This window comes from Chironomus tepperi, unplaced genomic scaffold (genome assembly GCF_022539635.2).
Source record: "Chironomus tepperi strain 1889 unplaced genomic scaffold, CSIRO-AGI_Ctep_v1 contig_260, whole genome shotgun sequence".
Classification (NCBI taxonomy): domain Eukaryota; kingdom Metazoa; phylum Arthropoda; class Insecta; order Diptera; family Chironomidae; genus Chironomus; species Chironomus tepperi.
Genome location: NW_027226382.1, coordinates 869,975 through 920,714, shown reverse-complemented (window position 1 = coordinate 920,714; position 50,740 = coordinate 869,975). Strand labels below are relative to the sequence as shown.

The window sequence follows — 50,740 nt, the reverse complement described above, 5'->3', positions numbered from 1 at the left end:
CATTATTTAATAAAAACAGTACTTAATAAAGACTCGAGAGAGTTTGCCTTTGTTTTTCCAGAAGTTCTTCTTGTATTGCAACAAACTTTATCATTTTTTAATTTTTTGATTTTCTTCAAAGTCATTAAAAGATTTCAGGCAATGCTTGAAATTGAATGGAACAAAAATGATGAGCTTGAGGAATGGAAGGAATTACGTGATAAGACATCAAAGTTCTGTAATAGAATTTCGTTCATTAATCACGTTAATATGCATATTACTGGTCTAGTTTATTTTGTAGCTCCAACATCATTGTTTTTACTTAAATATTATTTGTATGGAAGTACCGAGAAGTCGACAGTCCTTCTAGTTGAGTAAGTATCTTTAATTTAAAGGTGTCATTTTACTAATTTTTCACTTACCTTCCTTTAGTTTTGGAACTGGTTGGAAAGATTCCTTATTTTTCCATATTTATACAATTCTATCGGTTCCAAATTACTTCTTCGTCACATTCATATATGTCCTGGATCATCTTTATTTTCTAAACACCAGCAACTATTGTTCAGCATACTTTGGACTTGTCTGCATTAAAATTCGAAAATTAAATGAAAATTTGTCAAAATTTAATGACAATGACGTTAAGGAAGCGTTAAAAGACATTATAAAGCATCATGTAATTGCTTTAGAATTAAGCAAAATGCTTCAGGATATGACAAGATATTATTTGTTGTTGTATCACTTAATAATGATTGCTGTTATGTGCTTTTGTGCGTTTCTTATTTCTAATGTAAGTGTTGGAAGTCATTAGTAATTTATGTTTATGGATAGAGCTTTATTGTATGGAGAGTCATGAAGGGGTCATTCGGAAATTACGTAACGCTGTCTCTCCACTTCTCTTACATCTACCACTGTCAGTCTCTCTAACTATCTCTTCCGTCTCTCCAACTTTTGTCTCACTACTGTGTCCTTCATGTGTCCCCCTTCCTTCATTGTCTCTCTCTACACTGTCCTCCGTCTCTCCACTGTCTACTCCCCCAACACCCCTGAGTTACGTAATTGCCGAAAGTTCTAATAGCTCTATATGCAATCAGGGATGATCTCCAAAAAAGGACAATTTTATTAATTTTTTAATTTTTAAATCTCTAAATTCAACTTTTATTTTCATTTAAGCTACAAGATGAGTACATGATTCTCCTTAAAATTGGCACACTCACAGTAATTATGCAAATTTATCTCTTTCTATTCTCACATCATGGAACAAAATTAATGGATGCTGGATATAAAGTTGGAAATGAAATATCATTAATGTCATGGAATGAAATTAAGCAACATAAATTGCAAAAATTCTTAATTTTAATTACTTTACGCTCACAGAAAGCTGTTGGCATAAAAGCTGGAAAATTTTTCTTTATAAATTTTAAGAGTTATGTGGAAGCGCTGAATACAATTATTTCATACATTTCTGTTCTCCGAGTATTATTGATTGAAAAAGGAAAATGGGAATAAGGAGATAAAAAGTTTTAAAGTAATTTTAATTGAATATTAATTACACTGTGTAATTATCAGCTTAATGTGTGTATCAATGTATATTTAATAAATGTAATCAGGATAATCCATGGCTGACAATTGGATTTTATTATAACAAGTTTCATTCCCTGCTTTTAGAAATATAATTCATTTGTTGAATGAATTATTGGAATCATGAGACAGCATAAAAACTATTTCTGCCAATTTGAATCATTCTTTTGATATCAAAAGTTTATTGCCAATTGACTCTTGGTACATAAATTTTATATTTTCTTGGCTTACAAGCAAGTTAAAAAGGGCAATTTTTAAGTGAATTGATCGAATGAACTTGATGAATGCATTGAATGGACTAACTCTGTAAAGCTTGGTTTGAATTGAAAGTCTAAAAGCTCTAATAATTCTTCCCTAAAAGTTTGAAGGACAACATTTGAAAATGAAATATTATGTAAAAATTGAGAATTTTTCCTCTATTTGACTAAAAATGAACCAAATAACATCCATTGCTTATTTACCACTAATTATAATTAAAGAACTTCCATACGGATTAAAGTAATAATGATGTTTATTGTTTGAAGTTAGAAAACAGACTAAAATATTTATATGAAAGGGTCAACAACTATGAAAGGGGAAAATCAACTAATTGCAGTTGCAAATATAATTTGAATATTAATTGACAGTTGACATATTCTCATCAATGATAATAGTTTTTTGCATCATTTTTGTGGATTCTTTACCTGTTTATGTCAAAACATATTCCCACTACGACAAAAAGTTACTTCCAAAGACCATTTGCAATCATTTTAAATGCATTTTATTGAAGTATCATTAACAAATAATTTACTCATTTATCACTCAACTGCTGTATCATTGCATAGCTCTTTTGAAACTGTTCTTTCATTTATCAAAGCATTCTTCAACTTTTCTATCTTCTTTCGATCATTTCGGTGCCGAATTTCCATACACTCGAGTCTCATTTCGAGTTCTTCATTTTTATTCACATCCTTCGACGGTGACGATGATTTCAATGCTTTAGATTCATTCTTTGTAATTTTAATAATGGATGGAACACTTTTAGGAGCTTTACTGTCTGAAACGTTGTTTGTATGGCTGTTTTCATTGCTACTGATTCTTTTATACAATTTCTGGCACTGTTGATTAATACGGTTCATTGTACTCATTTTTCGTCCATATTCAATTCGATTTCGTAGTTTACGATTTTCATTACTGTCAAGTGATGCAGATTGAGCAGTTTTATACTGATTTGATAGAAATTCTGACCACAATATGCGTGGAATTTTTGATTTTTGCTTCTGTTCTGTAAGGACACTCGATCGTTTTAAATTTTCATCAACTTTTTCGTTTGATGGATTTCTCGTTGGATATTTTATTGATTCATCTACGTCACATCCATCAGAGTTTGATTTGATTTTATTAGTTCGGATTTTCATGAACTCACGAAGCACATAAATTTGATTCAATTCACTATACGTTTTACGTTTCTTTCGCTTTACAACATTTTTCGATTTTATCGAATCTTTATTTATCGGTTCTTGAAACTTTTCCAAACTATCAGCACTAAAATATTCATCTTCACTTTTTGGACTCATTTATGTTTGCTGAATTTGCTGGCAATTGACTAATTTTGAGATATTGGGAAGGAAAAGTTTTTGATTAGTGCGAAAACTTTTTATTTTTTTCTTTTTTTGCAAAGCTTACTCAGAAACTTAATTCAATTAAATTTAATGAATCGAGAAAGATAAAGTTTTGTTGCTTGAAGAATTTTTTCAAGTGGTCATAATAATTAAAAATTTATCGACTGTTAAGTTGGATAAGGATTTTATCTTATTAATTGTTGTGATAATTTGTGGTAAAGAATAGAATTTAATAAATTTTTGGTTATCAGCATGTCAACAAAGAAGTCATTCAGTATTTATATTTGAAAGGTAGGAAAGTTTCTAAATTTAAAGAACTAGACAACTTTTCTAAGTGGTGAGCAGTTAGAAGCAAAAATTTGGACAGAACTGGTCTAGTTAATAACTCGACTAGACAACTTGTTAAGATAATGTCTAGTAAGTGCAGGATTGGGGCGAATGTGGTGATGCAGTTTTTGAAGCTTATGACCTAGATGTGCCGGGAAAAAAGGTTGATCAGAACTGGTCTAGTTAATAACTAAACCTACATTTCGTTCGCCAAGGCTTGAACCCATGACCGTATGATGCATTATCGATTAATGACATTTTCATATATAAAGATATATAAATATTTATTTGATAAAATTATTTTAATTATATTAAACCAGGAACGTTCTATAAACTATGTTATAACCGACCAGTTGTCTATGTAGTTGGACACCGCATTTTTCTTCACTGTACAGTCATGATAAGTGTAGGATTGAGCTTGTGGATGACCAACGATCTCTTGGAAGGAAGCTTTCGATATAGACAGTATTGCATTTGGTGTTGGTAATTGGCAGACGCAAATCGACGATAAAGCCTGCTATAGGTGTCATCTGAGGAAGGACATGGTTCACAGTTAATCTGTATAGACAGCAAAGAATGTAAGTGCTGTTATGACAATTTCGCATCTTAACGTTAATATGGCAACATAACGATGCCCTAGCGAACACATTGTACTGTTCAGGCCATAATATAAAGAAAATTAAAGCTTCTAAGTACAAAGTAATCGCTCAATTAAATACAATCTACATTATGATTACCCCAAGAGTGCTAAATTCAGTTCTTTACAGTAAAACTTTTCATACTTAGCACATGCTCAACACTCCATGACCCAAAGCAATAGCAACAAAATTTTCACCTTCAATCTCTTAGTTCATTTTCATAATTCAATCTAACAAGAAGCTGCAAACAGCTTTTAAATTAATATAAAAATGAAAGCAAATCCATCGCTACCAGGAATGCCATTAAGTTACTATTCTAATTTATACCGAGTGAATCAGATACCGCCAGTACCAGTGACACTAAAGAAGGGTTTCGATACAACAACACTTCCATATACAGCACATTTGGATAATTTCCCAAAAGATTTATTCTCATCAAAATTATTAACACATCTGTACAATCATTTATATCCGAAACTCACAGAGCCAAGTAAATACATAATTCATCATGTTGATAGTGATGAGAAGAAGGATTTTTCACTATTTAGTATGCTGAATCCATTTGAATGTGAGACAGACGAAAGTGACGATGAAGCTGAAGACTACAATGGATTGTATGAAATCAGCCTTAATTTAGTAATTCCTTAATAATTTTAGTTTTTTTACTTTTTTGTAGCATTAATTCTGGTGAATTATTTGGGAAACGGAAGTATTCATTCCTTAAGAAAAAGAAGAAGAAGAAACTGAAAAAGAAGAAGAAAATTTTTATCAAATTTGCAATAATATTTTTCGTGTTCCTTGCTTTGAAGACTTTATATGAGAAATTTTACTACTTCTTTCCAACTGTAAGTAAACAGGCTTGTTATTACCTTTACTGAAATCTCTAGTGATATGAAATGGGTCATAGTGCTTCTGAAATTAAAAGTTGGGATATTCAACCCGAGCGGCACAATCCGAGAATTTCATTATTTACCGTACAAATGAGTCAAAAGCGGTCGGCAAGGCGACTAATACTGCATCGTAGTGGTGCCCTAGCGAATGCGTTGTGCTGTTCGGGACAGTTGTGAAGTCAGAGCTTTAAAACAAAAAGAATTTGAGAATAACTAATCTATGTGGATTAACACGAGTTACATAAGTCGGTTAATCGATCCGATGTTGCCGGATTTGGTTAAAACCAAGTTAGAGCAACACTGACTCGGAATCGGAGTTTTGATCGATTAACCGATTTGTGCTATTCAGGCTGAGAACCGCAGGCTTGTTTTTCCTGCATTTTAGATACACAAGCCTGCTGTTTTCGGCTGTAACTTATAATTTTTCCAAAGCTGAAGTCCTGCAGTTTTACACGAACCCTAAATTAACGTCTTACAATTTTCAGATTTTCCCATCAACAGCCCGAGAGGAGTTACTTGAAAATATGGACGACATACTACAAGAAGGCTTCAATACTGATCGAGCTAGTGATTGGAATAAAGCACAGCAAATTGAAGAACAAAATCGCGCAATATTTTCACCAAATTATGAAGAGACTCGCATCGATGTTAGAATTCCAATCCAAAGGAGAATCCTCACAGATTCATGAGAAGTCATTTGCAATAAATTCTTTTCCACTTTCCCAAATTCAATTTATGCAATCGCACTAGACAGTCAGCGTGAGTGAGAGAAAGTAAGACAGAAAAAAATTTATAGCTGTCGATTCAATTTAACGCTTCAAGCGACAACAAAATGACAGAAAATCTTCTCATTTTCCACTTATGGATTCTTAATACTCTACTTAACATCCATATTGGGCTTATGTAGATTTATGTCATGTGATTCTTTATCTCTGATTTTTTGCACATTCTTTTCTCATGAACGTCTGTGTAGGTTTATTTTGTTAAGAATTTGGCTCTGATTTTAAAAATCCTCTTTTATTTCCGTTTTTAAGAATGTTAAAGAACTTATTGGAAATTGGTAACAAATGACTTTATAGACCAAAATTTATTGCAAGAATTTTTTAATTCTCTGGATCATTTTTTGTTAAAACGGTATAGCAACTGTCATTTGTTATCTACTAAAGTGGAAATTATTATCCAGAAATATTTGGCGAATAATCAGGCTTCTTACCAAGTTGGCCTGAAGATAGTTTTATTTTATGGCTTTTAAGGTGCGATGAGTCAATCGAGTCATAATAATTCTTAGATATTTTTCAAAAATGTGTGAAATTCCAAACAGCACAATGTGTCCGCTAGGGCACCGTTAAGTCACTGTATTAACATATTGTTCTGCTCGAGTAAGGAGTTGTTTACTTATTAAGTAACGCTATTAGTATAATTATTTATTGATTTTAAATTTTGAATAGCTAAATGAGCTATTGCAATAGATTAAGTAACAAGTGAATAAATAAATAAAATGACCTGATGATTAACAGTAAAGCTTCAAATATTTATTTGCATACAAATTTTCAGAATCCAAGCCCTCAATGAGATCGATGAGATTGTAAGTTGGTACCTAGTGAGTATATGTTCAATGAGCTTACGGTACCTGTAGAGTATGCTAATTGGATTGCCTGGAGAGCATGTTAATTTCATTATTGGTACCATAAGATGCATATTAAGCATATGCTCGTATGTTAGGGAAATCCAGCTTTTTAATCATCTAATACAAATTCTCAACAAAAAACATTAAAGCTTCCTTTACACAACTTTTTCGTTAAAGAGAAGTTATAATCTTCGAAGCTTCACAAGACATTGTAAAAATGGATTAAAAATTTATTTAAACCTTAATAGAAGGCAAGAAAGAAATATTTGGAAATTTTCAAAAGCGTCGCAGGTGTTTGTTGAAAAAATCTGTAAAAAGAGCGAGACTATCTCCAAAATGAGATCATAATTCTTAATGTACTTCATATTTAAGTATGTATATGCTTAATAATGCTTTAATATGTGAGAATTTTACACAAAAATAAGCGCGATATAAAACAGGAAGAGGATAAAAAGAAATGAGAGAGAAAAGATATTTTATTACAGCATGTTGCAGATTAATTTTCCAAATGAGTAACTAACCCGGATAGAAAGAAAAAAATTTTTATTTTTGCCGAGTCTGTTTGTTTGTCATAAATACATGCATTACATTACATCTACAATATTTTGTTGCTTACTCTATACACACAGAGCATAAAATATGGTTGAATGAGAAGAAAAAAAAGAGAAACAAAAATTTGTGCTGTGTATCAAAAAACGTGACAATAAATGTGAGCTTCCGCAGCGGAACCAACAACTGTTTCTACATTTCTTTTTCTCACTTGTGTTACATACCGTATTTATGCTACATATGTATGAATTATATCCAAGCTTCAATTTCAATTTAGTTTTTTTTTTTTCCTTTTGTTTGAGTTTTCGATTATTCTAGACGAGATGATTGCGATGGAAATGGAAAGGAAATTAGTGAATTAGAAATTTAAGGAGAATCATTTAACTAATGATGGTTCATTATGACTACGATGGAATTTAGTTGTTACACCAAATGGCTCCAATTTTATTGAAGCGAACATTTAATTTGGGTTCACAAAACTTGTGCTAAGCATAGCTGTATATCTGAATTTATTACATTACTTCTAGAAATAAATAATCTTAAGGAACAACATTAATTTAGAGTTTCAGCACCTTGCATTCAATTTCATATCCACCAGCTACAATTAAAGAAATAATCCATTTTCTACTCCTGTCAATGCAAATATTTTTTTACAATGTACTGCGTAACAACTGTAAATTTTGCAATTTTGGTCCGATTGTAGCCTTCAATTTATGTCGTTTTTGTTGATGCTGCTGCTTTCCTCTAATCCTCTTGTGGTTCTTTGTCATTGTTGCCGTCATTGCACCATCATCCATACTAACACCATAATCCTCATCGTCTGCATATTCTATAAGCTCGTCCGAGCGGGCATTTTCATAATTTTGATCCAAACGTTTTTTCGCATCATTCTCTTCATTTCGAGCAAATACTGCACGTTGACCAGCAGACATAACCATCACCTACGAGATATAGACAGTAAAAAAAATTCATTTGTCAGCAATTAAAAAAGAATTGGATTTTTCTCTCATTTACAGTTGGATTCATGGCTTCCATTTGATCCTTCAAACACGATTGTAACAGATTAAGGAAATATAAAAATGCTAACAGTGTTAATGCTGACACTGCTGCACCTTTCAGTTTTCCACCCTTTCCGCCTGACATCATTGGATGACTATAGTGTGATTGTGCTCCAATTGATGAATGTCCATAGCCCGTTCCACCACCTCCATTACCATATTTTAATCCAAATCCATTAGCACTATCATGTAATTGTGGAAATGACTGATCAAATGTTCCACCACCGAGTGAAAATATATTTGAATCAGAAATAGCTGGAAATTGATAAGGTGTTGCAAACTTGTTGGTGACAGAATAGCCAGCAAATGGATTTACGGGTCCTCCAAACATTCCGCGGTTGATGTCATAATTTTGATAATTATCTGTTAAAAACCCTTTACTCTCCATCAAGTACGGTATTGTTGTTCTCCTCACAGTGCTTAATATAAAACTGAAGTGGATTTTTTTATTTCAGTTTACTTATTTTATTTCCATCTCAATCTATGAAATTATCATCATCATTACCTTAATTTCATTTGTCATGTTTTCTCTCTCAACTTACTTCATTAAATTCATTGTCAAGTGCATTGAAACTTTTTCTTCATGCAGATGAACATGTTGAGCGACATGCTTTAAATATTATTTTTAGCTCACTGTGCGTAAATAGTTTTTTAATGTCTTTGTTGGAGTTAAGAATTGTTTAAGAATTTTTAAATCAGACATTTATTTATTGTACTTGATATTAAGAATCTATTCATTAATTGAGCATGTGAATTTATACACCTGATTTATTTTACTCTTATTTATGCCATAAAAACTTTGTAAAATAATGTAAAATGTTTATGGCATGTGCCATAAAATTATTGATGTAATCCAGTAGTGTCTAAATTTTTTTACGTCGTGGCACATTAAGGTCGTAAATCAAGACAGCATGCGATTCATAGCATCTTCAAAAAAAATCAACAGTGGACTGCGACACACAGTTTAAACAACACTGATATAATTCATAAAAAATTTAACATTTATTTCTTTTATAGCATTACAAACATAAATTTATAAAAAGATTCGTATTTGAGCACTGTACATGGTTTCAAGATGACCTTGAGTAAGTCATAGATTATTATAAAATCCCCATACACATTTAAAAATTAAATCAGAATAATAACATAATTGCGGTGTTGTCCAAATTTAATGTCGTTATGACTAGTTAATGGTAAGTTAATTTCTAGATGCTAAGATGGTTAATTACTAGTTATAGCGCATATTCATCCACTCAAGACCGTAGTTGTAAGTCTCCATCAAAAATAACAGACACGGAACATGGTTCATTGCATTAAAAAAAATCCGCGACAAACTAGTGTTCTGGGGTACACAGTTTGGACAACACTGCATTATTACGATAATTTCAGATAATTACCTACAAAATAAATCAAAGATATAGGATTAAAAGCACGAAAATACTAATATATGAGTAAATTAAATGTTTTTGCTTTAATAAACAATTCCTGTAAATCAATGACCTTTACTGACAGAATTAAGAAGAACAAAGTCTATGCAGAGTTGGCAATCGGCTGTTTTCAGCAGTTTTGACTCTTACGATCGACAATTTACAGCGATTAGCCGCTGTCGGTGATTTTGGCCGTTTACCGGTGTCAACTGTCTGCTGCCAGGGAAAGTATCAACAACCGCCGTCGGTCGCCGTTGACTCCCGATGATAGATGATATTCTACGGGCTTTGTCTTTTATCACCATCAAATTGCCAACTCTGTCACTTTGTCATTGAAATCTAATCAATATCCAATTTTCTGAAGCTTCCGACAGTATCTTTCACTTCATCTTGAATTGCTGCTTTAATTTCGTCGATTTCAAAATTATTAGCCGATTTCAACTTATCTAAATTGTCATCAATTGCTTTAATAAAATGATCAATAATTTTTTCCTCTGATTGTGTTCCGCCAAGTACTTCAGGTAATATTGATGGATCAATATGTTGACAAAGCTCATCACAAGTATCTAATATCAATAATCGGTCACGTTGCTTTTCAGTCATAGCCATTTTAACTAAATTAAGGAGAGCATTAGTAAATGGTGGAAGTCCAATGATTATGAACTTTTTGAATCGTGCGGGCAGTGCTGATGTACTTTTAACCCAATCAATAACATCAGCTACGGGATGTAACGAGAAGAATGACATTGGCGTATTTGAATAATTCAAGATATAAGTTAAGCCAATTGTTTGAGAAATTTCATCTTCTAAAGCCACAAATATTGTCATATACGTTGCATGAAAAGAATCGTCTGCATTAAATTTCTCAATGTCAAATTTAGAAGAATTTACGCAGAACACTGCTTCACCCATTGAGTTTCTATCCTTAAGTAAATAAATGACTCCAGCTCGTGTTAAACTTTTGTATCTTTCTATAGCTGTTGGATTATCATCAAACCATTTTGGATGTTTTTTTCTTAGCAGAAAATTATTTTCAAATGTCTTGGCAGTGGAATCAAATGCATATTTTCGTGCACGTAAGAACATCAGCAAGAAGTTGTCGTCTGTAATGTTTGTCATTATTTAATTAATTATTTTTATATTTCAGATTCCACTTAAACCTACCTTGTCTGCAGTTCTTAATAAACGGATGTTTCTTAAGCCAATCTCTAAATTGCTCCAAAGCTTGACGTTTTCTTGATTCATTCTCACGAATTAAAACTTTATTTTGCTCAACTAACTTTGAAATATCCATTTTAATACAACTGACTAAACAATGAGTCTATTCTGTTCAAATGCTACAGCGCGAATGGATGGAGAAAAAAATGTGAGTAAACAGGTTTATTTTTATCCAAAAACATATTGACATGGAACTATTAATTGTAAGCACCTGAAGTTATTTTAGTACATTTTGTATTGTATTGTATTGTGGCCTTAATGAGCGACTATATGTATATACTGTATTACTAAGACATTTAATTAATTTTTAATAGAAATCGTGGTTTTACCCGTTCGGTTTGTATTGTCAGTAACAAGTGACAGCAAATTGATACATTTGGATGTTTTCGGCAAGAGGCAACATTTTAATACAGTGGTGAACAACCTGTGTGCCTCGGAATTCTAGTGTGCTTCAAACATTTTCAAGAATCGTATGTCGAGTTCGGTTTTTGATCGAGGTTAACACTAAGGTGTGCTGCGGTAAATAAAAGATTACCCATTACTGCTTTAATATTTTAATAGTCGATAGGTCAGTTTTTGTTATTAAATATGCAAATTTTGCATTACAATGATTTCCTCATTATCTCCTACGTTTAAAAGGTCTCTTGACTTCTCAAAGTTTGATATATTTGAGAATGGAATGCCAAATGGAGTAGAACTCATAAAAGTCGTTGTTATTTTTCAAACTAGTTTTTGCACTTCTTTACGATTTTTTTGTAAATTTTCAGGAAGGAGTTAAAAGTTGAACTAGTACCTGTTAGTAGTTGAACTTAGTATCTGTAAACTTCGATCAATATTCTCGATTCCATTTTTGCATGAATCCTTAAATTGGTATCAATGAGTCAAAGAAGTCTATTCCGAGCAACAGATCAATGTCAAGTAACTACCACAAGGTAACCGCTTTAAATTGCCTTATCAATTTCTTGGCACAGCAGCAATTTGGCTGTTACATGACTATCGTTGCCGCGATGTGCAGCTCGGGATGCTACTTAAATTTATTTGCAATAAACCTCTGCAGATGTACATTTTTCTTCTTTCAGAGTCATGGCCTGCAATTATTGCATTTTCTTTGTTACGTCCATCATTGCTTTATTCGTAGCTCATGCCTTGCAAAGTTTCATAGGAATTTAATTTTCTTTCGACATTTCTATCTGGAAATGATGCATGCTCATTGGACGGTGAATACTTTAAAGGATTCTTCGTTCACATCTAGTTCACATCATATGTCCGTAACAGGATCTGTATGCTATACAATAAATTTAGTTTCCATGGAAGACTAATAAAGAATCCAATTAAAATACATACTCCTTGAAATAGTATCGGATGTTTTTGTTTTAGAAATTTTCTCATCATCTACAGTATTATCAGTAGACAAAATACGAAACGTTTCAATCCTATGAGAGATAATTAGCCTATCAATTATATTTGTAAAGTTGATATGAATCACAATAAGTAAAAACAAAGATGTTTATTCAAATTATAGTAATACTGTGACTAATACAAAAGAAATGACTATCAAAAGACTTATAAACTGCGCATTTTATATGACTAAGTTTATTGGTCGTCTGCTTTTTACGTACGAAATGCCAAAAATCCATCAAAAAGTCAACTGAAATCTTTCAGAAATTACCTCAGAAACAGAAATTCATCAAAAATTCCTCAGAATTCTGAAACTCTGGAGAAACTCTCAAAAATCATGCATGACCCAAGATATACCAGTATCTAGCCACAATTTGTGTCTCGAATACACAAACTGAGTTGGTGTGACTGGAAACAGCGAAAAATCACCTGAATCTGACTCAAACCCGACTAAACTTTCCTATCATCGAATCCGGGTCGTAAGAGTGATAGGCCGACACTCTTTACTACGCCACTGCTGCTTTTTCGCTGCCTAATTAAAAAATAATTAAATAAAGCGAACAAATATTCATTTTTTTTAAGTTCCATAGTCCTTTATTATTTAGCTATTACACAAGTTCTGCAAATTTAAATAATCTAAACTTAACATCTAATCTTTGCTAATTTTGCACTTCATCATTACATTGTCCAGAAGTTAAAACTGAAAAATTCTCAGAAACTAACTTAATTCCCCATTCAAAACCGATCCTACATCTTCCATCTTCTAACAAAGTTCCTGGAATCACAGAATCTTTATAACTTGCACTACAAATTGGATATTCAAGATTATTTGTATCAAATGAGTTTACTTCACACCATGTATAGTTTGGAGCAGTTAATATCTAGAGATTAAAAAGAAAAATGCGTTAGATCAAAGATTGGTGCCATAAAGGAACTCATTTTTTACCTCAAACTGCGAGATTCCATATTCCTTCTCATCATTTGTTACGTATGCATTTTTTCTTTCATCTGAAAATGCATATTTTCCATGTAAATAAGTATTTCCTCGTTTCTTACGGATAACATAAAGCGGAGATCCATCGACATCTACACATCCACTTACTGCATTTTCTGGTAATGTCATTGAATTCTCTTCAAAAGGAATCCATTCAAATGAGCTTGAACTTTTCTTAGTCGATTGAATGTCACTTACTTCATATCCTGAAATTAATTTCTGAAAATCGAAGGAACTGTTTGTCAGTTCCTCAAATTTTGATTTGGTGTTTATATTAAGATTTTCAATATTCTCAGAATAAGCTATCCATTCGTTGATGATTTTGTCTTTTTCCTCAATAATTGACTCTATTTTCTTATACGATTCAATTTCTCTTTTGAGTGAATCTACAAGCTGTGAATATTTTAATATTAACTCTCCAGCCTTTTCTGTATTAACTTCCTTTAACTTTTTCTCATTTTCTTCAGCTTGATTTAAAAACTTTTGTTCAAGTTCAGCTATATCCTTGTCAACTTTAGCAAGCTCAACATCTAGTTGATATTCTCTGAGAATTTCATCACAATCGTCACAATGTTGAGTCATTAAAGCTGTTAAGTCATATTTGCGACTTTTTAATTTTTCAAGTTCATTTCTATATTCCTCTTCGGTCATGCTTATATTTTCCGATATTTCCGAATTTTCATCCATTGTTTCAAGTTGAATATTTACAATACTTTCTTCTATTTCTGCTTTCTTTGCCTTTAAACTTTCATAATATTCGTCATTATACTGCTCATTTATATTATCAATTTGTTCTTTGTTTAGCATTAAATGATAATCACGAAAACTTTTATATTCCTCAATGTTATCTCTAACAACGTCAAATACATCTCCTTGATCTTCAATAAATCGCTCTCGCATTATATTGAAATTATCACGAATAGTTTTTAATGAGTTTTCAATTTTAATAGTTGTTCTGAGGATTGGATTTCCATTTTCGTCAATTTCTCCAACCATTTCAGTGTCAATAGTTTCATAATTATTATCATTAATGCCTCTTTTTGTAGCATAAGCATTAACTGCTATAACAAACACTGATATCAAAACTAATTTTCTGAATAAATCCATTTTAGGTTTATGCAGTTCTATTGTCACTGTCGTGTAATTCAAAAAAATTAATAAAGAAAGTCTAATTAATAAAACTTAATTCACTTCTTTATTTCAAGTTAACTGCTCTATATTTCCTAAACGAATGAATTAAGAATATTTGCTCATTAATATTTTATATAAAATGCTCTCATAAGTGTAAGGGCTCAATTATGAGTTTTTGAGATTAATTCTATATCGCTAGAATTTATTACAAATTGATTATAAATCTTAAAAGATTATTCCACGGCTAAAAGGGCTGAACAGATGATTTTCGAAAATATTATGGTTCGGCTTATATTCTGAGGGACACAAAAAAAGAGCCTGCCAAGGAGCTAAATGGCTCCTCTAAACCTATTTTTAATACCAAATAAAAGCAGCCTTTGTTGGACGTCCATATGGTTGCCAGGGAAATCAGAAACCTGGTTGGAACTAATTTGATGATCTTGTGTTGTATTGTCTTAAATCTTGTAAGATTGATGTTAGATTTGATTGTTGTCATTTTGTTGTCAAATTTCCTGTCAAGTTTTGACTGACTTTGGTGTCCATAGCTGTCATTTTTGCATTCATGTATTGCCAATGTGGATCATTTTGTTATTCCAAAGGTTTATGTATTCCAAGTTACGACTTTTATATTCAAGTTTTCATACTCCAAATATAACATATAATATTTTCAGCATTTTTGAAGTATTTTGTGAGTTTTAAAATTTATTATTCTTTGCCATGATATGTCGCATGATCCATGAATTAGATACAACTAAACAAATTTTATTAGATTGAAAATATTTACTTAAATTCAGATCTAATTAGTTAAATTCAAAACAGCAGACCCCCAAAAGGAGAACTTAAATTATTGAGCAAGATGAGAGAAAGAAGAGAAAGTGGAGAAAAAAAAGCTTTTAAATCGTTCGCACCAATAGAGTAAGTTTATTTATTGATTTAATTTATGTATGTTGGCAGTAGATGGGGATTATAAAGTTTATTGACTCGTATGTATTGGCTATTGAATGTAGCTGGTTCATTTTACAATGTTTATGTTCCGAAAATATGTGGAATGGAAATAAAGAGGACTTTTGACCATTTTACGATTAACATTCTGCTCTGTTCGCACATAAAATAGAAATAAAAAAAAAGTTTTCCATTTCTTGTGCTTCTTCTTCTACTTAAAGCATGGAAAAAGAAGATGAATAAGAAAGTTTTGTGAAAAACATACTGTTGCTGAAAATTAAATTTTTTGTACATGAACAAATTGTATTAAATTCATATTTTAATTTCCTTTATCAATTAATTAAAAAATTGCTGCTAATTTTGCAGGGTATATCATGATGTCTGTCCGTCATACTTAACGGGACTATATCTCAGTTTTAGGAAATAAAATACGCCCTAGCCACAAAATGAATAAAGCTACGTTTCGAGCTTTTAATTCTCTATGGACGTCATTTGATCTCCTCATGAAGGTGACTTCTATTTGGCATTAGTAGAAGAGGGTCAGTTCATTTGTGTCGCACGGGAAGGTCAAGAATCATATTATGAGACAAAATCTAAAATGTGTATCAAGTTGTACTGAATACTTGTAATAGTTAGAATCATCCTAAAATTTCAAATATCAAATTTTAATAGAATTTCATTTTTAATAAAAATTGTTTTTACTAGCTAGTAATACAAATCAATTGTGATTCACTTCTCTGACATTTCATATTTGTAGACTTCAAAGTATATCACTAAGTAATACAGATTATTTTAAAATCCTTGCTCTCTCTCTCTCTTTTGTTATTTTCTACGATTGCTGATAACAATTACATTATCATTTGATTAATTACATCTAATCATTTTCATTAATTTCATATATTGTAATAACATTGAGGATCTATTGAGTCACGTCTATAAATTACACAGAACATCATGTGATTTAATTTATTTTTTAGTTTCCATGTGAAATACGGAAAGGATTTTTTTTATTTTGTTTTGACTTAGTTACACACATAATAATACATCTGAGATGAATATATATATATGTACAAATCACTGAAATGAGTCAATCCTGCAAAAAGCTTCCATTCGAATGCAATAGTGAATTTATACTTTAAACAAAATTTATTATATTAATTTGGAAATAATAATTGTGTTAATAGTAATTAAAATCATGGAATTATTGAATTTAATCTTCATCGCTCTTTTAAGCGTCAAGGTTATCTCAGCAAGTGTGATAAAATATGAACACAATCTAGAATTTGTTGAAATCAAAGTCGATGAGTTAAACAGCAATGAAGAAGATCAGTTGAATGTAAAAATTTACACAATAGGTGCAATGGAATCAAAATTTAATAAGTTAGTAGATGAGCTTAATAACCAGCAACAACAGATTTTTGATCAAAATGCATTAGATTCTTATAAAGCAGTAGAAAAATTCTTTGAAGATGATCAAGAAATCAATAAAAATTTAGTGGATATTAATAGGCTGGTAAAGGATAACTTGGATGAATTTAAGAATCTAAAAACGGAAATAGAAGTCAAAAAAGAAAATCTTACAAAAAATTACATGACTGAAATTTTAAGTCATGAAAATGACCTGAGTGTTAAGGAACTGCTTTGTAAAAACAACACCGAACAATTGAATAAGGAAAAGAAATTCTTGACCAAATTATTAGAAGATTGTACACAATGCAATACGGATAGGATTGGAAGTCTTAAAAGAGAAATTGAAGCAGTTGATAAAAATTTGAGGATGGAAAATGATCATTGTAAGGAGTCTGGTGAACTATTGCATGACAAATTAAACAAACTTAAGTCTAACATGACTGATGAGTTGATAAATCTATTAACAACTAAAAATCTGCAATTTGTGATAATTATCGAAAGGTTTTACAATTTATTTAAACTACAAAAGGTTTTGAATGATTCTATCCGATCAAAAGCACAATATTTTTCAAAAAAAGATCAAATGGAATCAAAGTTATGGTCAAAAATTCAAAATTTGAACAATATCTTGACATTCGAAAATATTAAACCTAAAAGTGAGGAAGTAATTTACAACACAAATGAGAAGAAATTTGAAGGTGAAGGTTTTCTTCAAGACTTTCTAACAAAAACAAACGGCAAAGAATATCAACAGCAACCACTTGAAATTCAGTCATTAAATCAGTCTTACATAAAATGGGAAAAAATTCATGAAAAGACAACATTTATTCCAGACAATCCAATAATTGCTGGATTAGATGTTGATGGATCGACATTATACGTCGTTCGGGTATGTAACGTCAAAGAATGTACTTATGGAAAATATGCCCGATCGGAATCAAGAAGAAATGCTTACATACCATATGAGAATGCAGAAAAAGGAGTTCAAGATATTGAGGTAGATATACTAAAATTAAATTGGAAACTAAAATTTTTAAAGTAAAACTTATACTGCTTTTCAGCTCTTAACAACCCCAAACTATAAATGGTGTGCATATGACCAAAGTAAAAACTATGACAGTCTTCTTATTTGCAGAGTGACATATGAAAATTCAAAAATTCCAGGAACTTTACAAAAAGATGGAAAATGCAGAATTGGATATGGTTGGAAAATAATTCTTCTGGAAAATGATATCGAAGTTTTAGGAATAAATGGATGTTGATAATATATTTAAATGTAGCAATAAAGGGACATTCGGAAAATACGTAATCCTTGGAGGCGTGTTGTTGAGTTACTGTGGTTCAATTATTGACCCTAATAGGCAAAGAGCATTCTTTTATTATACAGAATTGTCACCTTTGGTACCTAAATTTGGTATTTTTGCCTGTTAGGGTATGTACTAGTTTAGGTTAATGATTTTGTTACCAATGGAGAAGGGGTCTAATACGCAATCTCTATCATTACGTAATTTCCGAACGTACCCTAAAAAGTAATATTAAATGTTTAATTCAAATTAAAAAACAATTTCAATTTCATCCATCAAAATATTTATTCTACTTCCAATAATTTTCTTGAGAATAGTATTGAAGGTCGTTACTGATTACGCAAAATCAAAACACTGAGCAGAGCATTGAGACTTATCAATAAATTATTATATTTAACAAAAAATTATTATTCTCTCTTTAATCGTTGCCCTAAGCGCACTTCCTTTTCCACAGACAAGATGAAATCATCATCAAAATTAACAGTTTTAATTCAGTTTTTATTTATCACAAGCATCTCCACCCGAAGTAATAATTATTTTGGATATGTAAAAGTAGACAGTGAACGTTCAAGTACAAAGCTTTACTCAACATCGTCTATGGAGGATAGATTCAAAAGTATTGTGGGAAAATTTGCAAATAAAAGATCAGAACAAATAAGTAAGAATGAAATTTTGAGGACTGTTCAGCTGAGAAAAGCTGAAAGTGAACTTAATAAATTTGACAGAGAAACAAAAGATGCATTTACCAACATCGAAAGAGCTTTCTATGAGTTTGAGAAATTAAGAAGTGATGATGAAATCTTCAAAATTAAAATAAATTTAGAAGGAAAGGAACAAAATATTTTGGAATACGAAAATAATGCGTTAAATAAGATGTTAAATGACGTCCTTAATAATACAACAGTGAATAAAACAGAAAATACAATAAAAAGTGAAGTTAATTCAACAGCCAAAATTGAAGATCCTAATGCAAAGTTATCGAGTAATAATAATACAGCAGAAAATTTAATAAAGCTTCCGTTTAATTCAACAGCCAAAATTGAAGAACTTAATGCAAAGTTAATGAGTTACAGTGTCCTTTTAAACAGTTCGAATATATTAAACGAGAAACCATCAACACTTGATAATGCCACTGAAATGAAGGTTAAATTGGGCGATGCTTTGGTATCGAATATTTTAGAATATCACAAGCTGTTAGACACATTTACTTTAGTTGATGATCTTAAAAATGTGCTTAATGAAACAATCGTCAAAAGAGAAAATCTTGTAGAAAGTCTCAAAAATATAAATAATGACTTATTTAATGAAATGTCAGTGTTTTCAACTTTAAAATTCAAGGAAATTGAGCCAAGACGAAGTGAACTTTTGCATGATATTAATAATCCAAATTTTAATGACGAAAGACTAGCTGAAACTTTAATAGACAAAATGATAAGGAATATTAAAGAAGAACTTATGTCAAATGTCAAATGGATTACAATTTACGAAAAAATTGTATTGCTTCCTGATAATGCTGTTGAGGGAGGAGCTGACGATGAAGATAATAAATACTACGTCATTCGTAAGCAATTACATAACACATATTATTACGGGAAATATATCAGATCAGATACCAGAAATAATGCATACATTACAACAGAAAATGCCGAAATAGGAACAGAAAGTTTTGAGGTAAATCGGACTTCAACTTTATACTTACTTACTTACTAATTCAATTTCTTAACAGATCTTAACTTCCCCAAGACATGTTTGGTGCAGCTATGATAAGAATAAGCATGAAAACTACATGAACATCCCAGTTTGTAGAGCTAAATATTTTAAATCATTGATTCCTGGAACTCTTGAGGCAAATGGAAGCTGCAGATTTGGCTTCGGCAGAGAGATTGAACGAATTACAGCAGATGAAGAATTTGAAGTTTTACAAATTTATGAGTGTTAGAGATGGAACTAAATTGTGAATTGTTCTCATAAAATTTCCCGTCACGTAATAAATGAACTACCCCTAATAGAAATAATTGCTATTTCATTCATTGATATTGAAATAATACGCATTACTCATATGGTGATAATCATAATCTATAAAGAGTAAATTGATGTTCAGACAGTTCTTCTCAATTCTTCAAACGTTAAACACTCATTTTAGAAAATAAGCTTGAATAATTTAATACTTAAAGGAACTGAATAAATAACTCAAATAAAATGAAAAGAATTAAATTTTTGTTCTTTATTTTTTTCGCGATAATTTTTGTGACTAATGGCGAAACTGACGAAATAGATTATGGAGATGATGGCGAAACTACAGTTATACCTAAAAAAGTAACAACTAAAGTAACTGAAACTACAATGGTACCTAAAAATGATACAACAGTAGTAACTGAAACTACAACGTTACCTGAAAGTATAACAACTGAAGTAACTAAAACTACATTAGAACCAGTAAGTGAAACAACCGAAGTAACTGACATTTCAATGTCAACAACTTCACCTAGTTCGGAATCAACAACAAAAAAATTAGAACAAGACAGTCATAAAATGAATATGAGCCAAACCTTATCTATCTTTTCATTAAAAAATATAGAATCAAAGTTCAATGATTTAATTACTAAACTTGACAGTGAACAAAGTATTTATATGCATGACACAAAAAATTCATCAAATATTCTTGAGCATGAATACAAAAGTGTCATTGACAGTCATATCCAAAATATTACAGCTGCAATTGACGAATTTAAGGAAAATTTTGAACTTTACAAGAAAATCAAGAATGAAACTGAAGAAAAGGTGCAAGAAGTCCGAGAAAATTATATCCGTGAGATTTACACTATAGAATCAAATTGGATAAATGAACAAATCAACTACTATAAGGAACATGATAAATTGATCAATAAGAAACAGATGTACACAACTTTAGAAAAGCTTTATAAGGCAGACAACAAAACCGAGAATATTGTAAAAGCCAAGAAAAATTTCGATGAAATTGATAGAAAAATCCAAAATGATTCAACACATTTAAAGGAAGTCCATCAAAGCTACTTAAAGCAATTTAATCTAGCTCAATTGAAAATGACTGATGAATTGTTAAAGCTACTCAATGATACTAAGTATGATGAAGTTTCAAAGTATTTTGAAAACTTCCTGAATATTAAGAAAACAATCCAAAATCTTGTAAAAAATTACACTGACTACTCAGTCAAAACCAATGGTCTTATCACGGACTTTACAAAAAAATTGTCAAACTTAAGTAGTCAGTTAGTTTTGAGCAAGATTATGCCGAGTGATAATGAAAATGTAAAGATTTTTTCCAAGAGATATGAGATTCCAGTTACAAAAACTTCTCAAAGTTCAGACATGACAAATTATAAATGGGTTGAAGCATACCAAGGGAACAGACACTTATCAGAACATGCAGCTATTGGAGGTCGAGATGTCGATGGTGTTCCTTTTTATGTTGCTCGAAAGGAAGACTATAAATCATATTTATATGGAAAGTTTGCTTTTTCTTTAGGCAGAAGACATGCTTATTTCCCTTATGAATATGCTGAGTATGGTGTTGAGAAGTTTGAGGTATTTTTGGCATTTTTGATATTTCACTGAACTTTTTTGTTCTTAATATTTGAAATTTATCCTTTATAATAGATTTTGACATCTCCAAACTACATTTGGTGTGACTTTGACGACAAGAAAAATTATAGTGAACTTCCGATTTGTCGAGCTGAACACAACTCATCCGTGATTCCTGGAACGCTAGAGAAAAATGGAGTCTGCAGAATTGGATACAATTTTAAAGTTTATCGATATTCTAAAAAGAGCATTAAGGTTTTGAGGATTGGTGGATGTTAAAGCACAACTTTTTATTAGAGTCTAAATACAGCAAGCAATTAAGTTCAAAACTATAAATACCAAATTATTTTTTAAAGAACAAATCTTCACGCCGGATATAATCTCGAATGAAATGTTGAACGAAGAATGGCAAAACATTAAAAACTGATATTACTAGCCCAAAATTTTTTGGAATTGTGACAAATGATTGCCTGTTAATGATCGCATCGACAGCTACTTCTGCACATTGTTCAGGAGACAAAATTACAGATCTGCAAATATTAAAATTGTAAGAAAATATTGAAAAAAGTCCAATTTGCATAATTTATTCATGGCAACCAGACAATGGTCACGTGGCAACGTTTATGATTGCCACTAAGACGTCAAGTGGGGACACTTTGACACCACGTGACTGCCACTTAGCTGACATGAATAATTTGTGCAGATCGGGAAAGTCTTTTAACTTTACTTCTTTTCATCCAATAAATCGATGATATCTTTACGAGTAGTCATAATATTTGGTAATATGCATGTTGTGTCAATTCCGTGTAATTTTTCTCGTCTCAAGAATTCTTTTAATCCAAGCATAAAACCAGTAACAGCAAATTTTGAAGCACAATATGTTAATGAATGTGGAAATGCATAAATTCCTTGTGTTGAGGAAATCGATACAATATGACCTGTGCCTTTTTCAATCATTCTTTCAATAAAGCACTTTGTCATCTGTGAAGATTAAATAATAGTTAATCAAATATGTACTTTATAAATTGCAAATAAATTTACTCACAAATATTGTTGAATTCAAATTTACTTTATTTAAAGTTTCTATCTCATCACTTGTTTGCTCAAATAGTGTTTTGTATGGAATCAAGCCTGCATTGTTGACGACAATATCAACAGATTCAAACTCGTCTTTAAGATCTTCTTTCATCTTTAATATTTCTTTATAGTTCGAGACATCAACCATATAAGCTTTTGACTTTATATCGTATACTTCTAACTTTTTCAATGTCTCTTTTGCACTTGAAATGTCTGCAATGATTACATTACATCCATGCTGTGCTAGTTTAATGCATATCTGTTGTCCAAGTCCATTTGATCCACCAGTTACTATAGCTGTTTTGCCACTTATTTTCTTAGTTTTTGAAAATTTGGCTTTAAAAATGAAATACAATGGTATGACTACGACAGACGCTATAATCAAAAGCTGTAAAGCCAACATTTTCGTTTGAAAATTTATCGAAATTAAATTGAATTTAGATAAAAAAATGAAATGCACTTCCGATCAACACAAGATCTTACGGATGACTGAAAGAAAGAAGATGAGAAATTTTGCAATCGCATTTTCTTACACAGCTGTAAAAGACGCGTTTTGTAATCTAATACCTGTATTATTAACATAATTCGGAATTTCAATGACATATGCAAATCATATTCATTTATGTTTTTCATTTTTGGATTCATGTTGGATGCTCAGAATTGATGTAAATCATGAATAAATTTGATGACAAAACTGGTTTATTAAAAATTTTCAAGTGCCCCTTAAAATTATACTACCGTTATTTCATTCAAAATATTTAACATCTAGCCCAAGTTTACAGAGATACGTTAGAAGTAGACATCAACTAGACATTAACTTAGAATCAACTAATTATAACGTATTTTTGTCCAATCGGGTAGTTTAAGTCTACACATGTCTATTAATAATATTTGCAAAATAAAGTGTCAATAAAGCAAAGGTGGCAATGCGGAGGCAGGAACCCAATTTTATTTTACCACCCTAGGAAAGAATTCACTAGGAACAAGAGGCTTTGGAGCTCCAAAATTCAAAAGATTGACAATCTAAGCAAAAGATTGACAAAGCTTTTATAGTGACTTAGCCTTCACTTCAGAGCATGGTTCGACTAAATAAGTAAATAGATTCTTATTATTAATTAATCTTTTAACTAACTAAATAGATGAAGAATAAAACTGATGAGTGACACAATTGAAGAAAGTTCCGCAAAGGACCTTTTAAGAATCTGCCAAATATCTTTAATTAAGAATTGAATTTTTTTTTCTCGGATTTTTGTTTACAAAAAAAAATAAATTAATTTTACCAGTTTTTATTGTCATTTGGATCTCAATTGCGGTGAATTATTGTTCCCTAAGTAGTTCAGTTACAGAGAAATATCAAGTGCATCAATTATTCCCAAGTAAAAGTGCTGTTCAAACAAAAAATCGTTTTCGGAATTTTCTTGAAATTTTTACTTTGATTTATTTGGATTACTAGAAATTGTTATGGCTTCGCGTTCTTGTCCACAATGTAAATTGGATAGTCCCAATGAAGAATTTTTCAAGTGTTATTTGTGCAAACGCCTAGCTCATATTTGTGCCAGTGTATTTACGAAAAATGATGTCGATAGTGATTTTGTGAGACGTGCTGCACTATCTGGTTTTAAATACATATGCTGTTCTTGCTGTCCTACAATAGAACTCTTTTCTAACAGTAGTGTCAATCTTCAGACTAAACTTGATGGCCTGCAGACAAGTATAGAGAAACTCTCCACCGATGTGAGTACCATTTCTTCGGATATGAATGATATTAAGAATGTGTGTAAACTGTCTGATCATGGAATTAATGTTGGGAGTGAGTCTGTCCCTAATAATCGAATGTCATACGCTAGAGTTGTAAAAGAAACTACCTTAATGTTGTCAGCCAAGGATATTAATGTAGAACCTTCCGAATTGAAAGACAAGATACAAAATTCAATCAATCCTGAAGATGATCGAATTACTGGTCTGCATGCAACATCAAGTAGTAAATTTATTCTGAAATCTAGAAATGTTGATAGTAATTCGTTCGCAGCTTCAATTACAAGTAAGATTGGTCAAGATTTTGAAGTTTCAATTCATGACAATGACGTTAAGCGTATCAAGGTTGTTCGCGTTAGTAGGGAAAATTTTTCACTTGAGGAAATTCGAGAGGCGATGATTAAACAAAATGAAGTCGAAATTAGGAATCCTGATAAGTTTAAAATCATCAAAGAAGTAACTTCCAAGATTGATAGTCGTTTTTCCACCATTATAATCCAGTTAGATTCATTATCGCATAGGAGTTTAGTTGAAAAAGGGATAATTAACGCAAAATGGAATAAATATAAAGTATTCGATGCCTTTTCTATCAACCGTTGTTACAAATGCGCGCGTTTTGGTCACAAGATTGCAGCATGTAAGTCCGAGCACTCTGTATGCCCAAAATGTTCAGGTGCGCATAAATCCGATGAATGTACTGTCACGTGTTTTACCTGTGTAAACTGCGTAGAATCGAAAGCTAAATTCAATCTTGACATTGACGTGTCGCATCCTGCTTACAGTCCCAAATGCCCTACGATGCTAACTAAACTTAAGCGTCTTTCACATGTTTAGCAATTAAAGAATGGTCTAATATGGTACACTAATGTACAGAGCCTTTATGCGAATTTAGCCGCTTTAAAAGTTTTTTCCATCGAAACAAATCCAAAGTTGATCTTACTCAGTGAAACGCGTACTATAACAAACATGAATGATAATGAGTTAAGTATCCCGAATTATTCCCTATTTCGCGTAGACTCATACTCTCGCCATACGGGAGGTGTTGCTTGTTATGTACATTCATCCATTAGCATAAATACTATTGATTCATACGAAAAGGACGATATTTGGTCGTTGAGTTTCAAAATTACCTCCGGTTACAAAAATGATGCATTTTGTATAATTTATCGTGGCCACAAGTCTTGCCTTAGTGATTTCATTTCTTTTTGGAACGAACCGTAGATTCACTATCAGTTGACTGCCAGGATTTCCATATCATAGGCGATTTCAATTACAATTACAGCGACAAGTCAGTATCCAAATCTCTCAGGAATTTATTGAAGACGCGTTCACTCTGTCAAATAGTAAAGTCTCCAACAAGAGAACATAAATCATCAAGCACGCTTATAGATTGGATTGTAACGAATAGTAATTCCATAACTTGTCAAGTCGTAAACAAAAACAATGTTGCTGACCACAGTTTTATTGTAATTGATCTATTCGATAAACAACATGCGCGCTGTGATAAAGTCACAACAAGAGTTGACTGGTCGAAGTATTCCAAAACAAATTTATCTAAATTTTTGTCATCGATTGATTGGCACTCATTTGATCTGCTGGAAAACCCAAACTGTCAATTTAATTTTATGCACGAGCATTTCCAGAAGTTTTTCAGCCAGACGTTAAGTACTAAAGTAGTTACAACAAAGGCATCGCTAAAATGGTTCACACAGGAGCATAGAGAACTAAAATGGCAAAAAATTGAAGCCAAAAAAGAATGGAGTAGATCTAGGAGTGACATTGATTGGAAGAAGTATGTGAAATTGCGCAATCGTTACAAAACAAGTTTAAAGGTAGCTGAGCGAAATTATTTACAAACACAACTATCTACTTGTTCTGATGACCCTAAGAAACTATGGTCAATCCTGAAAGCTATTTATAGTAATGACAATAAGCCTTTATTAGCCTCTCTTGAATTCGAGGATTCAATCGAACACGACGGCCAGAAATGTGCTGACCGATTGAACAAGTATTTTATAAACAGTATAGTCGACTTATCCACCAATGTTCCCCAAATCACAGAGGACTTGAGATTCTATGTTAGCACTTCCCAAACACGGTTTAGTTTTCAGCAAGTCACAGCAGAACAAGTCAGGTCTTTGCTTAATGAATTACGGCACAAGAATTATAGCGACAATCTCACAGGTAAAGTTATGATTGATGCTGCAAATACAACAGATTTCTTGATTTCTTTTACAGCCTTCATAAACAATTCTCTTGAGCATGGCGCTGTACCTGACTTATTCAAGACAAGTACAGTTACGCCGATTCAAAAAGTTGCAAATTCAACAAGAGTTTCCGACTTGAGGCCCATAAACATGCTGCCGGTCTGTAGCCAGATATTAGAGAGAATTGTAAAAGATCAGCTTCAAGAATATTTTGAGTCCAATAGCTTGTTTTCCACACATCAATCGGCTTTTAGAAAATTCCACAGCTGCGAATCAGCTTTAGCACTTGTAGTCACCGACTGGATTGATTCACTTGATAGAAACAAAATTGTCTTAGCTGTTTTTCTGGACTTCAAGCGTGCTTTTGAGACTGTTGATAGGCAGCTCCTGCTACGGAAGCTCGAGCTATATGGATGTGATCCCATAGTACTTAGTTGGTTCAGTTCTTACTTACATAACCGTTTTCATATCTGTTGTCCAGCGAACAAAATTTAACGGCTTCATTTCAGCACTGTTGCCCATTCTGTTTGGTATACCGCAGGGTTCGGTATTGAGTTGTTTGCTTTTTATAATCTTTATAAACGACATCGTAAATGTAGTCGAACACTGCAAAATCAATCTGTTTGCAGATGATGCATTGATATATATCGAATGTGATCCCGACAAAGCAAACAAACGGTATCTCACCTGAATGCTGATCTAAAGAAGATTTTTGAATGGCTTTGTTATGCAAGGCTTTCCATAAATGTCAAAAAAACAAAGGCAATGATCATTAGAAGAAGGTCCGGGACAATGTTGTCTGAGAATATTCTCATAAATGATCAGAAAATTGAAATGGTTGAAAGCATGAAATACCTAGGTATTACTATTGACAGCTGCATGACTTTTCAGGAACATCACGAAACCATTCTTAAAAAGTTGAACAAGAAGTTTTATGTTTTTAAGAGATGTGAGCCAAAGATGAATTATGAGAGTAAGAAAATTTATGTGCAAGCACTCGTCTTTTCCCATTTTAACTACTGTGCATCAATATATTTTCTCTAAATGACGCACAGATAGACGATTTACAGAAAATTGTTAATCGATATATGCGCGTTATTCTCAGGTGTAACAATAAACCCATCGACAAGATATGCTCGATGCCTTTGACTGGCTTTCAGTCAAGCAATTGCTTAATCTTAATGTTTTATTATTTCTCCATAGATTCGTAGTATTTGAAGCGCCTGTTTATTTATTCTTTAAGCTTAGAAGAAAAGCAAGCACGCATGGGTACCCGACAAGACGTGGTGAAATGTATTCCCAACTACACCAAAGCGTATTCGCAGAACAGTCTGTTCTATAAAGGTCTGCAGCTATTCAATGATTTCATGAATTATCGTAAGAGTGAAATCACGAAGACGTCCGTTAAAATGATGGCCACAAATTTTGTCAAAAACAGATTTAAATTAACTTAACTCTTATAATTAATTGTTACATTGATCCAGGACATCTTGTAGTTAGTCCGTCACTTGTCATTTGTGTCCGGGCAGTGAATTTTCGTGATTTTTGTCGGGAGCTGTCTTAAACATGGTCTAGAGTGGCTTGACATGATAGGAGCAATTATGTGAATGATTATTCTCTTTTATCAGCGAGCCTGTCTTCACGGCACTACACTCGCACCAGATCATAAGATGTACTCGTGCAGTTTAGTGTGACAAACAAGTCTAAATTAAGGGATCATGCCTCGGGTAAGAACTGAATAGTAGTAATGACTTAGTGTAGAACATCAATACGTAGTTTTTGGCTCTACCTAGTTAACTGTGACAGATGGTCGAATTAGTAATATGCTACGGATGCGTTTTGTCACGGATATTACACATTTGTCCTTTTCAGTGCACTTTTTTATTTTTTATTTTTAATAAATTATTTTGCAAAAATTTATGAATTGACATGTGCAAGAACTCTAATACCATTTTGGTAAAATAAACAAATCATCATAAAACGGAAAACGTCTCTCTATACCTCTGTATCGTAACTATATGGTTAAATGCTTTATCGATATGTGTACATTAAATTCATAACACAGTTTAAAAACAATGACTATTTTGTAATAAAACCCCTAAAGGATCTTTTAGAACTGGAATCTAAAATATCTGAAATAATCTACATGAAAAATACGGTGTGAACATGAATAACTCACAAGTCAAATATTTTATTCCATTTTGCTGCACAGTGAAAACATTAAAACTATTATAATTATGATGATTAAAATGCAAATGAGATTAATTTCATGATTATGGTTCATTAAGAGAGTAAAAAAATTATTTTCCATTATGTGAATTTTTTGATTTTCATTTTTAATTAATAGGAGTAAAAAAGCTCATTTTTCTGGCTTGTGTTTATGTATAGTTGATGACATTCAAACAAATGTGTTTTAATGAGGATAGCAAAAAAAAAAAAAATATTATAAATTAATCTTTTTCGGTGTGGCTGTGATGATAACAATTTTTTTTTTGTTTTTATTATAGAACATTATCACAAGGTTTTGCTAGATATAGTCATAACAAGAACAATAAAAATAATGAGTATGACGATGAGAAAAAGGGGGACATAAATTTTTAAAAATAATTATGAAAAGATATTAAGAAAAAGGAGATTATTACGGTTAATGGGTGATAATATAGAATAGAAATGGATGATTAGGAAATTTAGACAAATATTTCATCAAGCAGTTACCAGGTTTTAAAAATTTAAGAGCCTCATTAACGAAATTTCGAAGCTAGTTGAAATTACGTAATGTGAGCTTTTCTTGGTCAAATTGATTTCATTTTTCTCAACAAGCAGGAGCTTTAGCAGAAGATTATTTAGGCTTGACGCCCATTTAATGCCCACTCAGTCCTTAATGCCCACTCAGTCCTTAGTGTTTCCAGACTCCCTTCCATCCCTAACTGCCACCAGCAATGATCAAGAATTATTTTTGTAAAGTCGCGTTAAATTGTGTAGGGTTCGGACATCTACAGGATCTACAGTTATCTACACTTATCTACAGTTAAAACTCCAAAAATATTCCTTTATTTTGATGTTTTATCATACATTTTGAATCAACATCAATAGAGATTTTTCAGGTATTTCTCATATAAAAACCGGTATTCTTTCACGGTATCTACACTGTAGAGCTTCTGTTGCTACCCCTTTTTCACACAAATTATTCACAAAAAACATTTTTGAAATTTAAATTAATTAAATTGATTAATATCTGGTTATGAAACCACCAGCACTGTTAGTGATTAAAATCAGCAGCAAATCCAGAATTATTTTTGTAAAGTCGCGTGTTTAATGTTAATTAGATTATCAGCTTTTTCCGAACCCTAAAATAATGAGTGCTTAGTAAATATTTAGTTAAATACTCATTGAATTTTTTTAGGACATTTAAATCCACAAATTAAATCAACTGCATTAATGTTTTAAATAAAAACATTTATTTATAACCTGTAGATGACAAATTTGCTTTTCAATTTTGCTATTCACAAAGCTAAATTTGAAAAATATTCAATTTAAATATATTTTGCAAGTTAAATGACTTAATTATTATTTATTTTTTCCAATTCCCTACTTAATAAACATTCAATAAATTTTCGATTAAAAAATATACTTTTGATAATGTTTTTGTTATTTTAATTGTGCTACAGTATAATGATGACTATTATAAGTACACGAGGAAAGATTGTCCCCTTTCAAATCATGTGAAGTGGAAACACTGCTTCTAAAGTCATCAATTTGTAGACTACAAGCGGCAATGTCATCAAACCCGAGTAACCATTTTGATATTTATAATGTCAGGATCCCGAGTAGAACAAAATATTTAAGAATTAGTCATCAACTGGACATTAACTTACCATCATCTAGTTTTAACGTGTTTTGCCCACTTTGAGTTAGTAATTAAGATTTACTAGTGTCAAATTAAACCGAAAGTTCCGAAGAAATGTTGTCTTTAGTCGACCATTGGTTTAGTCATTAAGCAGCCAATATGTCAATTTGTCAACTCGGGAAATAAGTGATTCTGATTCCACTTTAAACAATAAGTCGACTGAATCTAGAGGTCTGGTGCAACCTCATTTGTAACTAGTGCAATCCTAGATCACAATGATCTATGATCCAGAACTACGTCAAATGTAGTCTATATAAACTATAACGCCTATATATCAGGTTTAAAGTGCACAGTGCACTGTAGTCATACATTTACTCTATAATAAAATAATTGTTTTTAATTAAACTAGGCAATAATCTGAAAAGCGTGTCTCAAGTTACTGTTTAAATGCAGACAAATAACTAGAGAATATCCACAGAAAATAATAATTTTCTGCAGCTTTACTTTTTAACTTTCTTCGATTTTTTACGGTGTTTGACTTCAACTTTTTCACCAAAAAATTCTTCAATATCTTCTTCGCGTGGTGTTGGTGCTTGCAAGTTTATTTCCACCTGATGAGTCAGATTTGCTTCCAAAAGTACTCCGTCCATGCTTTTATTACTGTCATTTTCTTGATTGAGGAATTTAAAGCTTTGCGAAACTTCATCAATTTGCTCCAACTTTTCGTCATTCTCTTTACGATTACTTGCATACTTTAGTGCTTCACATTCGCTCATCATCTTACCTTCAATCATTACAATATTAGAACGTTTTTTGTTCGGTCCATGATAAAGCTCAGTCAACATAGCAGGACTTAGATCTTGTACTGAGATTGAGCTTGCTCGACTGTGCTGTGTACTTCCTCGAGATGATGATGAGCTTGTGCTTCCTCTTACTTCTAGTGCATCAATTGATAATTTTCTTTCTGTAATTATTTCAACTGTTTCATCAATAATTTCTGCTATTGCTACTTCCTCTTCTGTCGATGATTTCATTGAAATTCCAACTGGTGATGTGGCAGAAGTAAATGCTCTTTTTGCAAGTTCATGTGCACGTTTCTGATCAGGATTACGTTCATATTCGAGTCTTTCAGCTTCAATCCTTTCTAACTCAAGTCTTTCAGCCTCAACACGTATAGCTTCTATCTTTGCATCCTCAATTTTAATTTCTTCTTCTATCCTATGATCTTCCCGTTTCTGTTCCTGTTTAACTTTTATAAGCCTTATACATTTATTTGTACAACCTCCAACCCATTCAGAAACTAATGCACCAGATGCTATTAGAAATCCAATTGCAAGAAGCAGAAACATTCCTTCAGTATCGGCAAGTGTCAAACCTTTTTCTTCCATACCCGCGATTTTAAGTGTTTTTCCTGTACTAATTTGTAGTAATGATCCAGTGCTTGACCTTAGCATATCCCATCGCACATCATTCATGATCTTAGCTGTTATTCCACTCTGTTGTAGCATCAATATTCCATCATTGATACGAGAACGATACACAGAATTTTCTCTTAATGCAATGGATACGCCAAAAAGTGCAAAACATTGATCGCCTATGTGCAATGCTGAACGACGACCAAGTTTTTCGTCCGTATAATTTGTCTTAATAATGTATTCGAGCTGTGCACGGCTTCCAATAAAAGCATATGGAAACAAAAAGTATGCAGTTGTGACATTGCCTAATCCTTCGTTTAGGTCCCGAACAAATTCTAATTTTTTGAAGAGCCTTGATGTTTCTTTATCAAATGAATTCAAGAACCTGTTTTAAAGGAAATGCAACAATAATTCAGCCTTCATAAATTAAAATTCAGCCTTACCATCTTTCCCATCCACCTCGATCTAAAGTTCCAATACGATAAAATGCACTATTCAATTGTTTGATTGAATCGACAGTTTCAGGGTAAACAGGTAATGTTACAAATGCAATAATACTTCCAGTATAACATGCCGTAATGATGATCGTGAATACCCAATAAACACCTGTGCAAGGAAAATAGATTTAATCATTAATAACTATAATAAAATTGCGTGTAATAGGCAATAAGAAATTTATTTACCAATAAGCATTCGTGTCGATGCTTTTTTTGAATTTGACCAACTCAATTCACCAGTGAAGGTCAATGAGTTTGTGAATGTTCCAAAAACATACCAAAACATATTCTGAATATAAATTAATTATTCAGCAAGTCATATTGGAACTAGAAATAAATATTTAAATTTACCTCAATTTGACCTGGTTTTTCGATAAGATATCTGATTGATAAGGAATCAGAATATGCTAATGGAATTATAGCAAATATATAAGTGATTGTCAAACATAACCAGACAGGCCATTGAAATGGTCCAAGTATAGCTCGATATCTATTTAGAATTACAATTAATATTAAGACATACTTTATTTGCTTATCACATCCTTTACCTTGGCAAAGCTTTTGATGCTAATGTTATAAATGCAGCACAATCGGAGCTATGAGATACTGACATTTCCATGTCCAAGTTTCTATCCGTGGTCACATACAATCCACCAATTCCAATATCGTAAAACCCTTTAGACACAGATTCTGCTACTGCATCTCCAGGTCTAGAAAGAATGAACCTTAATATTTGTAAACTATATTTTATGAGCAACTTGCATACCCAAGAGTAGCTAAGTTCTTTGGTTCACCAACATCAAAAGTAAAGTTCATCATTTTACCAAGTACTTGTAGAATTCGATATTCATATCCATCCCTAAATTAAAACATCAATTAAATACTTAATTACAAACGTCCTTAAAAACTAAACTTTACCAGCTAATCTGTACATTCCCAACACCATCAGTAGACAATTTTTTAAATACAAATGGTGGAAAATCAGCAGCACTAACTGAAAAGCGATGACCCGCAAATCCTTTTGTTAATTTTGTTGGAAATAAATCAACATGCGGTCGTGACAATTTTCCCTTAACCCACGATGTCAATACCAGTGGCTTATTGCTTCCCAAACCATCCGTGTATAAGCGATGTGTATACAGTACATAAGGACGCTCCCGAGTCTTATCAGCTGAATAACTTTCACCGATGACAAGAAGATTTATTATATCACGTGATAGTGGCGATGCTAAAAACTCTTGCAATTTCCATTGCGATGAACGTGGAACAATAATGACTTTATCAGTAATTTGTGGTCCAATAACCCGACGTGTCATTAAAGCATCAGACAAGAACAGAATATAACTTCGACATTTACTATCTTTTGGTATAAGAAAGTGTGGATTATTAAGTGTAAAGTTTATATTCAATTTTCCATGAATAAAAGTTGATGGAAATTCTTGAAATAATCGTTGAAGTACAAAACCGTCAGAATTCTCTACATACTCATCATACAGGATTATAGGAATACATGCACCCAAATATTTGATAATAACTTTACTCATCAATGTCACTAAGGATGTCGTTTGCTGAAATTCTTGAGTTGTCAAATTGAAATTTTTCGACCAAATTTCTTGAACTGATTTTGGCTTGCCACGGAACGTAACATCGCTGCTTCTTCTTTTCCGTGTTTCCTTTGGGAGTGTTACTGTAACTGAATCATTTTCATTCTGAAGATTTTGGTACGGAGAGTAATAAAAGGTTTCAGGTAGTAAATCAGATATGGCATTTTGATGCTGTAATTTAATTTTAATGCTGTCATATGAAATTAATTTTTTGAGTATTAAATCTGATTCTCTATGACTTATAAATGATTCTGATTTATGGATGCATAAAGCAAGGAAAAGTATTGAAATTTTTATAGTCTTTAAATCCATTTTTAAACATTCACTTTTTAGTGTCTCTTCACTTTTTACACTGATTCGACTTAATAAAATCTTGTTAAATTTACTTCCGATTTAGAAATGTCATATCCAGGATTGATACTTATTTTTCACAGGATTCAACTTTTATTGTTCCAATTTTTCACAATTCATTTTTCATATTTTAAGCCATAATCCTTAAAAATTCGAGTTATTAAATTTGATCACTTCCACTTAGAAAAGTCCTTAAGTCTATGAAATTATCTTTTGATCACTTCTACTTTTCACATTTTAACCGATTTGATTGAGCGCAGCACAAAAATTAAATCCAGTAAGGAACATTTCAAGTCTTTTATATCATTCTGAGGAACCTATTTCCAATCATATCAGGTTATTAATAATTTTATTATAAGACAAAGTTCAGGTTGGAAAAATAATGGAATAAATAATGCGTTGAAGCTTTCATCGAAAGCTTTATGAAATAAAAAGACTCTGAGCTGGAAATATTTTGATTTTATTTCAGTAGTTACATTACAATGTAATTAAATCAATGTGGCTGTAATCCAATCTATGTAAGCTGCTACTTGAGCATGTGATACTTTATGAGCATCAAGACATGGTGATCCTGTACGATAATCTGGAGAATATGATGCTATGCCAATAACAGTTAGGTTCATTCCTGCGCTGGATTCAATAAATGAATAGATTGGACCACCATAATCTCCTAAAACAGATGTCAAAGATGCAGTAACATTCAATAAAATAAGCTTCATATTTATTATACCCCTACCATTACACATATTATTATCACGATCTGGCCATTGTGTACAAATTGTCTTAGGATTTGAATTACAGCTTGCAGCTTGAACAACATTAAGTTCTGTACACTGAAGTACTCTTGGCGGACGTGGATAATTGTCTATGGATCCCATTCCACAAGCTCTTACTAATTTATCCACGTACATATCTGCTGTATTATTCGTCTCTAATCTAGCAATTGAAATGGTTCCTTAAAAATAAAATAATTAGATAAAAAATTATGAACAATTCATGATTTGAGAACTTGCTTGCATCTGGTGTCATTGCAGACATTAATTTTATTATAGCAATATCATCAGCATGAGTAGTTGCGTTATAATGTGGATGTATATAAACTTTCAATTTTGAATTAACATATTCTGTAGGTCGATATTGTGGAAAAGTGACATTTACCACTGTAGCAACACCTTCAACTGGACTAGAATATAATTTGGATTTTAATAAGCCATAATATGATTAGCAATAACGGAATTCATGCTATTCTAACTTTTCTTCAAATGAACACGCGATTTAATTACTTACTCAAAAACACATGTTGCAGATGTGAGCACATATTGTGGAGCAATCAAAGTTCCACCACACTTTTGTCCTTGATTCTGAAAAATAATATTCAACACTACATAGTCAAGATTTTCTCCAGGCTTCACATCTTTTCCGGATCCAATTTTAAGAAATGTCGATGGAGATAGACCAAATATTAACGGAACAAAAATTAATAAAACTTTTAGAACTCCTCTACGCAACATTATTTCTCTCTTTTTGATGTTACTCACTAAAAATTCAGTTGACAAATGAAGAAGTGGCTTTGGATTGCATTGATCTTTTATAGGTAAATGTTGTCAATCTAGACACCTACGCACAAAGAACCGTTTGAAGAAAGCAGATCTTCCAAAAATTTAGTATTGTCAGCATAATGTCGTATAACAGTATAACAAATGATTTATGAGTTGGACATGTTTAAAAAGAGAATCTAAAAAAGTAAAGTTTAGCTATTCAGGTCTATATGCGCATCTCAGAGTTAATCACAATTAAACGATAGAAGGTTCACCAAACCAAAGGTATCAAACCTTGATGTACAGTTAATTGTGAAATCCGAACCACTCTAGAGAAAAACAGAGTCTGTAAGACTTAAATTGGATGAAACATTGTGCATAAGGTTTCCCGAAGTCTCAGCTTCAGCAAATTTTCGAATCCAATATTGAGACTGATATTGAGACCGAGACTGAAATCGAGACTGAAACTGAGATCGAGCTTGAGACAAGGATTGAGACCGAGACTGGGATCGAGAAATCTTGAGACCGAGAATGGAGAGTTATGATGTCAGTCTCGAGAACTTTTAATTGAGTAGCACTAAAAACCTCACTAAAACGCTAATTCACTGCCCTAATCACCATTGAATGTGTTTCTAAAAATTTGGTTTGATGAGGTCAGAACCCTAGTTCCACCTCTGGCCAGATAAAAAAAAATCATTTTAAATAAAGTAGTCAACATTTAAATTTTTTTTATCTAAAACTTTTATTATTTATTTAACATTTCTAACTTAAAATTTCACTCACATGTTTTTATTTCTCTATAGTCTACCTTATTCACAATTAATTGTATTTGTATAGAATTTTTATATAAAGCTTTTCCTTAACAAAAAAGTATAAATAAAAAAATTCATTTTAATTTGTTTTTTTTTTTACAAAATATCATTTGATAAATTTACAAAATCACTTTTTTGTCGTCACTTGCTGTATGTATGTATGTATGGTAAATGTATTTTGAACGCAAAAGAAGAAACAAAATTGTTGGAAATAACAATATGTTTTAAGAAGAAAAATAAGCAAAAGTGACGATGAAATGCATTTTTTGACTATGAATTCAATATGCTTCACTTTCAGACGTCTGAATCTACCCATTCAATCGTAGCTTCTTTTACATATGAGCTATATATTGATTCTAGAGTTGGGAACCTTTATGCTGATTGCAAAATTTATTTTCATAAGGTGCAGAAATGTCAAAATATTTTTCAATTTAAATAAAAATTGAATTTAAACTTAAAGTGACTTTCCTTGCTGAATTTTCAGCTTTTAAATTAAATAAAATTGATATGCAAGCAGAAAGTTACCATCTCTAAGTTCATTTAGCACCACAAACATATAAAATTGATAAAAAAAATGTTGAATGGTATAAAGCTAGAATATATACAGTAAGATACATGTCATAGAGTTTTAAGAAGGAGGAGAACATGGGGCATATATATTGAATTTCTTCTTCTTACTTGAAAATCACATTTCTTTCAATTTTCTCGACGACTTCTTCGATGCTTGATATTGAATTGTAGAGTGATGTTAATAAAATTATTCTTTTACCACTTTGTACGTCAACCTCAACCACACTCCACTTTTGAAGTAATTTAAGACAATTTCTAATTGAATCAGTCGATATTGCCTCACCGTATGTGATTTTGCCATCGTTGTACTTTTCGGTTATGCGATTTATGCATAATTTAATGAAATCACTTTCGAGTATATGTCCTTTCTCAAAGACATCTAGAAGGCACTCTGTGGTAGTCCAATATGTGATATTAAGTGCTGCCATAGATGATAATAATGTTTCGGATAATTTAATGTTTAGTTCATATTCATCTGAGCCTTTAAGTTTTGTCAATGAGCCAAGCTTGCACAGACGTTCGACAGCTAATTGAATTTGATCGTTGATATCCTGACATGGCTTGTGAAATATAAATTCACTACGGAGAACATCACAATAGAGTAAAGTTGAGTCTATGATATCATTCATTGTTAAACTTGAACAATTATTCTCTTTTAGTTCAGCTGCGATACCTGTTAAAACTGCAGCATCTAAAGCAATATGTGGTGCAAATGTTTGTGAATAATAAAATGTCTCTACGACATTTGGAATTGACAATACTGGTGCAATAAAAATGTTACCGTTTACATCAACTTTACGTTCAATCATGTCAGTACCAAGCAATTCAACGGCAGTCATTATCACATTTTCTGATGGCTCATCAAATCCAAAATCGCGTTTTCCTTCAAATTGCTCTCGAATTTCATCTAACGAGCGTACGAGATCTTTTAATGATGCACCTTTTCGATATTTATTCAACAGAAGAAATGAGAGAGCATTTGTAGACATAATTGACATAGCCGTGCAACTATCATAAACAACATGACGTCCTATATTGTCTACAAGTGCTCTATGTTTATCGGTAAATTCCATTTCGCCGTACACTGATGTCATTGATGGTTTTGATATTAATCGTCTCACAGATGGAACTGGACGTGGAACTGATGCTTTACGTTCCTTAAACGATTTAACGAGTTCTCGTAGTGAAAATGGCTCATTAAAATCGATTCTCATAAGACCGTATTTACGGTTAAGAACTTTCCAGATTGAAGCAATTGCTTTCGTAAATGATTCCTTCTTTTTTGGTATTCCCAATTGCTCACGAACAAAACTGCCATCAACAAGTTTTTCGTAATTTACCGAAACTGGTACGAGAAGGGCATCATCAATGAGGCCATCAACAAATGCGTCCACAATTACTGATAATATGCCACCCTATAAAAATAAATATGGAAAGAGAAATTTCGAATGAAAAATTTAGAAATAAAGTTTTTTTGCAGCCACTCAGTAGTCACAAGATGAAAAGGAAATGAAATGAATAAAAAGTCTTTGAATCGTCATGGGATGTGGAAAAAAGGGTCAGTAAAAAATGGATAATACGATTTGAGAATTTTGAATGTCTTGGCTATGATGTAATCTGAAAACCTTTCGTATTATCTGATATCTATGTTGGATAGTTGAGTCAAGTAATAAAATTTGTGTATTGGAAATAGCCGAAAAGTTTAATGACATTTAGCCGAGCGACACAAATAAAGAAAGCTTCACCAAAGCTCCATATTAGCACGAAATGGAAGTCCTATCGCTGCCACACTCAAGCTGCTTCAATTTGGTGTCAATGAAAGAGCTTTAAAAAGCTCTGTGACTTAGCCATGTTCATTTGTGTCGCTCAGGATATCAGGACTTTGACTGCTCTTACGTTCTTCTTCAAGTGCTTTATAATGATTACTTTATGCCATTTTATTGAATTGCTCGAGACGACAAAATGAGCATCAAGACAATCGAATCAGCATATTAAATGATAAGAATGACATTCAGAACTTTACAATATCAAATAAGCCAATTTCGAAAAGGAAAACACGAAAAGTTTTCCATAAAAGAACTTTTAACCCCAATTTCAGTTCATTTTTCTTTTGCTGCTGTATTTGAATAAAAACAAACCTTTGGCAAGCCCGGTTTTCCAGTTCTCGTTCGTCCTCCTTCGATAAAGAATTCAATATTATGACCTGCACTTATACTCTCTTCCATATATGTCTGCAATAATCCACGATAAATGTAATCTTTCTTTCCATCATCACCGTCAATTTTTCGTCTGATATAAAAAGCTCCTAAGCCCCTGAGTAGAAAGCTATTGATGATGAAGCAAATTGAGAGAAATTTTTATTATTATTGAAATAAAAAGATGCAATTTTAATGCACACAGCAGTCAACTCACCCAAAGACGGGTATATTGAGGTTCTCGCCAGCACACACTTGAGGGCACTGAATATCGTTATTAAGTAGAATGAATGTCACAAGAATGTAATCCAAATGACTTCGATGTAATGGCAAGAAGACTAATGGCGTATTTGGTAATTTCTTTTGTGCAACCTTAAGCATTTCTATTTGTGCTGGATGTGCAACGACGCCAGATAAGAACCATGGTAATAGTTTATAAAGCACGTACGATGTAAGTCTCAGAAGTCCATCTGATAAAGTATGTCGCATGTCACAAAGAAGTTTATATGCTCTCTTCTTAGATTTATCAAGCATTTTCTCATAATAAATATCTTCCATTTCAAATGATACATCACTTTCACGTACGGCATCTTTTGCAACTCTTTCAATTTCATGCTGAACACGCTTGTGATTAAAGACACTTTCAAAAATTGGCTTGTATTTGTATTTTTTGACGCGAAGATTTTGTGCTATATGTGGAAAATATGTACCCCAATCGTACTTATTTGTACGTGGCGCATGTTGAGTCACCTTTAAAATATCGACGGGTTTTCGTGCACGATCAAATGGATTTATTTGCGATTCCTGTAATTAAAATGTGTAGAACAGAAATAAAAGTTATGAATTTTTGCTCATTTTGATGTTCAATGATTTTGTAATATTTTATGCAGAGTTGTTGCTGTGGACATGGACGTGAATATTTCTAAAAATGTTGATTACTTGCGACCATCAACTCTGAATTTTTCATATTTCAATGAATCGACAAAAAAAAGTGGAAACGAAATCGAAGAGAGGAAAATTTTAATTAAAAACCGTGCACATCTGTACATCACAGAATGTCACTGAGAACATTGGAACAATGGTTTTTACCTGATGCATGTTAGTTTGTAAATGAAAATTCGAACAGAAAAAGGTAGCGTAAAAGAAATTCATATTCATATATGGATAAAAACAGCATAGAATCAACATTTATAGGCCAAAAATAATCAAAAAAGTCATGCACATATTTTTATGGATGTTGATGATTTTAGTAAATAATTCTGAAAACCTGAATAAATATTTATTTTACCAATAGCATGTGCATGCAAATGAATATTTAGAATTTTATGGGATGATCCAAAAATTATTGAGGATAGCCATTTTTCTCTTAAAATGATGACTAATCAGGATGTTCAGAATATGAAAAATCCAATTGAAAAATTTTTAAGGCATCTGTTGATTTTTTTCCACAAAGCCTATTATACTTTTTCCTTTTGGATCTACTTCTACCTCAATTCATCATTCTATCCCAAAATCAGCACATTTTTCGTTGCCTTAACACAGTGGAGGACAACCTTTTATTATTCGCGGCATATCATGGATACATGGTTCAGTGTGCCACAGCATAAAGATTCCCCACCACTGTCTTAACATATGAATCGCCTCAATTCACTTCTATTCAATAACCCACAAAAAAGGAGAAAATTTAAAAAATTCACATCACTTTCCATACACAAAAGAAGAAACTTCTTTGAATATTTTACAATTCACAAAACAAAGAAGAAGAAGGAATAAAGTACAGTAAAAAGGAATGTCAAGTATGTTTCACACATCCCAAGATCCATCAATTATGTAAAAACTTTCATTCTCTTCTCAGCATAAAACGAAGCTTATTCAACAGCATACAACCTGTCTTTATTCATTCGGTTCAGTTGATTGAACGCATGAATAGAATATTATATGCACATACGTACAAGTGTCGATATAAAATATTGAAATCACTCTCTTATTCCGAAAAAAGAATGGATGTAGTCTCAAAAAATAAGACACAAAAAGAAAAATTTTACCGGTATATACCATGCCTTACTTAATATTGTAGCAGAAACATGAACTTGAATGAGTCAATTTTTGTTTTTTATTATTCACATCACATGTCTTTGAAGATATACAATTTTAGGCACACAAGCAGCACACCGTATGTGTGTTGATAAAATAAATATTATGTAAGTACGTTTAGGATAGTAGCAACATAAATAAGGTATAAATATATGAAGGTGAGGTTATCTACAAGATTTTTCAATCTCAAGAAGGAAATGACTGATGAAGCATAGAGGAAAATTGATGAGATTGCACATACAGCACATGGTATGAGAAGGTAAAGAGTTGAAGGGTTGGCAAATTTTTTTGACATTTCTAAGACGAGATGAGAATAATTGATGGGATTGTGGAAGATAGGAAATTTTTTCATGGTCAATATTGTTAGTGTTGCTGTAGAATTTGAGGAAGAGACAATAGATAAAGGTTAAATGGAGGTTAGGAATTGTGAAAATATAAATGCAAGAACTGATCCTTAATTTTCAAATTTAATATTGTAAATTGACATCCATAAATCTTAATAAAAATCAATTCACGTCCAGTCAACATCCTTAATGATACCCTTAAATTCAAAAACTATATATGACAACTTACACGATCTGTGCTCTTAGAGCAATCTCGACAAATGAGACTGTCGATTGTTAAAAGTGAATCGTCATCATTGCTGTCTTCATATCCATTCTGTTCGAAAAAGGTTGATAAAAAGTCAAAAATTAGTCATTGAACTGGAAAAAGGGATAAATTAATTAATGACACAACTTACTTGCTCTGCATCCTTTAATGTTGTTTCACTTCTGTTATATTTTATGTGCTCATTATTAAATCTGTTAATTGATGTTTTCTCTTTCATTATATCATTATTGTTGTCGTTCTGTCTGCTCACATCCTCCGATACAAGATAGCTGTATGCGTCATGGAATCTCGTCGTCAAAATATCAATCATTGTGCTTGTGCTGTTTATCGTATGCAAAAAAAAAGAAGTAAACAAATTCTTAATGTCTTTATTCATATCAAGTGTAGCTTAATATAAGGTCAAAATGCGAATGAATAATTTCTTAAAGATTTGCAATTTGTATCACGTAATGTTCAATAGTAAATCAAGGTCTATGTCAATGAGCTTTTGTTTGTTGATTAAATTGAATAAAATATAAATTGCTGACTCAAAAATTAATATGTGGAAGTTTAAATGCAGTTTAACTGGAAAATATTGTAAATATACCGAATGACTCAAATGAAGAAGGTTCTGAATCGGAGATTTTAAGGTTCCGTCAACGATTTTCTATTTCTACAAAATGGAATTTGTCTTTATTTGATAGTTAGGCCTATGTGCCAGTTAGATGTCAAAACTGAGAAATTGTACAGGCTTTGTGATGGAGCTAGCTATTGAGTCAGATGCAAAGCATTTTGTAGCAACCTAGGCTCCTGGTCGAAGCGTGATTCCAGTAAGTAAGTAAGACTGGCAGCGTCACTTAGAATCGTCCACTGCCATATGATGTGAAGGAGTAATTTAAACCCCGTACAAGGTTACATACTTTCAAGCATTATCTTTAAATAGGCAATAGTTTTTGTTTATGCCTAGACATGCCTTTAACTAGCCAGTGTCTTTTTTGGTCAATGAGGAGGCATGTCTATACGTAGATATTCCGAAGACAAGCCTAGACTAGAGGGACAAAAACTCGCATAGTACAACTAGGCATCATTCTTAAAGCATCTATCTGGCAACTCAACTTTTAAAATGTCTTAATTGTGATAAGAAAGAAGTAAACCCAAATGTCCCATTTAGAATGACGTCATTTGCGATAAACCACTTAGAATTGACGTAAAAGATTTAAAGTTCAATAAAACAATGCCTATAAATTTGATGAGATAACAATTTGCATTTTAATTCTAAATACATGAGAATTTTTGTCCTACATTTAAACAAATTTAGTCTTATCGTCACTTAATGCATCAAGCTAATTAAACGGGAATCGACTTTATTGATTAGAACTATAAAAATAACACGAGTTTCAGAGTAATTTGCTGTAGCTAGCGATAGCAATAGAAAATAGAATAGTGAGAATAATGACATAAAGCAACTTCAATCGGGTCAACAAGAGAATTGACGTCACTGTCGATTAGCACGAGTAGAAGTGCATTAGCATGGTAGAACAAAATAAGGAACATCATGGAGTTCATATGAACTTAACAAAAGCTCGAAAAGTAATTTTCCCTGGCCTGATAAGAAAAGTTCTTATTATCAAAAAGTCATAAATCTCTGTAAATGCCAGCTAGTCTAGTTAACACGTATATTACAATCCTAAATTTCGAGTATTTCGCTATTTGTGTGCAAATATTTTTGTTAATAAATATAGAAAAAATATCAACAGCTGATTATAAATACGCGTGTACTATGTCAGCTGTTATCTTCGATAGGAATGAAATATTATTGGTAAATATTAAAAACCTCTTAGGATTATTAGTGACTTGAGCTGTTTTTCAATGATAAGAAGGAAATGATGTTGATAACGAAAATCTCTGCCGATATAATGACATTGTTGCATTATTGAAGTGGATCTGCAGAAGCTCCAATTACTATAGTTGTTGAATCCGACTTTGTAGATGGTAAAAGAGCTCGTGGATGGCCAAAGAACTCTTGAGAGGAAGATGTCGTTAGAGACAGTATTGCACTTGGTATTGGAACTTGGCTGGCGGAATCCTAGTCAGTTTTTGGCGTCATCTGAGGGAGGCCATGAATCACAATTGATTTGTACAGCCAGCGAAGTAAGTAAGTTTGGAATATTAATCCAGTCTAAATAATTGGTAACTCTTGGTTACTTACTTACTGATTCATGGCCTCCCTTAGACATCCAATAAAGCTGGCTTTATCGCTGACTTACGTCTGCCAATTACCGATACCAAATACAATACTATTTTTGGCAATTCAAGACTTTACTTTCCACAAAGAAATTTACATTTATAATCCCAAAAGCTCATGTCCTTCGAAGCAAGTCCACTAAATATAATCTTATCTTATAATTCTTAGAGCTTATCAGACAACAGGCGATGAACATTACTTACATCGAAAAAATGCTATCAGTTGTTTTTATCTACTAATTCCACCCTAATCTTCTTTTCCAAAAATAAGGATTTTAGATTATCTTTGCCCATACAAAATACTTGATAAATGTTTTCATTAAGCCACCTGTTCTGTTCTGTTTAAAAGTTTATTGTTTCTAAGTTTTTTGATAAAATTGTTTGTAACCCCACACGATGATTTTCATTTTTGATGGAATTTATATCATACACATAGACGTGTGTTGTCTTGGAAGTAAAGTGCAAAGTCCTTTAAAGCCATGCTGAATTGTTTATTAGCATCTTAGCAACAACATGATTATAAGCATAATTCTCAAAATAATCTAGGTCAATTTTAAATGAGATCATCAAACTTTTTCGTCTGTTGCTCATCAAAATTTGCATTTTATGCAATTTCCATATTTGCAGAACGCCGAAAGTTATTGACCCTTTTTAAAATTCATCGGAATTATCACTGATATTCTTCAAGGCCGTTGTAAGTTCAAGAGCGTTCATGCACTCATAAAAACAAGACTCAAAATTGATTCCATTCACACAGCAGCAAGTACAAATATATCAAAATTCCTTTATCAAATGACGTTCCTAGATATTTTTCTTTATCATAAATGTAGGATTTCATTAAGTCTCAAAAATCACAGAACTTCAATAAGCCAACAAGTGCAAAGTACAGACATAATGATTTTTCTGAAATTGAGTGGAAAAATTCCTCGTTTCCCAAAAAAAAGACTCAATTCACATGCAAATTTTCATTTTGAATGCAGCCTTTGGGGTTTCACACTTGCATTTCCTATCCATGTGCAATAAATGTCGATGATCAATCAATCGAATAATTGAATGAAAATGAACATACAGTGGGTGGCTATTGATATGTTGAATGGCAATTGCTGTTGCCAATACAACCTTTTTGTGTAATTAATGACGATTATTGAATGTCGATAATTTAGAATTCTGAACAAATAAAAAAAGCCTTTGAGAATTATTTTAAATTCATGACTACTCAATTAAATTTAATTTCCTATGAAATTTTAGTGGACTTTTTCGGCTACAACTCTTTTGAGAGAGATCTAGAGCATTTTGTTAATGAGTTAATTTGCCTGAGTGCATTAAATATAGGTTAATGAGGAATTTAATGCTTAAATTTTGATGCTCATGTTCAACATATTGCGCAGATGTGTAATTTGGACAGAATATGTATTGCATAGCTAAGCTGATTGAAAATTCAGTTTTAATCGAATTTGTAGTAGTTTTTTCTTTTTCCTGAGCAACACAAATGAAAGACGCTCTGCAATGGACCCGAATAGCACAAATTGTTAAGTCGATCAAAAACCCAGCCTCTGGCAAGAAGGACTCTAACTTGAAATCGGATTCGATTTAAATACGGCATGAGGCGTGAGTCACGTCGGCCGGTCGCCAGATTTTGGATCAATTGTCCCCTAGCATCCAAAGTGCGTGCTCTCAAGAGCAGAGTTAGTTGAGACCACGCTCATCAGCATGATCATCTGGCGTATTTAAGTAGAGCAAGCTCTAGAAAATATGCTTATTGTCTCTTAATGTTATTGTAAGCCACCTCCATTTAGCAGCCATATGGAAACCAACAATCCCTTAAAAAATCTGTAGCGGAGCTTTCTTTGTTTGTATCACTCGGGCTTAGCAACAAAATGTCATAAATTTTACATGTTATCATGACGCTAATTCAAACTTTTTTTGAACTATATTTTTCAAGGTTACACACTTATTTCATCTATGTTATTCCAAAAAATTATTATCTTGAAAATTTTCAAACATTAAAATAGTCTAAAAGCTGTTTAAATCCACAACAAATGTTTTCTAGACCAAATAGTATAGAAAATATGTAGCAACAATTTGAGCTTCTCATTCAATGATATCTTAAATATTACTTCCTCTTAAAGGTTCAATAAAACGAATTTTACGTGAAAAATAATTTATATTTCCATGGATAGACTCCACGAGCACCTCAAGGCTAATGAATTCATTGAAAATAATTTAATTCTTGAGGTCAAGTTTTGTTTTCTTTTTAGTTCCATCGAGCTGTTTAATATTTTTTGCACAATGTCAAACAGAAATGCCGAAATAAACAATGAAAAGTTTCTACCGGCTTTTTATTTGTAGCATTAAAAGAATCACTTCCAATGTAAAACGAAGAAGAAGTGGCATCCGATCATACGATTGAAAATTAAATTTTTCTCTCACGAGAGAATCCTCATATTAGATAACAGTGTATTTACTTATTTATAGAGATCAAAGAGAAATTTAAAGAGAGAGAATTTCATGTGGTGTGATCATTCCAGTCGCGTGTATAATAATAACAAATGATAACCTAAAATGCTCTCAAATTGAAACAAATTTTTAACAAAATCACGTTTTGCTATGCGACTGCACTTTGTTAATGTTTTATTAAATTTAATTAAGACCTTAGCCGGGCACTGATGTGTAAACTATTTCATATGTCTCAGTGGTTTTAGTTGTAACTGATGCAGAAAGAACTTTCAGGTTGAACTTATAATTATTTGCAAAATTCTTTGTTTGATATTCAAAATCAGTGCTGGGCAACCTTTTACTTTTTGTGGCACATCTTGGTGGTAAGAATCAACCAAAACTGCACACACAATACGATTCATGGCATTTCAAAAAATGTTCACGACACACTAGTGTGCCACGGCACAAAGGTTGACCAGCACTGATGTAAACTGTCAATCAGTAATTTTCAAAGTCTAATTAAAGAAGAGGTCGGAATCGATCTAAGTTTGGTCCAGTAAACTATAAACCAATTAAAATTTGCATGGAATTTTATTCTGTTGTTACTTTTGAAGTATAACATTTCATACAGTGATTAAATTTTCGGACATTTATCTCAAGATTTCATCGATGCATCGATGCTGAATTGCTAGTTCTTTAAATTAATTAATACATTCAATTTCCTGTATCAGAATTAAGTCAGTTCCGAATTCAAATTAATTTATTAATTAATCATATCTGTTAACCTCTCTAAAATCATTGCATTTCGTAATGAAACTTGAAATAAAAATTGAAAAAAGTACGAGAGCATTGAACTCAATAAATAAATGCACATTCTCATATTGGTCTCATTATCTCCTTTCGTCCTCGAATCATTTGTAAATCAATCGCACGGTTATCAGAAGAGGAAATGATCACTCAGCTATTGTCGCAGCTTTTCACTTTGTTTATATTTTCTCAAGAACTTTTTTTTCATTCACGGGAAATTTCAATTGCACTTAAAGCTGTGGGAATCTTTAATTCTACTAAGTATCTTATTTTGAGACGAAAAAAACTTAAAATGCACTTTTATTTTCATGATATTATTCAAGCTTATGATTCAAGCTGGTTGAATTGAAAAAAAAAGCAATGACACTTGACATGATCTTTACATCAATAAGAGCAAGTGAGTTGATTCTATATTTCTTTTTGAAAAATCTACAAAGTACTTTATGCATTTCATATTCTCAGAAGTAAGAATCACTTAATTGGAAATTTGCATAATCGACAATGTCAAGTTGAGAGAAGTTGTAAGAATCTAAAATCATCAAAAATTTAGCTTTTTGCGTTTTAGTTATTCCTGAATTTTTAATTAAAAGCTTTTCCACTTGATAGCATGTACAATAATTCATTTTAAGAATTTATTGCATTTTTGCACGATTTAGACTTTAAACATTTTTAAAGTTTGTGATGAAACAAGTCGTGAGGTTTGTAAGTCAATTAAGGTTTTGAATAGTTGAATCTTGAGAGGATGACTGCTTAAAAGTTCTCATAAGAAACGCATGACTTAGAATAATCTTAGAATCTTATTAGGAGAGTATTTTATGGAATAGGCTGAATCTAATAAGACTTTAGAATTCTATATCCAGAACTGATCAGGAGCATTCTCACAAAATGAACATGCTCTATCATCTAGGTGAATATGTCTATTAGGGTATGCGATGAAGAGTCATAATGACCTGCAGTTGGACAGCACTTTTCCATTAAATATCGCTTAACAATCCATCACCATTTAAACACTGACTAACTGTTTCAATTAGTCTCAATTCAGTTACTTCCATATTTAAACTAGCATATATTTCTGAAGGTTGTAGTAATAACACTGAACTTACCGATTCTTGCCAATAAAGTAGCTAAAAATGCACACAAGAACAAAAAATTCTAAAAGCCCAATCATTTTGCCTTCTTTTTTGTGACTATTTTGATGCTTTTTAGTTTTTAGTTTCTTGTCTTAACTAGACATTTGATCAATTCAATCAAATAAATAAAATACGATATACTCGCGAGATCTCACGTTTCTTACAGTGTGCAAAAGAAATATTTTATTTATTTTTAACTTTTCATTCACTTTCGTTTTAAATTTTTAAAATTTTTATTTTATTTTTAAAGTTCTGTAATTCTCTTTTTTTTCGTAAGGCACACTTTGTGTACTCTTCTCACCAAATTTTTTTTTTCTCTTTTTTTTATTATTTAAACTTTATTTTTTGTTCTTTTCTTTGCGACTTCTTCGCTCGCTAATCAATTAAGAAATGAATTGAATTTGCGCCTAGCTCGTCTCATTTCAATTTTACTTCTACAATTTTTTTGCGCGACTCGCGATACAGTTTACGATTATTTTTTTTTTTGTTTTTGTTATTACTCTTTTATTATGATGTATGTACTATATAGTAAGTAAGTAAGTAAATACAATTAAAACTGGTTGGGGTGTATTGGAGGTAAAATGAAATCTTCCAGGAAATTTATGGCAGTAGATTGTCAAGTTCCTTTGTGTTTACAATAATAATATCGTACTTTTGTTTAATGTGTGTTATTTGATATCAACATTATCTATAAAATATTGAGCATCTAAAGGGTAATCGGTCATATTTAATTCTCTCCTTTTGTTATTGTATGAGTCGATTCTTGCTACAATTTTATATGCTGATAAGGAATTATCGGAAAACTTTTTTGATTAAGTAAAGTAATGAATGAATATGTAATTAAAAAGGGAACAATTTATGATCAGCTGATGCATCTTCTTTATACTTCTCTCAAACTTTATATTCTCATTTTGTTACTCTCTTATTTACTCGCAATACTTCTTCTTTATTTAAGGTTTTCTTTGCAAGTCAAATGAGTGATCTACAAATTCAGATTATTTAGATTGTGTATCACATGAAATATTCATGTGCATTGCGAAAAATGATTAAAATTTGCATAACGATTTGATTTTTTTAACTGATAAGAAATTCGATCTTTTAAGATTATTTCTAGATTGATTTTGTGAGTCCTTGAAAATCTAATCATTTAACTTCTGCCAATCACTTAAGATTTTATTTTATGGATGTAAAGATTTAGATAAAATTTTTGGTGATAACATTGATGGAAAAGTTCTGGATCGAAGTCGAAGAATTTTAAGCCTTTTTGTAGAGGGGAGGCTTCGAGCATAAAGCATGTTTGATGTGTTCATACTTTGTTGCAGAGAAATACGGAGAAACACTTGTCTAAACCAACTGCTTAAGCTTGAATTACATCTAAATACGAATTTTTAAAAGTCATCAAATTTATCGCTCAATTCTTAGTAAAATTTTGCATAGAACATTCATAAATATCCCAAAAGAACAAGGATAATGACTAGTTCTAACCCCCTCTCAGGCAATAAGCATTCTTTCATGATACAGAAATATCAAACTACTGCTGCCTGATAAGGAACGCATTTCTGTCTACTCGGATTGTCATGGGCATTATATGAATCCTTGTCATATCAACAACACTCTATATAATGATTGAAAGATCGGTCTCTGATAGGAATCGATCACACTTATTGCCTAAAGAATGATGCGAACGAGATATTCAACCTGCTTCCAAAGCCACTCGTCTAGAGAAGCCTTACTCTCGCACTGAGAGATTTGTCTATATATGCTTGATACCCCAGATTCTACTCTGCTATAGACACAACATTATAAATTTCCAATTTCATCTGGTATTAAACATACTCAACTATCGATTTAAAACCACATACAAAGTAATACAAAGTATTGAGAAAAATGCGTGGTTTAAGCAAATAAGTCAAAGTTTGAGCCTTGAGATGAGTTTTG

The 50,740-nt window shown here is 32.0% G+C and overlaps 7 protein-coding genes across 7 annotated transcripts; 2 read left to right on the top strand and 5 right to left on the bottom strand.

The window, feature by feature from the left end:
- Positions 1-7,670: 7,670 nt before the first annotated feature.
- On the bottom strand, positions 7,671-9,135 carry LOC139091746 (uncharacterized). Its single transcript, XM_070641914.1, has 3 exons — positions 8,753-9,135; positions 8,204-8,678; positions 7,671-8,130 (listed from the first exon to the last, which is right to left on the bottom strand). Exons 1-3 carry the CDS (start codon positions 8,761-8,763, stop codon positions 7,840-7,842), a joined length of 777 nt encoding a protein of 258 aa, XP_070498015.1. The 5' UTR covers positions 8,764-9,135; the 3' UTR covers positions 7,671-7,839.
- An 850-nt stretch (positions 9,136-9,985) lies between these two features.
- LOC139091727 (clavesin-2-like) lies at positions 9,986-11,039 on the bottom strand. The gene is made up of 2 exons (XM_070641886.1): positions 10,839-11,039; positions 9,986-10,777 (listed from the first exon to the last, which is right to left on the bottom strand). The coding sequence occupies exons 1-2, from the start codon at positions 10,966-10,968 to the stop codon at positions 10,014-10,016; spliced, it is 894 nt and encodes a 297-aa protein (XP_070497987.1). The 5' UTR covers positions 10,969-11,039; the 3' UTR covers positions 9,986-10,013.
- Positions 11,040-18,530: 7,491 nt separating this feature from the next.
- Positions 18,531-20,010, top strand: LOC139091726 (putative leucine-rich repeat-containing protein DDB_G0290503). The gene is made up of 2 exons (XM_070641885.1): positions 18,531-19,742; positions 19,798-20,010. Exons 1-2 carry the CDS (start codon positions 18,531-18,533, stop codon positions 20,008-20,010), a joined length of 1,425 nt encoding a protein of 474 aa, XP_070497986.1.
- Positions 20,011-20,050: 40 nt separating this feature from the next.
- LOC139091743 (nuclease SbcCD subunit C-like) lies at positions 20,051-22,700 on the top strand. Its single transcript, XM_070641909.1, has 2 exons — positions 20,051-21,635; positions 21,708-22,700. Exons 1-2 carry the CDS (start codon positions 20,271-20,273, stop codon positions 21,909-21,911), a joined length of 1,569 nt encoding a protein of 522 aa, XP_070498010.1. The 5' UTR covers positions 20,051-20,270; the 3' UTR covers positions 21,912-22,700.
- On the bottom strand, positions 22,356-23,182 carry LOC139091725 (protein dhs-3-like). Its single transcript, XM_070641884.1, has 2 exons — positions 22,678-23,182; positions 22,356-22,613 (listed from the first exon to the last, which is right to left on the bottom strand). Exons 1-2 carry the CDS (start codon positions 23,110-23,112, stop codon positions 22,356-22,358), a joined length of 693 nt encoding a protein of 230 aa, XP_070497985.1. The 5' UTR covers positions 23,113-23,182.
- A 7,836-nt stretch (positions 23,183-31,018) lies between these two features.
- Positions 31,019-35,896, bottom strand: Ir21a (Ionotropic receptor 21a). Its single transcript, XM_070641883.1, has 11 exons — positions 35,673-35,896; positions 35,399-35,568; positions 35,122-35,340; positions 33,349-34,285; positions 33,197-33,289; positions 32,979-33,140; positions 32,782-32,920; positions 32,617-32,719; positions 32,377-32,539; positions 31,688-32,318; positions 31,019-31,615 (listed from the first exon to the last, which is right to left on the bottom strand). Exons 1-11 carry the CDS (start codon positions 35,894-35,896, stop codon positions 31,019-31,021), a joined length of 3,438 nt encoding a protein of 1,145 aa, XP_070497984.1.
- Positions 35,897-36,705: 809 nt separating this feature from the next.
- On the bottom strand, positions 36,706-49,220 carry LOC139091742 (glycerol-3-phosphate acyltransferase 1, mitochondrial-like). The gene is made up of 6 exons (XM_070641908.1): positions 48,776-49,220; positions 42,337-42,526; positions 42,168-42,254; positions 39,718-40,304; positions 39,444-39,630; positions 36,706-38,720 (listed from the first exon to the last, which is right to left on the bottom strand). The coding sequence occupies exons 1-6, from the start codon at positions 48,838-48,840 to the stop codon at positions 37,410-37,412; spliced, it is 2,427 nt and encodes an 808-aa protein (XP_070498009.1). The 5' UTR covers positions 48,841-49,220; the 3' UTR covers positions 36,706-37,409.
- Positions 49,221-50,740: the final 1,520 nt, after the last annotated feature.

Coding starts and splice junctions, on each gene's coding strand:
- LOC139091746 (XM_070641914.1), bottom strand. Junction 8,131..8,203: donor TGGAAGCCATGAATCCAACT/GTAAATGAGAGA, acceptor TATATCTCGTAG/GTGATGGTTATGTCTGCTGG.
- LOC139091727 (XM_070641886.1), bottom strand. CDS start 10,968: ATGGATATTTCAAAGTTAGTTGAGCAAAATAAAGTTTTAATTCGTGAG. Junction 10,778..10,838: donor TATTAAGAACTGCAGACAAG/GTAGGTTTAAGT, acceptor CAAACATTACAG/ACGACAACTTCTTGCTGATG.
- LOC139091726 (XM_070641885.1), top strand. CDS start 18,531: ATGAAATCATCATCAAAATTAACAGTTTTAATTCAGTTTTTATTTATC. Junction 19,743..19,797: donor TAGGAACAGAAAGTTTTGAG/GTAAATCGGACT, acceptor ATTTCTTAACAG/ATCTTAACTTCCCCAAGACA.
- LOC139091743 (XM_070641909.1), top strand. CDS start 20,271: ATGAAAAGAATTAAATTTTTGTTCTTTATTTTTTTCGCGATAATTTTT. Junction 21,636..21,707: donor ATGGTGTTGAGAAGTTTGAG/GTATTTTTGGCA, acceptor CCTTTATAATAG/ATTTTGACATCTCCAAACTA.
- LOC139091725 (XM_070641884.1), bottom strand. CDS start 23,112: ATGTTGGCTTTACAGCTTTTGATTATAGCGTCTGTCGTAGTCATACCA. Junction 22,614..22,677: donor ATTTGAATTCAACAATATTT/GTGAGTAAATTT, acceptor TAATCTTCACAG/ATGACAAAGTGCTTTATTGA.
- Ir21a (XM_070641883.1), bottom strand. CDS start 35,896: ATGTTGCGTAGAGGAGTTCTAAAAGTTTTATTAATTTTTGTTCCGTTA. Junction 33,290..33,348: donor GGGAATGTACAGATTAGCTG/GTAAAGTTTAGT, acceptor GTTTTAATTTAG/GGATGGATATGAATATCGAA. Junction 32,921..32,978: donor GCATCAAAAGCTTTGCCAAG/GTAAAGGATGTG, acceptor AATTCTAAATAG/ATATCGAGCTATACTTGGAC.
- LOC139091742 (XM_070641908.1), bottom strand. CDS start 48,840: ATGATTGGGCTTTTAGAATTTTTTGTTCTTGTGTGCATTTTTAGCTAC. Junction 42,527..48,775: donor TACTTTATTGGCAAGAATCG/GTAAGTTCAGTG, acceptor TACGATAAACAG/CACAAGCACAATGATTGATA. Junction 39,631..39,717: donor CTCAATATACCCGTCTTTGG/GTGAGTTGACTG, acceptor CATCATCAATAG/CTTTCTACTCAGGGGCTTAG.